Below are 71,228 nucleotides of genomic sequence, written 5' to 3'. Positions count from 1 at the left end.
TTCTGGCTTTTGAATCAATAAGAAAGTGCATTTCTAAAGTTTTCCAAAGATCAAAGGTTGTTTCACAATTTGCTACATGTCTAAACATTGTTTCAGAAGTAGAGAATATCAACTAGCCAAACAAGAATTGATTAGTTTCTTCCACATAGTGTATTCTGTATTAACAATCTTTCTAGAATTATCATCAGGAGAGATTAAAAGAGCTAGAGGACACAATTTATCACCTGTAACGAATCCTTCAAGTTCATAAGCTTTCAATGCAAGGAGTACTTGTGATTTCTAGTAGGCGTAGTTCTTCTCTCCCAATTTGACATGACATTTGGTAGAGCATTTGCCAGAGGAAAGGATGATATTGAGCTTGACAGCTTTCCATCAGCATTGATGTAAGTTGATACAGGAGAGTTAGGATTAGCCATTTGACGTTTGTCAAATTCAGCTCCGGTACCATATAAAACTCAGAAAGACAAAGAGCAAGAATATAGAACTCAAAAAACAAAGAACAAGAACAAGTTTAAAAAGGTTGAAGCATTGTATTTTTCACGTTAATATCATATGTCCCTCCATTTACAAGTTGTAGAGAAATGAAACAGGGATGATTCCTGTTCACAGTCATCTCAGCTGCTCAATCTATATTGAAGAGCTTTTATTCTAGCCATTGGATTGGTTTTTCTTGATATAAGTTGCATGGCAACTTGTCAATTTGCATAAAAGATGGACTGCAACTTGTTAACTTGCATAAAAATTTCTGCCACAACTTGTTAACTTGTTCAACTGATTTTGATCCACTTGTAGTTTGTTGAAGAGAAAAAGAAAAGTGTGTTGACATCTGAGAAACAAACTTTAACTGCTTGAGCTAAAGTTTGTTACAGTTAACACATAGATTGTTGAAATATATACTTTTCTTAAAGTTGCCTTTGTTCTATTCCAAGGATTGTTATAGTGTTCCTTGAGTTCCTTGCAAATGTCATAGTAAGAGGAACAATGTAAATTGTTAGATTGACTAGTTTGTTAAACATATTTGCTATTGAAACATTGTCACTCATACGATTGGTAATAATTTGATTTCCAATAAGCAACTCCACATCTTTTTCAATATCAATAAGATAATCCATTAGTCTAATGTAATTGCAAACACGAGTATGCCATGGGTGATGACGTTGCTCCAAAGCCATAACATCTCTAAATAGACATTTAGTATCGTCGTAAATTCGTAAATGTGGTATTTGCAACTCTTGCTTTCACTTTTCAAATCTTATGCCAAGTAAGTTGCATCCTCCTTCCATACATTTAAATATCACTCCTGACTCATGCAGCTTCACTGCACAAGGTAAATCTTCAACCCATCCCTTTGATGCCTTTGATTAGGATAAGTTTCAAGTAGAATACTACTTCTCCAATTGGTGAAATGTTTAATCGCCAATTGGGGACTTAATCTAATCAACTCTAAACCTTGAAAAAAAGTGAAGTAAGAACGAAAAAGCTCTATGAATGGAAGTATGCTAGAACCAAAAAAAGTTGAATTATGTATTTCCTCAAGGACAAAGTGTGGAAGTTGATTTTCGAGTAAGCCCAAGTCCGTGGATAAAGTATTACTGTTGCTATAACTAGTTATAAGTCACTTCTATCTCCAAAATTTATATGCCATGAGAAGAGCTCTATAACGAAAATGGCATCATATAAAACCATCATTACGTACTCAAGACTCCCTAGCTCAGATGTTTCATCATAACTATTATGATGTTTCTTTTATTGTTCTTGATGAAGTTTAAAATTTCATCATGTTTCTCAATTGTTATTCTTCCAAGAAAACTTTTCATATATCTTTGTTTCTTCTTTCCTATGCCAGTTAATACATTTTACCATGGTGGAGAGGACCTATAGAAATTAATTGAAGAGTGTTGATTTTTTCATTTTACGAATGTTTTTAGGAACCTTGTAAATGCAACACTGATCAGGATCAGGATTAGGATCAAACTTCAAGTTTTGGTCAATGTCACTTAATAACTCTTTGACCAGATCCTCATGTTTAAAGGAAGCATTTATCATCTGCAAGTTCATTGTCCTATAGACAAACGTAAAGACAAGAGTCAATAGCAGCAAATCGATAGATGCAACCCTCACAAGAAAATCATTTTGTGCATGAGGTTATTTACTTAAATTGATTAATTCCAGTTCCTAACTTATAGGAAATATTATCTCATAAATCATATATATTTGTTTGTTTTCTGTATAAGCATATACATGATATTCATAATGAAATAAATATGTTCTTAAGAATCTTCATTCTATGTTAGGCATGCATGATCTATAATTTTTTAAACCAAATGTCACTAGAACCTTGGATAAATTTTTTATGGAGCAAAATGATAAAAAGAAAGAACAGTGAAAGAGTTTGTCAACTCTTTTAAGCACAATGGAATCGTTATGGATGGGTTTTAAACCAATTTGCTTGATGATCACAAAACAACAATAAAATCAATCAACCATGAACATAAGAGTAAAGCGCACAAGGAGATACATGTTTCAGCTAAAAACACTTTTAGCCTACATCAATGGGACCTAGTCCAGATCGAAGCTGATCCACTATAACAAAAACCATTGCAAGACAATCTAGAGTTGAATTTAGATACAACAAAGTAAAACTCCCTATTCTACGATACACTAAATTTTACCCTCTGATTACTTTAAGGTCATGTCACAATCAGCTTTGCTCCAAGAATCCTCCTAAGCAGCTTGAGCTTCCCTCAAGCTTCAATGGTTGAAGCTTTCCTACAACTCCTTGGCTTAAACTCCCTTTAAGCTCTTCAGTCAAGGAACCAAGTTCCTACTCTCAATAATCAACAAGGTGATAGATAAAGATAAATCAGAAACAAAGAGAACCTGAATAAAATGTGCTCTGAAAATTTTAAAGCACTAATGGAAGTTCAAAATATTAGGTCTAAGAACAAATGCAAGGAAGAAGATGAACTTTATATATCCTTGCAAGGACCAATTAACTAGGTGTTTGCTTATGGACATTACAATTTCTTAGCTAGATATGCTGGATACTTGTCGTGCTTTCATAAACAAGCTGGTTTACATAGATGAGATACTATTGGAATTTTTCGAGTTCATCAGTTTGAGAAAGTGGAGCACTTCTACATCACCAATCCAAATGGCAATGACTCATGGGAAATTGATGCGTGTTTCTTACAACATGCAAAATGTAGCAAGTATACTAGTCACTCAAGTAATAAAATGATGAGTAGAGTATCGTTCCCATGAGGATTGTTAGCAAAGCACTGAGTTTCCTAATGTTATCAAGTTGAAGCAATCAAATTCTTTGGATTGGTGGGAGCAAATTCTAATTAAAAACAACAATGAATTTTAAACTAAGATTAAAACTTAATTAAGAAAGCAATATGAAAACACGGATAATCAATTCAAGTAAAATGGGTAGGGTTTTGACTTCATTTGGATTTTTATGGGTTAAACCTAAAAATTACACTACATTCACATTCATATGCAATGGTTGTAAATCGAATTCACTAATATGTTAAACATACCCTCTCGGGCTATATTTTCCTATTCATCCTTATTAACCTTCCGCACCCAACAAATTGAAGATTAATATTAAGCAAAAGAATCCTATAATGATTTCATTAATTCTTGAATCTATCTCTAGCATCCAATACTATAATGGTGATTACCCAAGAAGCCTAACATGATTCATTTCTCAATCTCACCATGTTCATCACATACAGCATTAAAAATCAGAGTAACACATAACCAAAGCATATTCATATGAAAATAACACAATCAAACCCTTAACCCATTTAAAATTCAAACTACCATCAAAACCCTAACCCAAAATATATTAGTTCATAGCTAAATCAATAATACAAAAACGAAAATCGGAAATAAACAAGTTCAACATAATGAAACTGAGATAAAAGATTAGAAATCTCTCCAAAAGATGAATCCTCTAGTTAGAAATCGAGTCTTCTCCCTTTAACAAACCAAATCGCTCAAAGTTTACTCAGAAAAATTGCAAAAGTAGCTAACCCTAAAAAAAACGAAGACTCCTGGGCAAAATGCTAAGGTTTTCTTTTATACTTCGTCCAAATAACCCAGCCAAAATACGCACAGAACGAAACTGTGCGTTTAACAAAACTGAAAATAATGATTGTCGCCGCGGCGAAGAATTCTTCTTCGCTGCGGCGAAGAGTGAAGCAGACACGCTCGTCCCTGGCTTACTTCGCTAGGGTGAAGCTTCTTGAAAAGTTCTAAAATTACAGAACTGCCCCTCTGCTTGCTTCTTCGTTTGATTCTTCGATTCTCGGTGCTCTCCCTTGGGAACAAGCTTCATCGCTATCCTGCTCCGGAACTCTCCTATCTTCTGAGATCCGCTAATTTATGAGTCAAAAATATCCAATTTTGTCCTTATTTGCTCGAAATGTCCATTTTAACCTGAAACACGAGAAGTAAAGAAATAAGCAACAATTCAGGTCAAAATGCGCTAGAAAGTACCTGAAATCCGACAAGAAGGTCTAATGAAAAGTGTATAATTCACGGATTATCAACTACCCCCAAACTAGAGATATGCTCGTCCCCGAGCATACAGTACAAAACTGACAAAAACACAGACAACAAACAAAAACAAAAACACAAAACACACACAACAATACTGAAAAACAAAACCAACAAGACTCAACTTGTAACAACTACTGTAAACTAGTAAAATGCATGCATAATAACAATAGAAAAATGGGCCCAAAACTTTTCTTTTTATTATAAGTAATACACCTTTTATACACAAAGAGCATCATTTACAAAAAAGCCATTTTAAAAGACAAAAACAGGGGAAACAGTGTAGCTATTGCTCCTCGCTTGCCGATGCCCCTCCGACTACATCATCACCTAGATCCTGCATCCATAAAGGAAAATAACGGGGTGAGCACAAAATTATGCTCAGTAAGTAAAACCCTCTATCTGCTTATCCCCGTATGTATTTCTCTTAATTCTTTCCTCACATTTTCTGTTGTTTCCTACTAAACGTCATGGCCTCATCTTACCGGAGGCATGGCCGGATGGCATTCACACAGCACCATCTCACTCTTCATGACTGTCGGGTGGAGTTCACACAGCACCAACCCGTTCTTAGTGACTACCGTTCATGACTGTCGGGTTGAGTTCACACAGCACCAACCCGTTCTCAGTGACTACCGAGTGGGGATCACGAAGCACCTACCCCGTTTTCGTAACTATCGGGTGGAGACCACAAAGCACCTACCCGTTCCTTATGACTTTTGGGTGACGATCACAAAGCACTAACCCGTTCCTAATCACTATCGGGTGATGATCACAAAGCATCAACCCACTTCTACTAGCTAACCGGGTGATGATCACAAAGCATCCACCCATTTCTAATGNAAATGAAGGGTTGTACTTGAAGTAAACTTGTATAATTTGAACTCTCAATTTATTTGGTACATGTCAAAACTTAAAAGTGGACAAATGTAGTGGGGTGGGGATGGTTTGATGGACAGTTGATTGGGAGTTGTTTTTGATAATGTTGTTTGGTTGGGTGGAAAATGCAGGTGGTGGTGGGGTTTCTTGCAGGTCAAATGGTCATATTTTCTGTAGTTTTCCTGATGCTGTAAAAAAAGAGGTGAGACAGAAAATTGTGGGCATTTGTATAAAGGCAATTAAACAATTATGTAGTAGCTAGCAGCAGTAGTAGCAGGCTTAAGTTAGTTTTGGTTACCAAGGGAAAGTAAAGTAGCTTTAAGAGTGATGATTATTATTATTGTTATATTTAATTCACCATATTGCAGTATGTATGGTGAATTGGTGATTGATGCTTTCTTTCTGATCTTTGGTTTTGATTTGATTTGGTTTTACCATGCCATTGATTGCATACTTTTTCTTTTTTTTTCCTCTTTATCCCCACCTCTTTCTCTTTGCCTGCTTTTCTTAATTGGACCATTGATGTCATTTTGAATTCCCAAGACCTTTGACCTGTTGGGCATTTCCCAAAATTTTAATCCAATATACTACTTAATAATATAAAATTTTATAATATTTGGTCATATTTTATTTCACGTTCAATGTTATAAAGATTGAGTATCCCTTTCAGAAACGTTTAACTCCAAATTGTAGTACTAAGATCTCATGGCATAATTCTAAGCCATAGTTTTATGGATTCAAATTCTCCTTGTTGATCCGGGGGAAAAAATCTATGGTACTTCCAGTCTGTGAGCTTATTAGCAACTAGACTTGTGCAATTCAAGAGAAAAATCGCTTGTGTTACCGTCGCGTGTTTACATGTTACCCAAATGATTAGACTATTAGGCGAGGATAACTATTTTCATGTCTTTATAAGCCTAAGATATAAACCATGTCTATTCAATGTGATTATGTGAGATAATAACATGGGCTTACAAAGGCAAGTAAACAATATAGTTTAATTAGGGCTGTCCTAAACCGGTTTTCCCCGAATATTCGGGTGCCCCTAAAAGGGTACCCACAAACCGAACCGCTTTTAGGGGTACCCGAATTTGCATAACTTTGCATGAATTTTAATTTTTTACATTTCAAATTTCAATTTGTGAATACAATTCTTTCCATAAACTAAATCAACTTTTAATTTAATAACTTAAATACTTAAGATTTGAGGCTTTTGCTTTTTGCTCTTTGAAAGTTAAAGGAAAATAAGTTTAAAAACTAGGTTTTTTATTTTTTTTATTTCTTAATAAATTGGGTACCGGGTACCCGGTTATCTTAAAATAAATACCCGAACCGAAAATTCGGGTATCAGATAATAAATACCCGAAAATTCGAGATTAGTTCAGTTCAGTTAGCGCGTTCGGTTCAGTTAACGGTTTTTTTTTGCACACCTCTAAGTTTAATAAGCTAATCTTTTGAATAGTTGGTAACCGTTTAACTCGTGACACTTGGTATATAATGTAAAAAGCATATATTAACACAAATTAACTAACTTTAAAAAAGAGGTGTAAAATGGTAATTCTTGAAGGAAATTTGATTTAGTATCAGGCCGGCCCAAGGGGTAGGCAGGTGGGGGCCCAAAAAAAAAGGGCCAAAAAGGGTCCAAAATTATTTTAAAAGTTTTTTTTTAAAATATATTTACAGAAATACCATTAGACCCAAAAAAAAGTCTATAATTTTTTATCCAAGAAAAGCCAAAAGCCCCAAATTCATTATAATTTTTTTACATAAATTTACAAAAATACCATGTTTTGGAGAAGTGACAAGTTTGTACCTCTAGTTTCATACATTCCATTCACACCCCTAAATTAACAAAGGCTAGACTTGTCATTTACATGTCTAAAATTTCAAAACACCCATTCAATCCCTAAAATGATAAAAACATTTCATCTTCACTCCTCTACACCGTCGTAGTGCCGTTGTCGGCATTAAAGTGATGATTCTGGTCGATTTTCTCACCAAAATCAACTGGAATCATCACTTTATCATTTCCCAAGTGTTTTCCCAACCTTGATAACCCCTAATTTGACTGATTTTTGCTGATTTTCGCAACCCATCTCCAATGCGTGCAACAACCATTTTTAGCCTTTTCAGCATGTATCCGACGTTGTTGACCTTCCCCGACACCACCATCTTCCTCTCCTCAACCCTTTCTCCAAAACCCTTCACTTACCTGACCCTGTTAGCCTATCGATCACCGTCCACCTCTCTTTACCAATTTCGATTTTTTTCAATTAGGTTTGTTGATTGGAGTAGTTTGTTTGGGATGAGATCTGGAGTTGATTGATTGTTTTTGGCGTGTTTGGGTTTCGGCTATGGTCGACCGATGGTGGTTTGGTCGGCTAGTGTTGGGAAAGAAGAAGGGTCGGCTGGTGGTTTGGAAATTGGAATGGGGTGGTTTGGAATTTAGCCATTAAGGGTGTGAATCTACAATTTAGGAAACCAGGGGTACCAACTATGATTTCAATAAACCTTGGGTGGGTATATGCCGTTTACTTTATAATTTCCCAATTCCCATCAATCCTACCATCTGCCTATCACCTATCTCTCTAAGCTTGAAACACGTTGTTAGCTCAATTTTTCTGCTGAGACACCTTGCTTGCTGCAATCTCTTAGATCTCTCCCAAATCCAAATGATAATCTCTTATATCAATTCACTTATTCGGTTATCCCTCATTTTACTCAAAAAATTCAATGTTATCATTTTTTACTCTTTGCATTTTCAACTCATTTTACTCTTAAGTCTTAGCTTTCTCATCTTTTGTCTCTCAGTTTTCTCATCTCTATAGATGAAAATTTCTCAAGTGAATGTGTGATTTACATTATTATTTTTATGCAGGTAATATTTATTGAGGGGATTTAATTGAATACTAGTAAATCCTAAATCTCTGAAAGCGAAGAATAGTGCGAACAAAGGACACAAAATAACCACACACATAAACTCAAGATTTATAGTGATTCACTCTCCGTATGAGAGCTACATCCACTTTGTTGCTACGGAATTTCACTATGAAGAAGAAGAAGAAGAAAAAAATTACAAGAATCTCTCAAGCCTCACAAATTGGCTCACTCACTAAACCCTATCTGGTGGCTCTCACTCTCTAATTGTGGCTTTGCTTTCTATTCAATTTGTGATATCTAACTCTAGGACTTAACCCCTTTTTATAGGTAATACATGTGACACAATTCCTAATAAGACTCAAATCCTATATCTTAATAGGAATTATATTTTAATTCTCAATACAATTATAATCCTATTGCTAAAGGAAAACAATTCTACATAAACACATATTAGGAAATCCCATGTCATAATCCAACACAAATTTGGATTGAATTTGGCTCCACAATCTCAACAATCTCCTACTTGGAAACTAATTTAACATGTCTTCAATTCTTCACTTCCATCAGTAACAACATCAACTTTTCTTTCTTCAAGTGAGAAGTCCAACTAAAGTTGTACACAACTTCAGTTTCAATGGTAACCACCTTCGTAAACATATCAGCTGGATTTTTACCCCCTTGAATCTTCTCGAGATTTATAACTACTTCTTCCAAAACTAAGCGTATGAAATGGTAACAAACTTCTATGTGTTTTGTCCTAGCATGGTAGACTAGGTTCTTCGCCAGGTGAATCGCACTTTGGCTATTACAAAACAAAACACTCATCTCATAATTCTTACTCAATTCTTCTATGAACCGTTGTAACCATATTAGCTCATTATTAGCTTCTATCATAGTAACATACTCTGCCTCTGTAGTAGAAAGAGCAACAATCTTCTATAACTTTGAAACCCAATTGACAGTTATACCACCTAATGTAAAGACATAACCCGTGGTACTCTTGCGGTTATCAATGTCACTAGCCATATCAGCATCCACATAACCTTGTAGCTCTGAGTTTAACTTCCTAAAGTATAATGTTGAATCTGTAGTACCTTTCAAATATCTAAGAATCTACTTTACTGCTTCCCAATGTTGCTTTCCTGGATTGCTCATGTACCTACTCACAACTCTTATTGCATGCGTTATGTCTGGCCTTATACACACCATGACATACATAAGACTGCCAATCGCTGATGCATAGGGTACCTTAACCATGTAGTCTTGCTCATGCTTCGTGGTAGGTGACTGATCTTTGGATTGTTTAAAGTGACTAGCCAAAGGAGTATTCACTATCTTTGCTCCATCCATGTTGAACCTATTGAGTACTTTCTTCACATATTCTTCTTGTGACAACTTCAAGAAACCTTTGGCTTTATCTCTGGTAATCCTTACGTCAAGGATTGTTTTGCAGTTCCCAAATCCTTGATAGCAAACTCCTTTGACAATTGCCTTTTTAGCTTGTCTATTTCCTGTTTACAAGCCTTGACAATCAACATGTCATCTACATATAGTAATAAGATGATATAGGAATTACCAAGTTTCTTGAAATAACAGCAATGGTCTGCTTGGCATCTTAGGAAACCGTTACTACACATAAACCCATCAAACTTCTTGTACCACTGTCTAGGTGCCTGTTTTAGCCTATATAGGCTATTTTGAAGTTTGCCCACCATTCTCTTATTTCCTTGTACTTTAAAACCTTGTGACTGCTACATATAAATTTTTTCATCTAGTTCTCCATGAAGAAACGTTGTCTTTATATCTAACTGCTCAAGATGAAGGTCTTCTTTTGCCACTAACCCAAGTACTATTCTTATTGTAGTCAACTTGACAACTAGAGAGAAAATTTTAGTGTAGTGAATGTCTTCTTTCTGCTGAAATCCTTTCATGACCAGTCTTACTTTATATCATTTGCTGCCATTATGTTCATCTTTCACCCGATAAACCCACTTGTTTTGTAATGCCTTCTTCCCCTGTGGTAGCTTTGTCAACTGCCAGGTTTGATTTGTTAATGATGAGTCCATCTCATCCTTCATAGCTAGCTCCCACTTGATTGAGTCATCAACTTGCATTGCTTCCTCGTAACACTCTGGTTCACCATAATCAGTTAGTAAAATATAATTTAATGAAGGGAGTACCTTTGTGGTGCTCTTATAGTCTTGGAACACCTTTTAGGTTCAAACACGGGCGTTTATGGTTCAACTTCTGGAGCTGTATTCTTTTGATCTTCCTGGTTATTGTCTTGCATGTCATTCCTTGGGAAGTCTTTTAAAGAAACTGCCTTTTGCTTCCTCACTTTAGTGTTTGGATTTTCTAACTTCATCTTGAGTCTATCCTTGTACATCACTTCTTCATTGAATATGATATCTCTACTCCTTATAATCTTATGGTTTCGGTCATCCCAGAAACGATAACCAAAGTCGACATCACCATAATTAATGAAAAAATATTTGTTAGATTTAACATCAAGCTTACTTCTAAGAGTAGGGTCAATGTGAACATATGCTAAACAACCAAACACTCTTAAGAAAGAATAATTTACCTCTTTGCCGTTCCAAACTTCTTCTGGGATCTTACAATTTAAAGGTATATAAGGTCCTCTATTGAGCAAGTAGGCTATAGTATTAATTGCGTTAGTCCAAAATGTATGTGGTAGTCCAGCATGTAATCTCATGCTTCTTGCACTCTCATTTAGGGTTCTGTTCATCCTTTCGACGACACCATTTTGTTGAGGAATTGCAGGAACGGTCTTCTCCATCTTGATCTTATTATTGGCACAATATTCTTTGAACCCTTAATCAATGTACTCTCCCTCATTATCGGATCGCAAGTACTTCACACTTAGGTTTGTCTTATTTTCAACCACAGCTCTCCACTTTTTAAAAGTATCAAAAACATTAGATTTATTTTTCAAAAAATAAACCCATACCTTTCTACTCACGTCATCAATGAACATCATGTAGTACTTTGAGCCTCTAAGGGATGACACAGGAGCAGGTCCCCACACGTCTGTATGAATCAACTCCAACTTCTTTCCTTTGGTTCCCTTCCTACTTTGAAAAAACTTACTCTTCTCTGTTTAAAGAAGATGCAACCTTCACACAAACTGTGATCAATTGACTTCAACTCTGGTAGTTTTCCCTTTGGCTGAAGCTCCTTCATGCCCTTCATGCTCATATGCCCAAGTCTACAATGCCACAAACTCGAGGTAACACTAGCATCTACGACTACAACTGAATCTTTGCAACTAGAAGTTATTTAAAGAGTTCCAATTTTATTTCCATGAGCAACCACCATGACTAGGGGTGGGATAAACCGGTTAACCGAACCGGTTTATCCAAACCGAAAATCGAACCGGTTTCGGTTAAAAACCGAATGTGAATTTCGGTTCGGTTACCGGTTAACTGGTTTTCAAATTACCCTTTAATCCTTAAAATTCTTCAATGTTTCATTTAAGTCCCTAAATTCAAATATTTATTATTTTATATATAATTTCATATTATGTTTCTCTTTTATTTTGTATTATTGTTGTATTCTTTATATGAAAAATACATTAAATTACTTATTTGCAGATACTGAATCCAAAATATGAAATAAAAATATAAAGAATTCAATTACACATTACTAAATAGTCAATATTCATAAATAAACTCAAATACATAACATAAAATTACAAAGTAAAAAAACTTAATATGACATAAATCATCTTCATCCCACAATGTTGGTGTTAGTGGAGTTTCTTGATTCCGCACTCCCCGGATTTGTTAATGGAGTTGGAGTTGGAGCATACTTGTCGGTGTCTCACCAGTATTATCCGCGGCCGATGACATCTGCAATTCATTAAGTAAATATGTTAATCAATGTTTGTGCCCAAATTATTATTTGCATATATGCTAAAGATTTTATAAAAATCTAATGGGTGAATAAGCTAGAGTATTTTATCAAACATTAACGTACACATCAATACATCATGACTTCAGAGGTTACAAAAAAAAAAAAAGTCATTTTCAAATATATATTCTTTCTCCAATCTAACAAATCCACACAAATAAACAATTAAAACATAGTTAATTTTAAACACAAATTGTCTTCAAAGTTCAAATCACAGACATTACAAAACCCATCAATTAATTTGTCAGCCTGAGGTTTTACTTAATGAGAAATCTCAATAGAATTTTAAAATCTGGCATCCAGCCATCCATGAATAAACTGAACCAAACATTTGAGAAAGATTAATATAATCATAACATAATCCCAACGAGAAAACAAAATAATAAATTTACCAGAAACCCAAATACTACCGAATTTTAAAATCAGGAAGATTGCTGATTTAAACAACCACCATTATAACAAAGTAACAAACTAACAAATAACCCCAACGAGAAAAACACAATAATCAATTTACCAGAAACCACCCAAATACCACCTGATTTAAACTACAACCATTATAACAAAACAAACAAAAACTTCAACACAAATAGCATGGCATATAACTAATAACTAATAACTTGTTCAAATTCAAGAGTATGCTCACGGTTGGTCTGCTCAGTGGCTCAGTGCTCACGGTGGAGTCTCTTCAGGGTGGGTCTGCTCAAGCCTCACAGTGGAGTCTGCTCACGCCTCACGGTGGCTTGACTGGAGAGTGATCTGTGGACTGTGAACGTGAAGCTCGGCAGATCGGAGCTTGGAGAGAAGACTCTGTTCACGGTGGGACAATGGCATGACTGCCTGACTGGAGAATGGAGTCTACTGGAGTGCTGGGTGCTGGCGAACGACGAACTTAGCTCATGGTGTGGATGGAGTAGCTCACGGTGACTGGAACTGGATGGAGTCAGCTCTGCTCAGTAGCTCACGGTGTGGAGTCAGCTCTGCTTACAGCTCACGGTGTGTACTGTGGATGGAGTCACAGTGTGGAATACTGGAACTGCCGGCGGCTGAAGTCTGGACTTTGGAAGCGACAAACAGACGATTGATGAAGACGAAGTGCAGAGATTTGAATTTTGAAATTTTCAGATTAGGTGACTTGAGGCAGAGAGAGTGAAAGACGAATGTGGATGGCGCTGTAGCGTGACTGCGTGTGAGGAGTAAAAAAAATTTTTTTGCTTTTATATGTAGGGTAAAATCGGTTTGCAATTTTTTTCAAACCAAAAACCGAACTAGTTTTCTGGTTTTTTTAATTTCACTAACCGAAAACTGAACCGATTTGTAAAAAAACCTAATTTTCGGTTCGATTCGGTTTTTGGATTTTTTATCCCACCCCTAACCATGACTCATTTAGTAACTTTCCATACACCACCAAGAAAGGACACAATATGCCTATTAGATTGTGCATTAATCTCAGTACATGCCTTTTTGAATTTTCCACATAGATTCGTTTGCCATCTTCAACCTAACATCACCCATACCTACAATATCCAAAAGTTCTCCATCTACTAAGTATACCTTATGATTTCTAGTCACATAATTTTCTAGATATTCACGGTTTGCAGTGGTATTGTAACGCTTTCTTTGTAGCTAGTATACTCGTAAAATAATCACTAAAACTCATTAAAAATATATATAAGAAAATACACACATATATATATACGAGTAATAAAGTATGGGCCTATATTTAATTTTTCTTTATATACAAATATTTACAAAATATACTCAAAATAGCAACTTGACAGTGTAGCCCAACCCTTCCACTGCGTGACGTTCCGAGAGACTGAAACTGACCTATTACCTACAAAAAAAATATTGAAAACAACAGAGTGAGCACTAATTGCTCAGTAAGTAAACCCGCTATGCTACCCTTCTCTCTCCGTTGCTTAAAATCCAGAATTTTCTTTCTTTACATCACATTTCCCGATTATCCTCTATTCTTTCTCTATTCTTCTCTCTATTCTTTCTCTATTCTTTCTCATTCTTTCTCAGTTTTTGATAAGAGCTTGAATGTTTATATTTTGTTAGTGTTTTAATTGGTTTATTTATGGAAAAATGTGCTTCAAGTATGGAATTTGGATTATTTCTTTCATAAATACCATTTATGGGATCACGGGTGCATGTTGAGTGTTTTCAGGCTCAAACAGGTTGTTGAAGGGAAAAGAATGATGTTGATACGCGTAGGAACAAATGGCACAAGAATTAGGGTCGAAATGATGAAGTTGTGGCACGTAGAAGATGTTACGGAAAATCTGGAAATCTTTCATCACGAGTATGCCTTGATGTTTTTATCATAACTTGAGCTGTGGAAATCAGAATTCAATGATTCTAGTGGCGTTGGAAAGTTTATTCAGAGAGCTACAATGTTCGTGTTGATGACTTGTTCAAATTCTGAAGATTATGGATGCCTTGGACATAAAGAACGTTCGCTGCGGTGACCATTCTTACCGCCACGGCGATGGGTCACGGGTTTGTGTTAATTCATTACCCTAATCAGAATCTGAATGGGTTAAGTTTTCTAATCTTTTTCCTAAGAACGACCAAGAACCCCAGGGATATAAAAGAGAGTTTTGGAGAAATAAAAGGGGACTTTTGGAGGAGGAAGAAGACGGCTATCAAGTTAGAGATCGGGATCCTGAGAGCTCTCGTTCACCGATTAAAGAAGTTTTTTTATCTTGTTCTTTCTTGAACTGAAGTCATTGAATAGAATGATGGATTTTTTTATTTTCATTATGAACTAATTCTCTTTTCTAAGGCTAAGATATAGCCCAATTTATGAATATGTGTTGACTTGAATTGTTGTTAATTCTTATTGAGTTATAATTCTAAGTTTTATTACTGTGCATAATGCTTTCAATTCTCAAGGGCCCGAGAGTTGAATGATATCATGGGTTAGGTTGAGATCGAGAGATTAAACCTGATTTGTCATAGGTAATAAAACCATAGATTGAGTGAACGCTAGAGATAGGTTACCGCAATCTGTGAGGCTCCGGTAAATTCCATAGAGCTTAATAATCTTTTAGCTCCTAAATCCAATTTAGAGATATCTTGGGTTATTGCTTAAGGGTTAATTTGCTAATTGCTTGAGAGAGAGTTAGTGGAATAATAGGGGATTTGGCTTTTAGAATATGCTTGATTATGTTAACAATAGATGTCAATGCATAGGATTAAATTGGTGTGAAATCTATGCCCTAGGTTTAGTCATATTGATTTTTTTACTTCAAAGTGTTTACAAGTTCTACTTTTATTCAGTACTTAATTTTTAGTTGTTAGTTTATTTACTTTTTCATTAAATTCATTCTTAAACTTCAGTTTAATCAAATAGCAATAGACTATAATAGTTTGGTACTTGGTAGGTAGTTTCCTTGGGATTCGACACTCGTTTACTCGAGTTTTACTACTTGCACGATTTCGTACACTTGCAAAAAGCTTGTCAAGTTTTTGGCGTCGTTGTCGAGGAACTAAGCTTGTCAAGTGCAAACGTTCTACCAAGGTTTGCTACCAAACATTCAAGCCATGATTGATGCTGTAAGTGGGGGAACCTTGAACACCAAAACACTGGAAGAAGCATACAATCTGATCAAGGTGATGGCGAACAACAACTATATGAGGACTCCAGAAAGAAATACAGCAAGGAGATCAGTGGGAGTGCACGAAGTCGACAGTTACACTGCATTGGCTGCTCAATTTACGAACATCTAGAAGCAATTAGGTAATGTGTTGAAAATTAATGCAATTGAATCGTCATCTCTAACATGTGACCTTTGTGCAGGAAATCATGCGTCAAGCAATTGCCAAGAGGGAAACCAGTTTGCTTAGCATGAACAAGCCAACTACGTCAACAATCTCCAAAGAGGGCAAGGGAATTCGTATTCCAATACGTATAATCCAACATGGAGGAAACACCCGAATTTTTCATGGAGCAATAACAATGAGCAAAAACAAGCACCTGTTTTTCAACCTCAAGAGCACAAATCAAACTTGGAAACTGCATTAACCAAGTTCATTGAGGAGACAAGCAAGAGGTTTGAGAAGACCGACGTCCTAGTTCAAAACCAATCTACATCTATAAGGAACCTAGAGACTCAAATTGGGCAGATTCACAACATATTGGTAGGAAGAGGTCAAGGGGTTTTACCGAGTGATACGGAGAAAAATCCCAAGGAACAGGCACATGCAATCACCCTGAGGAGTGGAAAAAATTTGGAAAATTCGCAGGGTGAAAAACAGAGGATAGAACAAAACCTGAAGGATGATCAGAAGAACGATCGCCGCGGCGAGCGTGAGCAAGAAGAACTATCCGTTAGAAAGAAGGACAATCGCCGCGACGACCGTGAAAAAAGTCAAATTTCGTTAGGATTATCCTACGATCGCCGCGGCGATGAATCTGGTGGCCGCGACAACAGTACAAATGAGTAGAATAATCTTTCAAGCCAGTCAACCTTGCCGTATCCACAACGGTTGAAGAATCAAAAGCTCGACAAGCAATTCGGTAAGTTCATTGACATGTTTCGTAGTTTACATATTAATATTCCTTTTGTTGATATACTTGAACAGATGTTGAAGTATGCAAAATTTTTGAAGGAGATCCTCACGCACAAGAGAAAATTCAAGGAACACGAGAAAGTCATACTGACAGAGGAATGCAGCGCCCTGATTCAAAAGAAACTACCACCTAAACTACGAGATCCAGGGAGTTTTACTATCCCTTGTATTATTGGTAGTTGTTATTTTGATAAAGTGCTATGCGATTTAGGGGCTAGTATTAACTTAATGTCGTTTTCCATTTACAGGAAACTTGGATTGGGAGAAGTAAAGCCAACCACCGTGTCTCTCCAATTAGTTAATCGATCGATCACATATCCTAGGGGGGTAGTCGAAGACGTCCTGATTAAGGTAGATAAACTGATATTCCCTGTAGATTTCATAGTGCTAGATATGGAGGAAGATAGGGAAATACCTTTAATTTTAGGGCGACCTTTTCTGGCCACGGGTAGAACATTGATAGATGTCCACCAAGGAAAATTGATCTTAAGGGTAGAGGATGAGCAAGTAGAATTTGATGTATTCAAGTCTATGAAGCGTCCGTCTGAGTTAGATTCATGCTTTAAGATTGATGTTCTCGACATCGTAGTGGAGCAGAATTTTGAAGAGAACTACCCAATCCTGCCTTTAGAGAATTGTTTGATAAATTCTAGAGACCAAGAGGATGAGGTTGATAGTGAAGAGTTACGTGAGTGTCTAAGACACTTAAGAGCTTTACCACCCTTAGGTCGTCCCGAGGGTAAATTGATCAGAGAAATTGGAGCTGTGGAGTCTCAGTCAACTTTACCAATCACGAAGGCGCCTACACTTGAGCTCAAGCAATTACCATCTCATTTAGGGTATGCATTTTTAGAAGAGGATAAATTCTTTCCAGTCATTATTAATGCCTCTTTAAGTGTTGTAGAGGAAGAAAAGTTGCTGCGCATTTTGAGAAGGTACAAGAAGGCCCTTGGATGGACAATTGCGGATATCAAAGGTATCAGTCCTTCAATCTGCATGCACAAGATCTTAATGGAGGAAAGTTTCAAGCCTACTGTCCAACCACATCGAAGATTGAATCCATCGATGCAAGAAGTGGTCAAGAAGGAGGTGTTAAAGCTTTTAGATGCAGGAATAATATATCCAATTTAAGATAGTGCATGGGTAAGTCCAGTCCAAGTGGTACCAAAGAAAGGAGGAATGACAGTGGTCCGGAATGACAACAACGAGCTGATTCCGATACGAACAGTCACGGGATGGAGAGTATGTATTGACTATCGCAAGCTGAATTTTGCGACTCGTAAAGACCATTTTCCATTGCCATTCATCGATCAAATGTTGGAGAGGTTAGCAGGCCATGAGTTCTACTACTTCCTAGATGGATATTCAGGCTACAACCAAATTGCAATAGTGTCGGAAGATCAAGAGATGACGACTTTCACGTGCCCATACGGAACATTTGCCTATCGAAGAATGCCTTTTGGCTTGTGTAACGCTCCTGCAACTTTTCAATGTTGCATGATCTCGATTTTTTTCGATATGGTTGAGAAGTCCATTGAAGTTTTCATGGACGATTTTTCTGTTTTTGAAAATTCTTTCGATGATTGTTTAACTAACTTGTCTAATGTTTTGCAGAGAGTGTTGACACTAACTTGGTGCTCAATTGGGAAAAATGTCATTTCATGGTACGAGATGGGATCGTGCTGGGTCATCGAATATCAGCGAACGACATTGAGGTGGATCGAGCAAAGATTGAAGTTATTGAGTCTACCACCTCCAAATTCAGTGAAGGCTGTCAGAAGCTTCCTTGGGCATGTAGGCTTTTATAAGAGATTCATACAGGATTTTTCTAAAATCTCTAAACCTCTTTGTGATTTATTAGCTAAGGATGTTCCTTTTAATTTCAGTCAAGAGTGTTTAGATGCATTTAAGTGCTTGAAAGAAAAATTAATTTCTGCTCCTATTATTGTTGTGCCCGATTGGGAACTACCTTTTGAACTCATGTGTGATGCGAGTGATTATGCTTTAGGGGCTGTTTTAGGACAGCGAAAAGGTAAGGTATTGCATGTGATTTATTATGCCAGTAAGACTTTAACGGGACCTCAGCTGAATTATGCCACTACTGAGAAAGAATTTTTAGCAGTAGTGTTTTCTATTGATAAGTTTCGTTCTTATTTGCTAGGTACCAAGGTCATCGTGTACACGGACCATGCTGCACTGAAGTACCTCCTAGCAAAACGGGACTCCAAGCCACGATTATTGCGATGGGTATTGCTCCTACAGGAATTCGACTTGGAGATCAAAGACAAGAAAGGAACAGAAAATCAAGTAGCTGACCATTTATCCCGATTGGAATCCAATGAAGAAGATCGAGAGGAAGAAAAGTCAATCAACAAATACTTCCCTGATGAGCAGTTGTTTGCTATTCAGGAAGGACCATGGTTTGCGGACATTGCTAACTACTTGGCAAGAAAGGTTATGCCCCCTGGAATGAACTCCTAGAGACGAAAGAAATTTTTTGCAGATTTAAAGTACTACTTCTGGGGGGATCCATTTCTGTACAAGCATTGCGCTGATCAGATGATAAGACGATGTGTGCCAGAGGAAGAGATGACAAATATAATTCGTCACTGTCACTCAAGGGAAGTTGGTGGTCATTTCGGTTTGACAAAGACTGCTGCAAAAGTTCTTCAATCAAGATTTTTCTGGCCTACTCTTTTTAAAGATGTTTTTCATTTTGTGATGAGTTGTGATGAGTGTCAACGGGTTGGGAATATTTCTAGGAGAAATGCTATGCCTTTAAATAATATCCTAGAAGTAGAATTGTTTGATGTTTGGGGGATAGATTTTATGGGACCTTTTCCTTCTTTGTTTTCTAACCGTTTCATTTTGGTTGCTGTAGATTATGTGTCGAAGTGGGTGGAAGCTGCTGCGTTGCCAACAAACGATGCTCGTGTCATTATCAAGTTCGTAAAGAAGAATATATTTTCAAGGTTGGCACGCCAAGAGCCATTATCAGTGATGGTGGTTCTCACTTTTGCAATCGCCAATTCACAGCACTGTTAAGCAAGTATGGAGTTACACATCGAGTTGCAACCCCATATCATCCGCAAACTAGTGGCCAAGTCGAAGTTTCGAATAGGGAGCTGAAATGAATCCTGAGAAGACAGTGAACATATCTCGAAAGGATTGGGCGACTAAGCTTGATGATGCACTATAGGCATATAGGACGGCATTCAAAACACCAATAGGAATGTCGCCCTATAGGATGGTTTACGGAAAAGCTTGTCACTTGCCAGTGGAGTTAGAGCATAGGTCGTATTGGGCAGTAAAGTTTTTGAATTTTGATCTACAAGCTGCTGGAGCAAAACGTTTACTGCAACTCAATGAGATAGAAGAGTTTCGCAATGATGCATACGAGAATGCCCGGATTTACAAAGAAAAGACTAAGCAGTGGCATGACAAACACATTGTGAACAAGGAATTCAAGGAGGGCGACAAAGTGCTATTGTTCAACTCGAGGCTGCGACTTTTTTCCAGGAAAATTGCGGTCAAGATGGTTTGGCCCATTCATCATTCATCGAGTGTTTCCGCATGAGGCGATAAAGCTGCACCACCCGACGAAGGGAACATTCAAAGTCAACGGGCAAAGATTGAAACCTTATATTGAGAATGGCAATGCCAACGAGAGGGTTTCAATTCTTCTTCAGAATCCTAATTGACGACAGAAAAAGAGTCGAGCTTAAGACTTTAAACAAGCGCTTTTTGGGAGGCAACCCAAATTTTCGATTCCATTCGAGTTTTATTTTATTTTATTTTATTCAGTGCGTTTTTAGTTAGTAATTTTTATTTTATTTTTGTGTTATCATGTTGCATTTTTAGTTTGTTAATTCAGGATTTCGGATTGATTTTCAGGTGATTGACAAAACGCACTCAAGGACCAGGCAGAAGACTGATCACGCTCGTCGCGGTGGTAACAGAGATCGTTGCAGCGAGTGTGACTACGCGCACGATGGACCATATCTGGATAAAATCACGCTCGCTGCGGCAACGAGTCTCATCGCTGCAGCGAGCGTGACTCCAGTGACGCCGCAACGATAAAGAACGATCGCCGCAGCGACGCATACTATCGCCGTGGCGATCGCAACAGGCCACGCGCGTTTAAAGCAGTTTTTTTCTTATATTTTACAACAATTCCTTTACCTTTCTCTCCCACAAGTGCATTTCACCAGGCTCTCTCTTTTCCTAAAAATTTCTTCAACCCAATTTCAATTTTCTACTCCATTGCTTGCTAAGACATTCAAATCACCATTTCATCATGCAGATTTAGAAGGGAGCAAGTGGAATTTTTCTTTCTTTTTGCAAAAACCAAGGTTAGGGTTTCACAAGAGATTTGGGGATTTTCAAAATTTCCTCTAATCCATCTCAATTCAAGGCGTTTTTGGACAGATCAAGATTCAAGTAAGTGTTTCTCAACCATTTTGAATTGAAATTTTGAGTGTGGAAGGGTAGAATCCATTGATCTGAGTTTTGTGGAAGTGTGGATGATTTTGTGTTGGTTTTGAATGTTGATTGAGATTTGGTGATTTTCGTGGGAGTGTTTATGGTTGAGATTGTGTTTGATTGAAGAAGGGCAGTTGCTGTTTGTGGGAGTGAGTTGATTTTCGTTGAGCAGTGTTTGTATTTTGATCGAGTATTTGGGTTGAATTCGAAATAGTGATAAATGGCACCCAAAAGAAAGCTAAAAATTGATAAGAGAGAAAAAGGTAAAGGGCAGGCTTCCAGGGATTCCCGGTTTGTTAGCCAGGCTGCCCAGAAAGGTATGAAAATTTTGCAAAAAAACCGGGGCGATTTATTGAAGAACGAGGGCTGGTGTTTACAGAAGCTTTGGAGGGAATAACTGATGTGATTCAAGCTCTGGGTTGGGAGAAATTCTGCAAAGAGCCTTCGGCGCCTACTGTTTCCTCTGTGGTAAAAGAATTTTATGCCAACGCTCAGGATAGTGTTGACGGGAGAACCTTAGTAAGAGGCAAAGAGATAGTGTTTAATGCCGCTGCAATCAATGAATTTTATGGGTTGCCGCAAGTTGAGTTCGATGACGATGCCTATGCCGCATTCAAGCAGCAAGTGGATTTTGACGTAGTAATAAACACTTTGACTGAGGGGAGAGCTACATGGTTTATTGCAGCTGGGGAACACATCCGCTTTGAAAGTAAGTTCTTGGACTCAATTTCCCGCATGTGGTTATATTTTGTATCTCCCCGATTGATGCCATCCAAGCACATGAGTACTGTGAGTAAAGCTAGGGCAATCTTAATGTATGCTATCCGCCAGAAAATGAGGATGAATGTGGGTGAAATTATCTTTCAAGAGATTACTCATTCGGCAAAGCGTTCCAAGACGGGCTTTTATTTTCCCCACCTGATTACTGCATTGTGTACGCAAGCGGAAGTGTCATTGAATGCTGAAGAAGTTTTTATTCTGCAAGGAGTGAGCCTAACTATGCAGTTTCTGCAAAATTTAACCAGTAGGGGCAGAGTAGAGGTACCCAGGACCAAATCATCTTCATCGTCAAAGCTTTCCCAAAAAGATCAATTGCTGAAGTTGAATGAAGACATCGAAAAAGTGAAACAGCAACAGAATCGTCAAGAGGCCTGGATGACATGGATGAGTGGGCAAATGAGGGTGCAACATGAGATGCAAAGATTGCAACTTGCACATGCTAGGATAGCAGCACCGGGGTGTGAATGGACTGATTTTGTGTACCCAGTGGATGAGGAGCAGGGTGATGTTCCTGATGAGGATTCTGAGGAGAGTATGGAGGAGTAAACTTTTGTTAATGTTATTAGTGTAGTTTATGTTGGTCATTGTTTATTTTTTCTATTTTGATGTACTTACCTTTTGTCTACTGTGTTTCTTTTGACTCTTTGTGAACTATTAGTCTGTTTGTTTTATTGTTTTTTTTGTTTTTCTTTGTTCATGCTCTTTTTATCCATTCTTTTATTTTGCATAACTCTGATGGCCGACAAAGTCTGTTTAGTGGTTTTTCTGTTTTGATAGAACGACTGGTGTATACGACTGGACGGCTGTATTTTGTTGAGGAATGCGGTAACGTTTTCTTTCTTTTACTCTTACGCTTAACATTGGGGACAATGTTGATTTTATTGGTTGGGGGTAGGAATTTAAGAAATTTAAATTGAGCAGCATTTGTTTTTGTATGGATTCAGAGAGCATTTGTATTTATTCTTTCATTTTAGGTTGTGAGTTTTATTTTTTTGTCTCTTGGATGGAGTCATATGTCTATGATAGGAATGTGATTGCAATAACATAGAACTAATGGAGGACATTAATTTTTTACCTTTGCTTACGGATGTGTGTGAATATTAATGACATGAAGTTTAGACCCTAGTGAACTGTGGATTGAAAGTGGTTCAGTCACCTATTTAGAGACGTGTTATGTATAAAGTTTACATGAACTTTATTGTGATTTCAACAAACTCTAGAACTCACTTGATAATCACTTAAGGCGAAATCTTAGAATTCACATCACTTAGGAAATGATTTAGGCTGTTTTTGGACCAATTGAGTCTTTCAAGCCAACCCTTGTTATTGTCGTCGCTAGTTAGCCCTTTTGAGCCTTTTAAACACAATTTAGCCTTGTTTTTCTTTCTGTGAACTTAATTTTTACCCTATCCTGATTGTGAGCCTAAAACACAATCCTACCCATTTTATCCTTAAGAGACTTAATTGTTTTTCAGGCTTAATATGCGTATTGGAGAGGAAGTGAAGTTTTGCCACAACCCTGGTTTATGCGAAGAAATTGGTTGGGGATTGTAGAGGGCTTGTACGGTCAGTGGGGATGTGTGTGTTTTCTACTTTCTTTAAAAAAAAAAAAACATTCTGCCTAGTTTAAAGGTATTTCGGCTAGAAACCAGAACCCGTCTTAAAAACTACCTAGCAGTATTTGGCAACCTCTGGTATAACAACGCCACGTACACCTTAGACGCATCTCCCTCGCCGTATTTAAGTGAATTGTAAAAAAAAAAGAGATACAAGTTTGAGGGTTGTAAATTAGTGGACATGTCGTTGGTGGTTGAGAAGAAGTGGAGTTCGAATTGATTTTAGAGTTGCATGAGGAAAAGTAAGTCTCTTACTTTGTTTTTCCTATCATTTTCTTGGAACCCATACCTTGGCCTAAAGTTACAACCTTTACAAAGACCTATTGATCCAAGGTAATGTGAAATTCTACATTAGTGGAGAGTGATGTGAAAAGTGAGCCTATGGAGTTTGATTCCATGATTCACATATAAGTCATAACCCGAATACTAAGATCAAAATTTTGTTCATGAATGTTGTGCATAACACCATCTGAGTTTGTAGACTAATGGTTTGTGGTTGTATGGATGTTCTAGGGTTGACAACGAAAATGAAATTGATATTTGCATTGTCTGTGAGTTTTAGGTGATTTTTAATTAATCTATTTATTTTGTGTATACGCAATTTTTGAGACATCTTTATGAATTCATCCAAGACTTTTTTTTTTTTTTTTTTTTTTTTTTTTTTTTGTTAGTGTGTTCTTTTTATATTTATGTTTTTGTTATTGTTGGAGTTTAGGATAAGTTATTTTGCTAGGGACTAGCAAAAAGCTGGTTGCGGGTTATGATAAGAGCTTGAATGTTTATATTTTGTTAGTGTTTTAATTGGTTTATTTATGGAAAAATGTGCTTCAAGTATGGAATTTGGATTATTTCTTTCATAAATACCAGTTATGGGATCACGGGTGCATGTTGAGTGTTTTTAGGCTCAAACAGGTTGTTGAAGGGAAAAGAATGATGTTGATACGCGTAGGAACAAACGGCACAAGAATTAGGGTCGAAATGATGAAGTTGTGGCACGTCGAAGATGTTACGGAAAATCTGGAAATCTTTCATCACGAGTATGCCTTGATGTTTCTGTCATAACTTGAGCTGTGGAAATCAGAATTCAATGATTCTAGTGGCGTTGGAAAGTTTATTCAGAGAGCTACAATGTTTGTGTTGATGACTTGTTCAAATTATTAAGATTACAGATGCCTTGGACATAAAGAACGATCGCTGCGGCGACCATTCTTACCGCCACGGCGATGGGTCACGGGTTTGTGTTAATTCATTACCCTAATCCGAATCTGAATGGGTTAAGTTTTCTAATCTTTTTCCTAAGAACAACCAAGAACCCCAGGGATATAAAAGAGAGTTTTGAAGAAATAAAAGGGGACTTTTGGAGGAGGAAGAAGACGGCTATCAAGTTGGAGATCGGGATCCTGAGAGCTCTCGTTCACCGATTAGAGAAGTTTTTTTATCTTGTTCTTTCTTGAACTGATGTCATTGAATAGAATGATGGATTTTTTTATTTTCATTATGAACTAATTCTCTTTTCTAGGGCTAAGATGTAGCCCAATTTATGAATATGTGTTGACTTGGATTGTTGTTAATTCTTATTGAGCTTTTAATTCTAAGTTTTATTATTGTGCATAATGCTTTCAATTCTCAAGGGCCCGAGAGTTGAATGATTTCATGGGTTAGGTTGAGATCGAGAGATGAAACCTGATTTGTCTTAGGTAATAAAACCATAGATTGAGCGAACGCTAGAGATAGGTTACCGCGATCTGTGAGGCTCCGGTAAATTCCATAAAGCTTAATGATCTTTTAGCTCCTAAATCCAATTTAGAGATATCTTGGGTTGTTGCTTAAGGGTTAATTTGCTAATTGCTCAAGAGAGAGAGTTAGTGGAATAATAGGGGATTTGGCTTTTAGAATACGCTTGATTAGGTTAACAATAGATGTCAATGCATAGGATTAAATTAGTGTGAAATCTATGCCCTAGGTTTAGTCATATTGATTTTTACTTCAAAATGTTTACAAATTCTGCCTTTATTTAGTACTTAGTTTTTAGTTTATTTTTTTTTCATTAAATTCATTCTTAAAGTTTAGTTTAATCAAATAGCAATAGAATATAATAGTTTGGTACTTGGTAGGTAGTTCCCTTGGGATTCGACACTCGTTTACTCGAGTTTTACTACTTGCACGATTTCGTACACTTGCGAAAAGCTTGTCAGTTTTGCTCTCTGTTTTTTCTCTCAATTGTCTAATTTCTCACTACTCATGATAATGAGCATGGTATTATGCATATACATGATGCAAATGCACAAATGCATAGATTATCCATGTTCCTTTCTATTTTTCTTATTCTGTTTTCTGTTTCTTTATTTCTTTCTTTCTTTTTCTAGTGTTTCTTTCTATTCTTTTTTATTCTCTCTTTCTTTTTTATTCTTTCTTTCTTTTCTTTCTTTCTATTCTTTCTTTTCTTTCTTTATATTCTTTCTTTCTTTCTTTCTATTCTTGCTGATCAGACTCGATTGAGGCATGGATTTGGAGCATTGGCCATGTGAGTGAATTCTCTAATTCTGAGTACAGTCCTCATCCACACGCACTTCTAACGGACTGTACAATTCTTCTTTCTGAATTCTGAGGCCGTTCACTAAAGGTGGCTTGCATTTGTGTCTATGTCATTCACGGGCTCCTCATCTCAACAACCTTCTCTTCTTTTTATCTTTTTACACTTCTTTAAGTAAAATTTCAGATTTGAATATCTTTAATATTCTCATTTCTTTCTATTTTCTCTTTAACATATTTTAGTGCTTTTTCATGCTCTTATGAAGATGTGTGTATGTAGATGGTTTCATGCTTATAATTCTTTCTAAATTCATATATGTAAATGCATTTATGCATTATGGAATGCAAACATGCCATTCTTTACCATCTACAAACTCATCGCAAAGTAACACATAATCATTCTCATACATGCACTTCTCTTTGGCATTTCATCAAACAATTCATGTGCACAAATCAATACTAATTTGACTACACTTCTATCTCTATTTTAGGCCACCAAAAATTTGGAATAAACTTCTCCATAATTCACACCAAATCTGCCCAAAATACACACTTCAAAATTTTCACTTCAATTCTTCCAAATCTCATCCAAACATTCATCAAATAACAACTACACCAACACAACTTCTCATGGATAGGTTCTAATCATTATTCAACACCAAATCCATCAACAATTTTACATATAACCCATATATATGCATAAAAAAAGTTCTCTACACAACATAACTTAAATCATACTTAGGGTAGGATTTACTTACCATGTGCTTGAGTAATTCCATTAGAATCTCTCTTTCATTGGTAGACTTGTTCTTTCTCTAAAACCCTTTGGGTGCTTAGGATCAAATCTCTACCAAAATCCAACCAAAAGCCCTCTAAAATCCCTTGGAAATTTGATGAAAATATGAGAGAAATTGAGAGTGAAGTGGCGTGAGAGGGAGTAGAGAGTGATAGGGTCTTTTTGCTTGAACTCTTAATATCTCATATTAATATGCATACTTTCCCATTTTGCCGTTGCATTTTCTTTAAAATTCCATCTATGTCCCTTAGTCAATTACAATAATGCCCTCATTTTTAATACATTCTCCATGAAATTCTACCTCTTTTCACTCCTCACTTTTTCAACTAATTTTGAGTGAAAAGACCATTTTACCTTTAATGCAAGTTTAAGGAATTTTCTTCACATTTTCTCAAAATAACTTTAGCAAAAAAATCTACTAAAGGTATAAGAGCATAAATTAAATTACGTACCTCCATGAGGGCATTACAGGTATGGAATGAAGCTCCTGAATCTAAAACCTGAGAGTCAATAGAACTATCAATAGATAAAAGTAAATCCTCTTGTACCTCCTCAGTTATGACATTGGCAGCGTTGTTATTGTTGTTCTTTCTTTCTTTGGTACTTTGCAATTCCTCCGTATGTGACCTTTATTGCCAAAATTCCAACACTCTATTTTTTTTCCCCAAACCTGGACTTGCTTCTTTCGTTTCTTAATTTTGATATTCTCTAACAAAATTTGAATTTCTATCATAGCCCTTGCCTCTTGTTTCAACATTCAAAGCATTCGATGTTATCTCACCCAAATCTTTCCTGTAAACCTCCTCAGTGAGAATTTTGTCTCTGATATCTGTGAGTTTTAATTTCGCACTACCTATTGCATTACAAATTGCTACTCTCATAGGCTCCCAACTATTTGGTAAGGAGGCCATAAGAATTAGAGCACAAACTTCTTCATCAAAATCAATTTTTACAGACAACAGTTTATTAATAATTGTATTAAAATCATGCATATGCTCTGTCACAGAAGCACCTTCTCTCATCTTAAGATTAAACGATTTTTTCATAAGATGTACCTTGTTATTCGCAAAAGGCTTCTCATACATATCGAAAAAGATCTTCATCAACCCTGTTGTGGTTGTCTCCTTCGCCACGTTACTTGCCACCTTCTTGGTCAATGTCAACCGAATGACTCCTAATACTTGTCTATCAAGGAGTGTCCAATCTTCATCTAACGTCTTTTCGGGTTTTTCTCCTAAGAGATGTAGATGTAATTTTTTGCCATACAGATGATCTTCAATTTGCATCTTCTAGAATGTGTAATCTATTCCATCAAACTTGTTGATCCTAGATGTAGATCCTCCTTCTCTAACCATTGCTTTCTTCCTCAAACCTTGCTTTGATACCAGTTGTTGGGGGGATTTAATTAAATGCTAATAAATCCTAAATCCCTAAAAGCGAAAAATAGTGCGAACAAAGGACACAAAATAACCACACACACAAACACAAGATTTATAGTGGTTCACTCTCCGTATGAGAGTTACATCCACTTTGCCATTGTAGAATTTCACTATGAGGAAGAAGAAGAAGAAGAACATTACAAGAATCTCTCAAGCCTCACAAATTGGCTCACTCACTAAACCCTATTTGGTGGCTCTCACTCTCTAATTGTGGCTTTCCCTTCTATCCAATCTGTGATATCTAACTCTGGGACTTAACCCCTTTTTATAGGTAATACATGGGACACTATTCCTAATAGGACTCAAATCTCATATCCTAATAGGAATTATATTTTAGTTCCCAATACAATTATAATCCTATTCCTAAAGGAAAACAATTCTACATAAACACATATTAGGAAAACCCATGTCATAACCCCACACAAATTTGGATTGAATTTGGCTCCACAATCTCAACAATATTAAGGGCTCTAAAACATTTTACTCTTAGCATTCTCAACTCATTTTACGTTATATTTGATCAAGTGTATGTGTGATTTACATTATTATTTTTATGCAGGGTAATAATATAAGATTTTACAGTATCAGCATAGCAGAAAGCAAAATCAAGAGCATAAATCAAGTGCTAAAATTCCTGTTTAATTTTTATAATTATTTTTATTTTAGAAAAATACCATATTTTGTTTTGTGAATCATGAGTGTTCATTGAATGATGGTTTGAATGTTTGCAGCATGACTAGTAGAGTTGTTATTTTCAGAATCATATACATTCTTGAGTGATGACATAAATGGTTGCAACATGACTTACAAGAAACATTGTTCCCAGAAGCATAAGCATTTACAGTTATGTTTTAAGTTTCTAGAAAAAGAATTTTAAGCATTCAATGATGAGCTATAATTCAAAATTTGTTTTCAGCTTAAATGATGAGGTTACATTACTTAGAACAATTAGAAACGAGTTATACATGCATACATGAATGATTTAGTTACTTCCATAACACGTTCATAGAATCATGTTGTTTTCAGAATTTCATAAGGACTATTGCATGCCATGACTATTGTTTGAAGAATGTTTTGCAAACTCTCCTCAATCCCCCACTCACTGAGTATTTCAGCTCACCCCTTTTTAGACCCTTTTTCCCCAGGTTCACAGGATGAGTCTTGCTGAGGAGCGTTTCCTCTCGAGGTTGGGCCCACACGTCATTGACTCATCATGTGTGTAAAAATGTCATTCTTGTTCCTGCTATAGAATTATGTTTTATCCCTATGTTTATCTTATGTGTTTATGCTTTCAAAATGAATCCAAGCAAATGTTTTTATGAAAAACATATTCAGAATATAGGTTTTTAGATTCCCACATGGCATGTCTCAGCCGGTCGAGTCTCCTAGGTGCGCTCGGAGCTTATGGGGTAGGGAGGGTCAAGGCAGGTCATGTCATTTGTTGTTTAATTTTAACTTTTGACACTTAACTATTTAAATGGTGCAGGATTTTGACAACTACGAGAGTGATTTTATTTCCACTAAGAAATCCAAATTAGATCTTTATTTGGAAGAGATGAGGTTTGATCACGTCAAATATCAGAATTTGGATATCCTCGATCATTGAAAGAACAATTGTGATCGTTATCCGGTACTTGCCATGATGGCTCGTGATATCATGGCAATACCAATAACATCTGTTGTTTCGGAGTCCACTTTTAGTATTGGCAGTAAAGTGCTAAATAAATATCGAAGCTCACTTCGACCTAAAAATGCAGAATCTTTGATATGCACTCGGACTTGGCTACAAGGATATGAGTTTACATGTAACATGTTAACATTATATTTCATATATTTTATTATTTACATTTATTAATATTTGTAGTTGATCATTGTTTTATACATGATGATGTGAATGATGATTCGGATGATGATCTTGATGTGCCATTAACTAATTCTGGGACTGTGGAATCAAGAGACTCTATCACCCCCACTGTGGGATGAACATTTGCTGCCCAAGAATGTTTTTTGTTAAACATTTGATTATGTATTTGTTTATTTTAATTGGTATTTGTAGTTTTGTATTTTATGTTATTGACTTATTGTGTTTGTTTATGTGTATTAGTGATTATGTATTTGTTTATTTTGGTTGGTATTTGTAGTTTTGTATTATATATTATTGACTTGTTGTATTTGTTTGTGTATTATTATTAGTGATTATGTATTTGTTTATTTTGGTTGGTATTTGTAGTTTTGTATTATATATTATTGACTTGATTGTTGTGTTTGTTTATTTGTATTATTATTAGTGATTATGTATTTGTTTATTTTGGTTGGTATTTATAGTTTTATATTATATGTTATTGACTTATTGTGTTTGTTTATGCGTTATTTGTTTATTTTAGTTCCTATTTGTTTATATTCTAAATTGAATTGAATTTAGAGTAGTTGATTTTGGGGGTGTAAATGAACAAAATTAAAACTGCAGGAATTTTGGGGGTGTAACTGTCATAATTGAAAACTATTGGGGGTAAAATGCAAAATTTAAAACCTGGAGAGAGAAAAAAGGGGCACCCATGGGTCCACCCGTACCCGTATAGGATAGGGTACGGGTCCAGTATTTTGGACCCGTATATCTTGACCCGTACCTGTGACAACCCGAACTTGGCCCACCCGCCCATTTTGCCAAAAAATGAACATTTTAGACGCTTTTCTACAATTCATTACATTCGAAAATTACCAAATGGAGAAAAACATGATAGAAAATGGCTAGTGTGTGTATATATATATATATTCAAAAGAATTAGATAAAGTATCAAATACAATTCAATTAGCAAATGACTGGAAAAATCTTAGTGCCAAGCTTAAAAGTCACAAAACAAGCAAAGAACATGCTATAAATATGAACATTTGGGTTGATGTTGAGGTGAGATTGCTTAAAAACAAAACAATTGATAAATGTCTACAAGAGAAAATAAATAAAGAGAGAGCATTGGAAGAATGTACTATTAAGAATTATAGCGGTTGTAAAAAATCTTTCAAAAAATAATTTGGCATTTCGTGGTACAAATGAAAAGATTTATCAAGAAAATAATGGAAATTTTTTTAATTTAATTGAAATGATTGCTGAGTTTGATCCAGTAATGCAAGAACACCTTAGACGTATTCAAAATGAAGAAATTCATACTCATTATTTTGGTCATAATATACAAAATGAGTTGATAAATATTTTAGCATTAGAAATAAGAAATACTATTATTAAAAAAAATCAAAGAATCAAAATATTTTTCAGTTATACTTGATTGTACCCTCGATACCAGTCATCAAGAACAAATGTCACTTATATTGAGATGTGTAGATATTTCAATAAGTCCAATAAAAATAGAAGAGTACTTTGTAGATTTTATAAAAGTGGATGATACTTCTGGTCAAGATCTTTTTAATGTACTCACAAGTAAACTAAAAAATCTTGAACTTCATGTAAATAATGTGAGAGAACAAGAATATGATAATAGGTCTAATATGAAAGGTCAACAACAAGGTGTGCAAAAAAATTATTAGATATAAATTATAGAGTATTTTATAAACCATATGGTTGTCACAGTCTTAATTTAGTTCTTTGTGATATGACTAATTCATGTGCTAATACTATTATATTTTTTGGAGTGACAAAACGCATATACTCATTATTTTCTTCTTCTACAAAATGATGAAAATTTTTGCAAGATCATGTTTCTAATTTCACACTTAAGCCATTATCACAAACATGTTAGGAAAGTCGTGTTGAAAGTGTTAAAGAAATAAAATTTCAAGATCCACAAATAAGAGATGTTTTATATCAATTAGCAGAAACTAGTGAAGATCCTAAAACAAAAAGTGAAGCTATTTCTTTAGTAACATATGAGATCGAAAATTTTGAATTTCTATTAGGCATGATTATTTGGTATGAAATATTATTTGTTGTTAATACGGTTAGTAAATATTTACAGTCTAAAAATATGAACATTGTTGTTGCAACATATCAGTTGAAAGGTCTTGTTTCATTTTTTGAAAAATATAGAGAGACTAGGTTTACATCTTTTATGATTTCTGCTAAAGAGATTGTAAAGCAAATGAATATAGAACCAAAATTTCGTGAAAAACGTACAATAAAGAGAAAAAAACAATTTAATGAGAATGAAAACAAAGAGATGAAATTGTCCACCGAAGAATCTTTTAGAATAAATTATTTCACATATTTAGTTGATCATACCATTTCTTCACTTCAAAGTAGGTTTGAACAATTTGAAATATGAAAAATAATAGAGACACCGAGAGTAGTGTACCGAATGACATGGCTCAATCCTAACTGTCGATTAATTATAAATTAATATTAATCGACGGTCAGGATTGAGCCACATCATTCAGTGCACAAATTCGGTGCACTACTCCCGGTGACTGTAGCATTACTCTTGAAATATATAGTGATAATTTTGGTTTTCTTTATAATATAGAAAAGTTTAAATTGCTTGATGATGATAATTTGAAGAAAAATTGTTTAAATCTTAAAAACTTTTTAAAATATGAAATGTTCTCTGATATTGATGGTTTAGATTTATATTCAGAATTAAAAGTTTTAAAAGAAATTATAAACGTGGAAATTAAAATACCACTTAAGATACTAGATTTTAAAAAAAAATGTGAATTCTTTTCCAAATGCATGGATGGATTATAAAATACTATTAACTATTCATGTTACAGTAGGTTCAACAAAAAGAAGTTTTTCAAAATTAAAGTTAATAAAATCTTATTTGCGTTGAAAAATAAATTTGAAATAATTTTTTAATATATACTTATATTATCAATAATATTACACTCACAAACCTTTCTCACTAACTTTCTATAAAAAATGCGACATGTCAGCTCATAATTGATCAACTTATAATGGGTCCCATCTGACCAATTACGAGCTGTCACGTCAATGTTTGTGAAATAAAGTTGTGACAAATGTTTATCAATCTATCTTTATTCTTATATTATTTGTACGCCTTTAAAGTAACTTTTGCCTAAGGTCACAAATGTTCTTTAGACGGACTTGTTCAGTATATATATATTTGCTCCAAAATTTTCTGAGATATGAAACTGGTTCAAGCTCGGATGTGAAAAGGTAAGCGACATTGATGAAGTCGTTGAATTTTGCATTGCGTTTCACTGTGCATGGAAACCTCAAGACCGTTTGCTTTGGCCTTCTGCATATGATATTCTTTGCAATGACGTTGCATGTTCCTTTGAAGGCCTTTTAAGTCATCCATTTTAAAGGGCTTTTTCACCAAATCAATAAAGACACGTGCTGATAAGTTTATACAAAAATCCTAAACAAATCGATTTCAATATAACGAAGTACATCAGAAATCATGTTTTGGTATCAACAAAATGCCATTACTTCCCACTAAAGGCAAAAAAAATATAATTTGGGAAGCAATGAATATATGCTTTTCTCTTGTGAACAAACACCAGGGCTTTCTGTTAACTAAACCTGTTAAAATGCCTTTGATCATCATGTTTCTGTTCCATTTCTCAACTTATTATTACTAGCTAAGAACATTACAATTTGGGGAAAAAAAAAAAGAAAAAAAAAAAGATAGCAATGGAGCTTGAATTGGGACTCAAGATCACCCATAACAGGGATGATTTGACTTCCAAAATGGCTGATTTCAGGATCACAAAAGAATCCTCTGGCCCTCTTTTCATGTCTACAGAAACTGACTCCAAGTTCATCCTCATTGGCCATCTCAAAGGTCTCTTGTTAATTTCCATTCCATTTTTGTATTGCAACATTTTCCATTTTTATTCTTATTTTAGTGTTAATTAAACAAAATGCAGGTTTCAGAAGGGAGAACATTGACATTGAGATAAATGAAGCCGGGAATCGAATTGCAATTGGTGGGAAGAAGCCTGTTCAGGAGATGGTGTTGCTGGGTTGGATTATGGTCAGGAAAGAGGTGGAGGTAAAGGCTTTCAGGAAAGTTTTTCGGATTCCGGAAAGGGTGAAATTAGATAAAATTAAGGCCAAGCTTAATGATGAAACATCAACCTTGACAATTGTTATGCCGAAATTGGACAAGGGAATTTGTGGGGTTGGGATTGAGGAAGTGAAGGAAGAGGAGGAAGAGGAGGAAGATAGAGGGAGAACTGAAGCTGAGGAAGTTCCCGGAATTGAGAAAGCAAAAGAGGAAATTCAGAAAGAGTCTGAAAAGCCAATAGAAAAGGAAGAAACTGACCAGGTTGTGGAAAGAGAGGTTCCTGAAACTATAGAGCAAAAGAATGAAAGCTTGGAGGATTCTGGTCAGGTTTTGGAAAAAGCAAGTGATCAGGGACAACCTGCAGCAACAAAAGCTGAAGAGTTTCCGGGAGGAGACTATGCTGGGGAGGCTGTAAAGGAAACACCTGAAGAACTCACGGAAGAAATTGCTTCGGAAGAGCAAAAGGTTGACGGAGATGAGTCCAGGACATTTTCAAATGAAGCTGAAAAGGTTCCTGAAAGAGTCAAAGAGCCTGAAGTTAAAAGCTTGGAAGAAAATGATCAGGTTGTGGAGCAATCACCTGGAGGCCCAGAAATTGAGCCTCAGGCCAGTACTGAAATGAATCAAGCAACTGGGTCTGTGGAACCTCATGAAGCAGCCGAGAAAGAGAGTGATCGCCCACAGAAAACAGAATCACCACCAACCGAAGAAACTCAGAGAGAAAATCATCCTGAAGAAAGAGCACAGGTGCAAGAATTGGAAGAACAAGTTCCTAGTCCGGAGAACATTGAATCTAAAATCCCTGGAGATGATCAAATGACTGCGCCAACTGAACCTCCAAGTTCACCATCAAATGAGATTGAAGAGGAAGAAACTACAAAAGAAAAGCATCAACTGCAAAATGAAAAGCCCGGAGAATCACCGAGGCAGGAACCTGGAGAAGAAGTTCAAGAATCAACAAAACCTGAATCCCATCAGGAACCTGAGCAGCAAGAAACATCAAATCTGAATAACTTGGCAGATCAAACTAGTGAAGAAACTCAAGGGAAAGAAATTAAAGAAAAAGAAACTAGAGAAGAAATATCTAAAGAAAAAGTTGAGGAACATGAATCTCTGGAATTGGAGAAGCAAAACGATCTGAGTGAGGAAGCATCCCAAATGAAGAAGCATGTTGAAAAAATGTCCAAGATGTGTCCTCCTCTTGTTGTTGCAGGATCAGCCTTACTTGTATCTATTTTAGTGCTTGTTTTCCATTTCATTAGAGCTAAGAAAACATAAACCAAATTACATCCCAAATGGGATTGTATCAATCACGCATATTTTTTATACAAATTGTGACATTATTTATTTATAGTTAAATCAATACAATTATTTGCTTTTTTCTGATATGACAATACCAAAGATCATTTCTCAAATAAGATGCTGCAATTTTTCCTTATCAAAACTAGCATATTGTATAAAATTTTTGTAACATTTTGATTGAAGAACTTAAACACGCTCAATCTTTACGCTAAGTTGTCACTGCAGTTAAGGAGTTAATACCATAAAAAGTTGCAGAGTTTCATTAATCACACTATGACATAAAGGATCAAGTTCTTCAATTTTAGCCTGTGGAGTCTGAAACTTAAATCTTCTTCATAAACAAAAACTTAAAACTGTTCAGAATCATGAAAAGCATCCCATTGTTTTAATAGTCTTTCAGATGAATTTTTTTTAAACCAAATTTATCAAATATAGGTCTTGAATCTGATATTTTTCAATCCTTCTAGCAACTTTTAGATTGCCCCTATTTTTTTTTTTTTTTTTCATGTGACGTCTCAAATGCATAAATTTTGTGTCGGCGGCTACAGTTTTGGGCCTAAAGATATTAAGCTCACAACAAATTTATTTAAACGACTTTCTCCCACCCAAGGATTGCCTTAATGACACTTTCCCACCCAAAGTTAATATTCCCCTACCACCCAAAATACATTTCACTTTATCAACCGATGTTCGGCAAATCACCAGGAGTGAGGGTAAGAGAGGTTTTGTAAAGTGGAGGCCAATGGATCGAATGGTGGTGATAGATTAAATATTCACCGTCCAAATAAGTAAGAAATCAGTTAAAAATATAAAATCATAACTTTGAGATGACTGACAATCGGCAAGAAATCAAATGCCGAAGTGAAATGGGTTTTTTTATAAAGGAGACCAAAGGTTCAAATGATGGTGACGAAAAGAATTTTCGCGGTCGGAATCAACTTTAGGTAGTAACGGAATATTAACTTTGAGTGAAAAAGTAGTATTTTGAAACTTTTAAGGTGAAAAAGTCATTAAGACAAACTTTGGGTGGGAAAAGGCGTTGACTCAATTTATTTGGGGCGTCGTAGTAGTATTAATCATCAGCGGCGCATTTTGTGCAGTAAGTCATTGCATGGACAGCTACGCAAGTTAAGCATCGTACATCCTGCAATTCAAAGAAATGTGATTGCTCTGGTATAATTATAAAGGTAGTAGCAATAGCACATTTTTCTTGAGGAGAAGCTTGGTAGCTTTAGCTTTTCTCAAATCACATGTGAAAAAGACAAGAAGTTAAAATCGAATCTCAGTAAAACTTTTAACTGAAAAGCTGAAGTGAGTCAAAATTTGTTGCCTGGGAGCCAAGAACAGTTCATGTGATGTTATGTGGATGCTAGTGGATCAGAACATTTCGTGATAAGAACTGCAAACTTGCAACCGTTAAAGCAGTTAAAGCCGAATAACTTGAAAACAAAGCGACCCTTTGTACATAATTATAAAGGGCCCCATGATCAAGCTTTCAATCCAACAAAGTTAGGCTTGATAAAAAAAAATCTTACAAGAGAGAAGAACACTACTTTAATACTAAGAGAAAGTCTTCGATATATTCATCTTCCATATGCAACCAATCAATCAGACCATCAAAAGTCAGGCACAAATGACATTTTGGGCATGATGTGAAATGATATTATAATTCCTTATATGTTAAGCAAAGAAGAATATCTGCAATTATAGAAAAATAAATCCCCCGCGTTTTCTTTTCTTTTCTTTTCTTTTTAGTGAACTCGTGAAACAAAATTCAATAGAAAAGCAATCAAGTCTTTTTCTTAGCATCACAAACACCCACAGAGAGATACAATGCAAGTCACTTTCATATAATTAAAATCTCAATGACAACAGTCGCTGAACTTGCAAAAATATAGATATTCAATCTTGAGACTCTATTTGAGATGTTCAATTCCAGCCAAGAAAAGAAAACAAGACCCTTTTGATTACTAAAAGCTTTCGAGTTATGACAGCTAACAAGGTGTTGTGGTGAGGGCCACTGCTCTGGCTAGCATCTCCAGCTCCTTGGGTAGATTATATATGGCCAGAATTTGCATCGATCAGGTGGGGATGTTATGTGCCACCAACCGTGCCACTGCTCGATGTCAGGGATGCTGGGACAGCAGAGAGTAAGGGACACTTTTAACCAACAGAAATAAAGACAATAGTTTGAATGAACTTGAGGCAGAGAGTTAACAATTAAGAATTTTGAACGCATACCTGTTGGGTACAGCTGAGATGCCTTGCTGTTTCAAGAAGAGCTTAGAAACAGCGACAAAGGAGTCTTCATAAGCAGAATTTAGAAATTTACCTGTGAACAGTTCATACAAGCCTATGATATCAATATAATTGACACGGCAGAAGTATATATGAAACTAAGCTCTTTCTCAAGGTTGTAGATAAATTATTCTGCCGACAACAAAAGCAATTTCTAGCATTTATACTAAGAGATTGCAAGATATTTGTCGCAATCAATTGAAGGAACTTCGAGAGCAGGGGACACAGGAAGCCAACAATGAAGCAAAAATCATATGCTGAAGCTAGCATCATGAACATTAAACATACAAAGCTCAAATACATCCACATAACCAACACTTGAATCCATATCTGACACCAATATAGTATAGCCTTCTCTGGTGATTTCCATTAAGCGGGCAAAATTGGGTTACTTATTCACTATTCCAATTGAAAATCCAAAATTAAGTTAGAACCAGGACTCTACAACATTCATGTAATTTAGTAATATGGTATTATGGTTATATTCTTTTTTCAGATAAGACACAGGTAATATGATTATATTCATCTTGATGGTTGAGTAAACACCATTCCATGGAGATCAACCACACCATCTTTATCCCTAACCACTAAGAAAAGGACCAAGGAAAAAATACAACAAAGCATCCTTAGAGTAGAGGACTACCAAGCAGAAAATCAAGCACCTAATGAAAATTATTGATGTTTCATCCACAAATTCTGTTGACATAGCATTTTCTTGACTTCCAAATGGGACAGATTCAGAGTAAACGGCAGACACCAGAAAATCAATTGCTTGTGACATCGAACTCCACAATTGAATGCTATAAGTCATCTACGCATAAAACAGATAACAGAATACCCAAGACAAATTTCATTAGGAAGTACGTGGTGATGAATATTCATGACTTCATTGGGATATCACCAGCAGAAACTCCATCTTGTATGATAATTAAGGATGGAAAATAAATCATGGAGTTTAAGGAGAACATTTTAAACATTTCTTTATTTTCATTCCTCAAAAATATTATATTGTAGGAAACAAAGAACAGAGCACCATACATATTGGCCAGTCATCTTCCTGGAGACTGCAAATGCAAGTAGAGTACTCAATCGCGAGTACAAGGATGAGGATCCCTTATTTCATATCAGCAGTTGTAATTAGTTCTATGAGCAAGAAAAGTCACTAAAATAAAAAAGAGAGATTATAAACATAGTCTCTCATGCAAATTATGACAGCAGATTTAACAACCCTACCCGAGACACAAATCGTCAGCGTACAAGAAGAAGAATGAACTCCAACATCCTCAACTCTTCAAAACCAAGTTCACCACATTAGGTAGCTTGGCCACATATTATTTGAAGTCATTGCAACTCTATATACACCTTAGAAAAAATCAAAACATTGAACACTCGATTGATACTCTATGCAGCTTGTACTTGCATTGAAAACAAAATGAAATAACAAAAATTTACAGTAACACTTTGCTCTTTCCAATACACAGCATGTACAGAAGCCAAAATTGGGGAAAAAAACTGCCAAAACAAAATCAACTACAGCACCAAGATGCAATTTACTCAGAAATTTGATTATACAACAGAAACACAAAAGAAGGACATCATCATCGCGAAATGTGATTATCCCATTTCATATCCTACTTTCTTTACACAATATATGCTGATAAATACAATGAAAATTTTCCTCCTTACCCCGTTTATTTCCAGTGCCATCCTCCAACACTCTTACCTTTATCTTCCAGGCATTCCCAAAAAGCAAAAATACAACGAAACCCATTTGCACTTTTCACACCTGACACCTATAATCAAATTTTCAAATACAAACTAATCAGGACCATGCATCCTTCCAAAGCAATCAAGTCCTTCGGTTCGGCTGCGCACGATCTTATGAAACACCTCTCTCACATGTCTCTCCAACGGGTCCAATCCCTCTTTTATTGTTTCGCAAACAATTGATAATTCCTTCACTTTTTGTCTCACCTCGCCCTCCTTCTCCTCGGCCACTGGATACTGAATCGAATCCAACAACTCGTTCATCAACCTCGTGCTTTTCTCAATCTGATGAATCTCCCTCATCAACCCGCAAGCATTTCTCCTCTCTCGTTTCTTCGACTCCTCCAAAATCTTCTCGTGCAATACCATCATCGGCCCCGCCCAAATAAATTGCCTAGACACCGGAAAATGCACTTGCAAACCACGATCCTGACACGGAATAGCCGCCACAAGCGCCCACATTACAAACAACAATAACGAACTCATGGTGAACACCAACGCGGCAAGCCCATTTGTAGCCATAATTTCATTACCCTTTGGAGCATACAAATTATTCCCAATCGCCTGCAACTGCCGAGCAGCCGACCAAGACCTCGAAACACTCCATGACAATGATCGAAAATGCCCCAAGGATCGATTGTGATGATCCTTCAAGTTATTCCTCCCAAAAGACCGGTTCCGATGAGCCAAAGCCGTGCCGGAATCTTTCTCATCAAGCATACTAATCGCCAAATCAATCACAGCCTTCTTAGCTCGCCGAACCTGTCCTTCACATAACATTCTCCGATCATCCAAAGCAATAAGAACGATTTCAATAAGCTTCTGCCACTGTCTGATCTGCTCAATCCCATCACGAATCGCATTGCAAACGTCAAGCGCCTTCACGCTCCGTTCAGAATACTCAGCAATAAGCCGATCCATCGGTGCCTTATGAAGCTGCGACCTATTATTAAACAAAACAACACGAAACTCATCCTGCGAAACGAGGAACAAGTCGAGAAGCTTCTGAACCCACGCAAGCGAGAGCAACTCGTCCGAACCGGACGACAAGTCCATGAACCGGTCCGAAATCTTCCGCTGGAAGGACTCCAGGTCGACCTCGGGAGAGGAACCGGAGACGGTGTCGCTGTCCATGGAATGAACGGCCTGATCGCGGCGGAGACTGAGAATGGAACGGCCGAGGTTGGAGAAAGGCGCCGCCGATGAGCCCTGGCAGTCGGTGGCGGGCATGATTACATGAAAGAAAGGAAATTTGAGGTGCGGAGATGGAGAATTGAAGTGGGAAAATGGTGGAATTGTGAGAAAATTAGGGGAGAGTGAGAATTGAGGAACCCTAATAAGTGGAGAGTGGGATTTTATTGGGGGAGTTTCGGACCGCGTAATTTGGTAGTTGGAAAGAGAAAGTTCTTCAAACGGATAAATTATTGTTACTATATTCGGAATTTACTATTACTTTATTAATTATTTTAGAGGGGAATTTAATTAGTTATTTGATCAAATAATGATATTAAAATTTGTGATAAATTTTATGAGTTTAAATGGGTTTGTTGGCTACTTAATTCTAATGATTTTATACCATATTATTTTGGAGGGGACTATAATAAATAATTGAATTTGATGAAATAATATTATTGAGTTAATATAGTAAGATACCCTTTTATTTAATTGATAACACATTTATAAACATGTCTTACCGAAATTATGACATTATTTTATCTTAATAATGGTTACTTTATATTATTACTTTTAGCCATAGATATCATAATTCCTAATACTTTAGATTAAAAAAGAAATTATGTATTCATCCTCATATATTATTACTAAAGTTAGGATACTGTAATTTAATTTTCAAGTAAATTCTTTATACTATTTTAGGCTGTCTATCCTATAATTTCACTATATTAAGATATCTTGTATAAACATAAAAATAATTATTACTAACTGTTTAATTTAACACCATCAAATTATAGAAGTTCATTCAAAATTGTAAGTAGAAGGTTTTTTTTTTTTTTTAAATAAATACTTCTTTTTTTTTAACTATAATGAAATATTTTAATATTTGTGTTTGTTCATAGGTGGTATATTTTTTTTCATTTTCATAAATTTGTTTTGGGATGAGCATAGGGATTCACTAAATCTTGTACACGCGGTAAGGCAGTACACACGCAGTGGACACGGCCGATGGGAAGAGATCTGAGCCGTTGATTAACAATAAAGCGTCAAAGTCCGAAGAGCAGTACTTGGTGCATTGATATTTCGCCACGTGGCGTAGTCTTGTCCTGTTTGTCCACGTGAGATTAAGCGATGATTTTACTGACAAAAGCCCAGTCATTTTTTAGGCTCGGACACGCGGCAGCTACAGCTGAGTCTTCGTTGGCGCGTAATGCAGGAGAGCGACTTGGTCTTCTGTTTCTTATTCTTTCTTCTAGAAGAAGAGACCTCTATATTGACGAAATTACCACTAATAATACCAATATATCCCAATCTACTTAGCTTTTTTTTTTAAATTTAGGAAATTCTAAATTATCATTTTAAGGATAAATTGGAATGAGAATTTGTTAACTGTTATTGGGTGACCCCATAATAGAATAATAAAATTAGGTTTTTTAAGCTTTTGAGAAAGTGCTAATAAAGGTGGTTACTAAAGGATTATTGGATCGGATTTTTAAGGTGATCAAACTTTTAAGACTCTGAAAAATTAATTGAGATACATATAAATTGATTTTAATATTAATATGATTAGAAAAAAAGGAAAATTATCAAATCAAAATGACAAAAACAATAATAATATTGATGAATAAATTATTCAATAATGCTACAGACATCGGGATTTTACACCAAAATTTTATACCGGCTTACATGTCTCCTGACTCAAACCATTCAACGCATTTAACGTTATTAATTTTTTTTTTAAATATAAAAATTTTAAAAAAAATCTAGAATGGATGACCGTCCTTTTTTTTTGGACGGGCGTCCCTACTCTAATTAAAAAGCTTCAAGCTTCAAGTCCTAACTTCTCATCTTCCATAACCTTTTGCAACTCACTCGACGTTGTTTCAAAGCTCATAACCAATGGCTTCTTCTATGCCTTCCTCTACTTCTTCTTTCTCTACAGCTTTTCACACTTTCGCACAACCCAAAACCGAGGAAAAGTTATGGATTGCAAAGAGAACCCATGCTGCAAAAAGGCAGATTTAGATAACCCAAGTGAAGATTTGATTGAGGGAGTCAATGAAGAAGCCATGGAAGGCCATGAAGAAGAAGAAGTGGCGTCAAAAAAGCTCATGGGTTGTGCGAAAGCATGAAAGACATTTTTTTTTTTTATATATATTTTTGTTATAGCATTTTTGGCTTCCTGATAGAGAAAAGAAGCTCCACCTGCTTCGGTGCAATTTTTTCGGTAGATATAGTATTTTTGTAAATTATTTAGGAACTATGATTTAAACCACGAAAAAATTTAACGAGTTGACGATAAATGAGTTGAATGAATTCGGATAGATAATTTATAAAAAAAAATATTTATTAAGAAAATATATTGAATTATCATTTTAATTAAAATCAATAACTATACAATTTAATTATTTTATTTGAAACAATACAAATATCTGACAAAAGAGAATCTTAATCTTTAATTAAAATGATGTTTTACATATTTATCAATAAATATCTGAAAACTTATCTCCAAAAACCAACTCTGATTAGGACAACTTCCAACAAAATATTGCCACATATTTTTTTGGCCAAAACCTTATTTAAATAATAAAATAATAATAATATGATAATAACACAAACTCAGAAAGGGAATCTGTCTTAATCTTCTTAATTAATTGATCAATTAATTATAATAACATCTCACGTGTGGCTTTTTTTTTTTTTTTTGTGATTAACTTTTGGGCAGGCTCTTCATTGAAACATAAACACAGACAGCTGGGCAGAATGTGATTCTCCCAATGTAATTATACTACAAGTAGGAGACATAAAGCTTCAACACTATATTTCTTTATCAGAGATTCCCTTAACACTTTTTTTTTTCATATTTTTTTCTTGTTTTTTTGTTAACAAAATTAAAATCAGATTATTGTGCTTCCATGTAGCAAAATACGAGAACAAATGGTTTACTTCCATAAAGTTTGGGATTCAAATTCCTAAGTTTGTAGCGTTTAACGGGATGCTAATTTCGAACTTGGGTTCTCGACACATTGTCGGAGGACAAATTTAAAATTATTCCAAGTTAAAATCCATCAATTAATTATATAAATAGGTCTTCAACTAAATGAATTCATCTTATTTTACAGAGTCAAAGTTGTTTGACTTTTTTTTTTTTTTTTTTAAAGTTTGAAGAGTTCAATAAGCTCTCAAATTCTCAATACAATTCTTGGCCTATAAAGGCAACCTGATTTGGTCAAAGAACTACTGAATATTCACCTTTATTAATTTCACAAATTAACCAAATTGAAGGAAAAAAAAAAGACCCAATTTGCCTAGACTAGTCTTATACAAAATGGGTCTTCAAAAGTTAGGTGTTGAGTTCTTTAATAAAGATTATCCATAATTAATGACTTGAAGATGTCGATGGGATAAGATCTTCATAAATTTTCATATCCCATTGACAAGAATATAATGAATGAATCTGCAAGCAAAAGGAAATTGAATATGCTAATTTATTTTATTCTTAAATTTTGAATATGGTTGACATTATCAAATAGTTAAAGCTATTATTTCACTTTATCTTAGAATTATTTTATCAAAATTAAACAATATTACTTTCTAAAATAATACAAAATTTTGAGTATTTAAAACATACATTTAATAAATGTTAAAGAGTCACATGTGACAGATTTTCAGGTATTGTTACTTTCAACCTTTTAAGAATTATGATGCTTTCGCTTCATGCAAAAATAGGTTTCTACTAAAAAAAAAAGAAAAAAAAGCACATCATATCATCGATCAAATATCATTATCTACCAATTATTATATTTTAATCATCAAACAAACGGTTAATATTAACAGTTAGCATTTCATGAAATAAGTAGCCTAGAAAGGTGCATGAACCCAGAAGAAGAAATTACAATCAGACTATCAACATCAAAACAAAAATAATTAAATAATTTATAAAACTCTATAAATAAAAAAGTTGTGGACCTAAAATCTGACCACAGCCTCAAGTTGCTGTTGTCCCAATTAAAATTGAAGTTTATAGCTGGAGCTCCAACTTGTGGTCCTTATCATTTATTTATATAATATGGGTCAGTCACTTCATGACATGGGGACGATAACATTATTATTTTATTTTTAAACAATCAATAAGATTTGGGATTTGTTTTTGTCCTTGGCTTAACTAGCAAGAAACCCAAAACTTTAACCAGAAAAATGCATATTCTATTCAACAAAAGCTGACATCAAATTTAACACATGTTGAAGAAAAATAGTATACTATTTTCGTAAACTATATGTTATTTTATTTATTTATAATTTATAATAAAGTAAAAGAATTTGATAGAGAAAGCATAACCTCCTACCACTTCGAGATTAATTTATTTTTGGTATTTTTGGCCAGACTTGGTGAAGCTTGGGACTGGGACGTGTGTGCCTTAATGAAGGGTCAAATTATTGTAATCAAAACTGCTATAGTGGGGGCCTTTGCCACCATTGAATATTGAAAGGACAAGACTTATCTTGTAGCAGGAGATGAATTTAACTTGTCTTCTTCTCTTCTTCTGGTTGTTCTTCTACAACAAAACTTGACTTTCACTCTTTCATCAAACACCTTTTCTACTATGGTTAGGCAAAATATGACATAAACTACAGGCACAATAATTGATTCCTTGGTCCTACTACATTATTGTCGAGATGAAAAATCTGATAAACATTACCCAACTGGGGTTTTGGTTAAATATTGAAGTTCACATTTAAAATGTTGTCCATCAACTTATAATATCATATTTTCTTACCACTTATACATCATAGTTAATTAGTTATTACCCACTTACTAGTCATTCCTTCCGGATATGAAACCCAATTAGGTTCTTTATAGTTTCAAATGATGTATATCTAAATTGTGAGGTGGGAAATATTTCTTCGTGAATTTGAGCAATAACCAGAAGAAATTGGTCTTAAATTATTGCCACAAGATTAATATCTTAATGGAACTAGCTAGAGCAGTTGGTAGACTGCTGTTTTTAAGTGATGATCTCAAAGATGGGACCCTAATTTTGGTCTCTCATGACATGGCCAAAGACTAATAATCGAAACCCCACAAAGCTCCCCAACCAGACAACAGAAGCAGGCTCTAGTCTATAATCTCTCGCCACCTTGACTTTGAAAGAATCCATCAATTTCAATTCAATAACTCAAAACAAGGACCACAACTTTCTCTCTCAATCTTACACTGCATGCTAATTTACTTGAAACCCACAAAATCTTGAAGCTAAAAAAGATAGTTAAATTGATTAATAATAATAATAATAATTATAATAATAAACAAAGAGGGTTAGGGAAACAATCAGATAAAGTTTTGGAATCATTCAACCACCATTCAAACTAACAAGTAGTTGTGGGTGGTTTTTACTTTTTTAGATTCGTTTTTTTATTCAACTTCCAGGGCAAACAGGATAAAGATACGTAAAAAGATAAAGAAAAAGAATCTCCAGGATCCACGGCGGCATTAAAGAAGAGGAGACCATGTGAAAGTTTACCTGGGAATAAAATGTCTTGGAGAGAGCCAAGAAAAGCCATAAATTTCTCCAGGCAGCAATGTATCTCTGTCGACTGAATCATTATAATAACAGTATTAATGGACGAAACTTATTGACCAAGACATAAAAAAGCATTTGATAGTTAGAAGAAAATCATATCGGTAAAAGCATATTATAAATATTGCAAATATCAAGTAGTCTAGAATCATAGAATCCAGTCACATCTCACCTTACTTTTCTTCTTCTCTATAGTTTTCTCTTTTTTGGTCTTAACGACTCGAGAATCCCAGTTCACATTGCTGAATGTGACCATGCTTGACAAATACATAGCACAAAATAAACGTAAATTCCAATACATCAAATCTTTACCTTAGACAGACCAAATTTGGACAGTCAAAACTGAAATCATCCTTATATATACGGAATTTTGTGCACAAGAAGATAAAAATACATTCATTTTCCTTGCGGAGTGCCTTTTTTCTCATTAAATTGACATGCTTGATTGGAGCATATGTGGGTTCCCCGAAATGACTGCTAGCAGACATTGAGGTCAAGGCTTCTGATTTAGCGAAATTCTTTGATGCGTAACTAAAAAGTAACTTGAAAGATGAGAGGATAGCTGAACCACCACCAGGGAAATCCGTTAATTAGACCTTTCAACGAGTTTATAACTTTATATCACTATCTTTAGCAACAACATCAACCACGAAGATGCTTCCTGAATCGGACCAACCACCCAATACATCCGTGTCAGGGCACTGTGGCATGAATTAACATGAAACATGTGAGATTACGATCATTTGTCCTCTATTAACAACACAAGAAGCTCTCATCATACAGACTAAAGGGCTACTATTAGAAAATATCGACTAAAAATTGCAGATTAATGCAAATCTAGAACCGACTGATTAATGTCACGGCTCTATTATGAGTAAAGTCTGCAAACTCTACTCTTCTAAAATATTGTACAGGTTGTTATACAGTCACAAAATATCAAACCTAATCATGCACAAAATGAAAAGTTTTCAAAGCAAACATATATAAGTTTTCTTCACAGCAGAATTTATGGTTTAACTTCAAACAGAAAAAGTCAGCCCAGAACCTTTTCATTGGACCTAGAATTATTTGGGCCTACTAGAGGCTAGTGTCAGTATTCACATGGATGCATAGCTGGAGACACAGAATTAAGAAGAATATAATACCTTACCAAACCCAAGCCAGTTTGAGTCTCCTCTAAATGAAAATACCTTACTGCTTTCTCTCCACTGCCCACAAAAGACCTGCAAATATACATTCCATATCAAAACAATGGAGAATAAAAAGAAACTCTTACAATGTTAACTATTAAGAAAGATAATCAACATTATCCATATGTTCCAGATTAACACCAAAAACTACTGAACTTCAGCAGTTTCTCTATCACATGAAGTTGCTATAATAAACATTTGGCATTATGTAAGCTGTTTCTCATGCTCTTATAGTAACAGCCAAGCACAAATAAAACTGAATCATGCCATTCCACAGCATAATTTTCTGAACCTATATAACAGCATGCTGTCCAGTGATTCCAGTCTTATTTTTTGGGCCTATGCTAAATTGTTTCTACTTTAAAAAGTTTATTTATGACCAAAAGATGCAAAACAGAGTCATTCATATCCAGTGCAATTTGCGATAATAAAGGTCAAATTAGAGAATTATCTAAGCAGCAATCTGGAATCAGGAATGAAATAAAAGGTGGTTAGATTTATGGAGATTCATATTCTCCATTAACCAGAAGAGAAAAATAAAATGAACCATGTTTTGAAATAATATATTAATGTCCTTAGATGACTAAGAGGAAAAGGGTGGTAGCATCAAAGATTAAAAAATAATCACCTCATAATCAACCCCTTGCACATAGATGTAATCAGAGTTGATTGATGAAAAAGCAAGTCCAGTTATCTGAAATACCAAGAAAGAAAAGTTATGTTTGGTGGCAACAATGTGTCCAACAGCCAATGCACAAACTTAATAAGCTTGAACAAAACAGAGGAAATTCATTTAACATAAATGTGGCAAAAACAACATTACTTATTGAAAGGAAATGCATGTCTAGCACATGAAATTCTTACTATATTCTGTGTTACCACAAAATTAGAAGACGCATGGCTATCATTGCCTCATAACATAAGCTCGTATCCTAGTGCATACAATCTGTGTAAAACCTGTTCCACCAACAAATCCACAAACTCTACACATAACAAAATTTTTGCAATCTTTGGTGACTTCAGTAGTCATTCAGGACCTAAAAATAACTAGTCTCACTTAGCTTAGGCAAAAGTTATCAGCAAAGGACAAGTATTGACTATATTTGAAGAACATAAGACATCATCAAAAACTAAGTCAACAATGTAACGCAACAGTGCAGAATATAGTCCAAAATAAAAATCATTCTCATATTTTGCTGTATAGAAATACTTCAGAAGATGGACCATAATGACCTAATAAATATCTTATGATCATCGCCTTTATAGGTGATAAAAGAAAAAGAAAAATAACCAGCAGGTTGTAAAGTCAAGGGTTCTAAATGAGGTTGGTTAAAGATTTGATAATAGTTGGAGCATCACCAGGCCAGGTTGAGTCCAAGGGCCTGATATAATTATAGTAGGAAACAAATTATTTATGACTACAATTTCTTAAACTGCAGCCACTTGAAGAAGCCAGAATTGTCAGTATAAATTAATTGCCACAACACCTAAGTCTGTCCCTGAATATCGGCATAGACTAATCGGAAAAGAGCCCAAAATAATGACATGAACCAAGGAGAAAGTCATCAGCTCTATTAACTTACCTCATATTTTGAACAGTGCGCCCATCTTGATAGTGCTGACCATCTACATACAAGACAAAAAAGAAAAAAAAATTAGGAGTTAACTCTGTTCAAGGTGATGCTTTTGTCACCCCAATTCCCACTGACCCATCTTCTATGCTAACAAATGGACATAAAGAATTACAATATCATTCTAATGGGAGAATGAACTACTCAGTCGTGCATAAGTAGAACAAAATAATTAGAAAAAAAAGGGCCACAAACAATTAGAATGGATGATGTGTATTGTTCACATCAATTAATGAAAAACCTGCGAGGATCATAAATTGTCACAGTACGGTCAGCTCCTGCCACTGCAACATTACCAGTTGGAGAACCACAGGCAGCATATAAATTGTCACCAACAGAGCCGCAAATTCGACGTAGACAACCACCATTTTCTTTCGTTCTCAGGTCCCATAAAGTCAGCTGTAGTAATTCCAAAAGTTGAAGCAGAGCAACAGCATGTAAAGTACTGAGATCAAGCTCATTCAATACACTGAAGAAAATGAAATATACAACCGCACAAAATTTACCTGGCAGCCTTCAGTGACAGCTAATATTGAACTTCCATTTCCATTACTTAAATTCTGCATGAAGTTCAATGAAGATGGATACCAGAGTCTGAAACATAGTTAAATGAAAAAGAAATCAATGAAAATAGGACCACAAATAGGTAACTAAATACAGACAAATTGCCTGAGCAACTAAAAATGCCAGGGATTCATATTAACAGAATGTCTTCAGGGTTCTGTACCACAATAGTAAAAGTAAGCCACTAAAATGTCACATAATAAACAAGGCCCAAAAACTAATTGCTCTAGTTTTATAGTCATACAGTACCATTAAAACCAGACAACAGAAGCAGGCTCTAGTCTATAATCTCTCGCCAGTCGCCACCTTGACTTTGAAAGAATCCATCAATTTCAATTCAATAACTCAAAACAAGGACCACAACTTTCTCTCTCAATCTTACACTGCATGCTAATTTACTTGAAACCCACAAAATCTTGAAGCTAAAAAAGATAGTTAAATTGATTAATAATAATAATAATAATTATAATAATAAACAAAGAGGGTTAGGGAAACAATCAGATAAAGTTTTGGAATCATTCAACCACCATTCAAACTAACAAGTAGTTGTGGGTGGTTTTTACTTTTTTAGATTCGTTTTTTTATTCAACTTCCAGGGCAAACAGGATAAAGATACGTAAAAAGATAAAGAAAAAGAATCTCCAGGATCCACGGCGGCATTAAAGAAGAGGAGACCATGTGAAAGTTTACCTGGGAATAAAATGTCTTGGAGAGAGCCAAGAAAAGCCATAAATTTCTCCAGGCAGCAATGTATCTCTGTCGACTGAATCATTATAATAACAGTATTAATGGACGAAACTTATTGACCAAGACATAAAAAAGCATTTGATAGTTAGAAGAAAATCATATCGGTAAAAGCATATTATAAATATTGCAAATATCAAGTAGTCTAGAATCATAGAATCCAGTCACATCTCACCTTACTTTTCTTCTTCTCTATAGTTTTCTCTTTTTTGGTCTTAACGACTCGAGAATCCCAGTTCACATTGCTGAATGTGACCATGCTTGACAAATACATAGCACAAAATAAACGTAAATTCCAATACATCAAATCTTTACCTTAGACAGACCAAATTTGGACAGTCAAAACTGAAATCATCCTTATATATACGGAATTTTGTGCACAAGAAGATAAAAATACATTCATTTTCCTTGCGGAGTGCCTTTTTTCTCATTAAATTGACATGCTTGATTGGAGCATATGTGGGTTCCCCGAAATGACTGCTAGCAGACATTGAGGTCAAGGCTTCTGATTTAGCGAAATTCTTTGATGCGTAACTAAAAAGTAACTTGAAAGATGAGAGGATAGCTGAACCACCACCAGGGAAATCCGTTAATTAGACCTTTCAACGAGTTTATAACTTTATATCACTATCTTTAGCAACAACATCAACCACGAAGATGCTTCCTGAATCGGACCAACCACCCAATACATCCGTGTCAGGGCACTGTGGCATGAATTAACATGAAACATGTGAGATTACGATCATTTGTCCTCTATTAACAACACAAGAAGCTCTCATCATACAGACTAAAGGGCTACTATTAGAAAATATCGACTAAAAATTGCAGATTAATGCAAATCTAGAACCGACTGATTAATGTCACGGCTCTATTATGAGTAAAGTCTGCAAACTCTACTCTTCTAAAATATTGTACAGGTTGTTATACAGTCACAAAATATCAAACCTAATCATGCACAAAATGAAAAGTTTTCAAAGCAAACATATATAAGTTTTCTTCACAGCAGAATTTATGGTTTAACTTCAAACAGAAAAAGTCAGCCCAGAACCTTTTCATTGGACCTAGAATTATTTGGGCCTACTAGAGGCTAGTGTCAGTATTCACATGGATGCATAGCTGGAGACACAGAATTAAGAAGAATATAATACCTTACCAAACCCAAGCCAGTTTGAGTCTCCTCTAAATGAAAATACCTTACTGCTTTCTCTCCACTGCCCACAAAAGACCTGCAAATATACATTCCATATCAAAACAATGGAGAATAAAAAGAAACTCTTACAATGTTAACTATTAAGAAAGATAATCAACATTATCCATATGTTCCAGATTAACACCAAAAACTACTGAACTTCAGCAGTTTCTCTATCACATGAAGTTGCTATAATAAACATTTGGCATTATGTAAGCTGTTTCTCATGCTCTTATAGTAACAGCCAAGCACAAATAAAACTGAATCATGCCATTCCACAGCATAATTTTCTGAACCTATATAACAGCATGCTGTCCAGTGATTCCAGTCTTATTTTTTGGGCCTATGCTAAATTGTTTCTACTTTAAAAAGTTTATTTATGACCAAAAGATGCAAAACAGAGTCATTCATATCCAGTGCAATTTGCGATAATAAAGGTCAAATTAGAGAATTATCTAAGCAGCAATCTGGAATCAGGAATGAAATAAAAGGTGGTTAGATTTATGGAGATTCATATTCTCCATTAACCAGAAGAGAAAAATAAAATGAACCATGTTTTGAAATAATATATTAATGTCCTTAGATGACTAAGAGGAAAAGGGTGGTAGCATCAAAGATTAAAAAATAATCACCTCATAATCAACCCCTTGCACATAGATGTAATCAGAGTTGATTGATGAAAAAGCAAGTCCAGTTATCTGAAATACCAAGAAAGAAAAGTTATGTTTGGTGGCAACAATGTGTCCAACAGCCAATGCACAAACTTAATAAGCTTGAACAAAACAGAGGAAATTCATTTAACATAAATGTGGCAAAAACAACATTACTTATTGAAAGGAAATGCATGTCTAGCACATGAAATTCTTACTATATTCTGTGTTACCACAAAATTAGAAGACGCATGGCTATCATTGCCTCATAACATAAGCTCGTATCCTAGTGCATACAATCTGTGTAAAACCTGTTCCACCAACAAATCCACAAACTCTACACATAACAAAATTTTTGCAATCTTTGGTGACTTCAGTAGTCATTCAGGACCTAAAAATAACTAGTCTCACTTAGCTTAGGCAAAAGTTATCAGCAAAGGACAAGTATTGACTATATTTGAAGAACATAAGACATCATCAAAAACTAAGTCAACAATGTAACGCAACAGTGCAGAATATAGTCCAAAATAAAAATCATTCTCATATTTTGCTGTATAGAAATACTTCAGAAGATGGACCATAATGACCTAATAAATATCTTATGATCATCGCCTTTATAGGTGATAAAAGAAAAAGAAAAATAACCAGCAGGTTGTAAAGTCAAGGGTTCTAAATGAGGTTGGTTAAAGATTTGATAATAGTTGGAGCATCACCAGGCCAGGTTGAGTCCAAGGGCCTGATATAATTATAGTAGGAAACAAATTATTTATGACTACAATTTCTTAAACTGCAGCCACTTGAAGAAGCCAGAATTGTCAGTATAAATTAATTGCCACAACACCTAAGTCTGTCCCTGAATATCGGCATAGACTAATCGGAAAAGAGCCCAAAATAATGACATGAACCAAGGAGAAAGTCATCAGCTCTATTAACTTACCTCATATTTTGAACAGTGCGCCCATCTTGATAGTGCTGACCATCTACATACAAGACAAAAAAGAAAAAAAAATTAGGAGTTAACTCTGTTCAAGGTGATGCTTTTGTCACCCCAATTCCCACTGACCCATCTTCTATGCTAACAAATGGACATAAAGAATTACAATATCATTCTAATGGGAGAATGAACTACTCAGTCGTGCATAAGTAGAACAAAATAATTAGAAAAAAAAGGGCCACAAACAATTAGAATGGATGATGTGTATTGTTCACATCAATTAATGAAAAACCTGCGAGGATCATAAATTGTCACAGTACGGTCAGCTCCTGCCACTGCAACATTACCAGTTGGAGAACCACAGGCAGCATATAAATTGTCACCAACAGAGCCGCAAATTCGACGTAGACAACCACCATTTTCTTTCGTTCTCAGGTCCCATAAAGTCAGCTGTAGTAATTCCAAAAGTTGAAGCAGAGCAACAGCATGTAAAGTACTGAGATCAAGCTCATTCAATACACTGAAGAAAATGAAATATACAACCGCACAAAATTTACCTGGCAGCCTTCAGTGACAGCTAATATTGAACTTCCATTTCCATTACTTAAATTCTGCATGAAGTTCAATGAAGATGGATACCAGAGTCTGAAACATAGTTAAATGAAAAAGAAATCAATGAAAATAGGACCACAAATAGGTAAATAAATACAGACAAATTGCCTGAGCAACTAAAAATGTCAGGGATTCATATTAACAGAATGTTTTCAGGGTTCTGTACCACAATAGTAAAAGTAAGCCACTAAAATGCCACATAATAGACAAGGCCCAAAAACCAATTGCTCTAGTTTTATAGTCATACAGTACCATTAATATATACCACATATATATCCAAAATTATATTTAACTGAATCCATAGATCTGCATCACAGTCATTCCATCTCCAACCACGAGATTATGCATTACCTATTTCTCTATCTGAAGTCATAGTGAACATGAAATTTGAAAAATATCCAAGCAAGCTCATAAAATCAACATACTCTCGAGCTTCATTTTCTCCAGGAGACATCAATACCAACACATGATAAATGGAATTCGTACAAACATATGTGACTCCTATTCAAAGTAACAAGGGGAAAAAGACTATATACATCATACATGAAACTTACGTGCGTAAAGTCCTGAGGTGGATATCTTGATCATAAACATCAATGCTTTTGCTAAAGCTACGTGCCACAGCTGCCTAGAATGAGAGACTAATTAGCAAAAAGGAAGCATAATTTGAGTTATCAAAGACTTTAGTCCAGAGAAAATGAAAAAAAAAATATATCAAACATTTTAAATGATTTAATTACACAAAAGTGAAATGCACAGAAAACAAAAGGAGAAGAGCAAGGCACTTATCTTTTGTCTCCTCAGAAAAATCAACATGGGCAGTATACAAGTAGCATAACTTCACACTTCTAAGTGATTTGTAAGTAAATAATATTTAGTTGCAACTCAGAAAAATCTGTATGTCCACAGGTTTTAGGATGTTTCAACATTCATGGTGCAAAATCAAATTATCAATGCCATATCATTTCAGCTAGTAAATCATCACAACAGTCAGAAAATGATATATTCTACAAGATTCTGTTTCTATAGCATTAGATTCACTGGTTTTCTTTTCTTACTGACCCATTGATAACATGGCCAAACATGCAAAAGATATTGGCAAGATACGGACTAATCAGCAAAGTTTAAATTTGCCATTAAACAAACTAGGTACCATGGACCATTGACTTGGACTGAAGCAAAGCCCCGCCCAGCTACCTTCTCCAACACCACAATCCTGAGGCAACACTGAATAGGTAAGCCTTTCGACATCTGAAAATTTCACAAACACATTGATAAGACATTTTTACTGGGGTGGGGGGTATTGAATACCCAAGTTGTGAAAAGTATTCGAGAAAGAAGAAAAACTTAATAACATAGGCTGAATAAAACCATGCCTTTAAACAAAATTCACAACGAAGAATGGCTTCCAGTTTAATAGTTTCTGTATAGAATCATATCATACAAGTTTACAATCCAAACTTCATAACAATCTAAACAAGGACAATAAGGAATGTACCTTTACCACTAGTATCCAGTTTTGAGACAATAAGGTGACCATAAGAATCCACACTTCCCAACACAAAGTAACCTTTACCTGCAGATACGAGTCACTGTATTTAATAATTTAACTATAAGTTTGGTGTAAATACACACAAGTTCCATGATTTAGAAAATAATTACAAAAGTGAAGTTACGTTAGAGCCTGTTGTTGTACGACATTTTCTTAACTCTCAAATGACTTTTAAGTCCTATAACTATCATTTCCTACAAAAAAACACTATATTTTTCTTTCAGCAATAAGGAAGATTACATTATTCCCATTATTAGATACAAAGTCTTAAAAAAATTTGAATTGATACAAAGTCTTAAAAAAAAATTTGAATTGAATTTTTATCGTTCATCTCTTTTAAACTTAAACATCATCTAATACTATCTTTAAGAAGATATGATGAACCACAAATGTAGCATTCCACTCCAAGAATACACAAGTTACTTACTATCAGTTTCTGCAAGCACTATACTCTGAATTTCTGAACGATGGGGGCATCGGTTAAGTAATGACGCATCCATAGCCTTGAAAAACAAAATTCAAATGAAAAAGCAGACGGGATTAATGCAGAACTCAATAGGGAAGACAAAAAATAGCTGGTACAAAATCCTGTTAATCTCAGATAAGCAGAAAACTCTAAAAACAACAACAAGGTCAGGACTGGAAATACCTGTGTCTGTTGAGGAATCAGCAGGCTCTCCTTCCCCTCATTGACCAAGGAATCTTCCATCATAATCTACAAAAGGAAAAAAAAAAATCCAAATTAATTTCAAAAACAGCCATTAACAACAAATGATTATGCTTGTTCTAGGACTAAGAAATAGGCTTCATTTTGCTACAGCTCCTCTGAGCATTAACTTATATAAATAGAGCTTTAACAAAAAACTCTTTTTTGTTGGACTACTAATCACGTATTTTAGTAAAAAAAAACTGTGAAATTACATGCAAACGCCACTCTTAAATTTGAATTCATAAAACAATACAAGGAACGTTACATTGCAGAATTTCACATCCTAAAAAAAAAGAGCTTATCGTCAAATTTCTCAAATTGCAACCAAACAACTAGAAAAATTGAAAACAGACTTTGGCGTTAGAACAATCTTGAAATTCCAAAATCCACACAAGTAGCAGTAAGATTTCCAAATTAGTTAAGCAAAAATTTCTATCAAATTAAAACTAAATTGAAAAACATAATCTGAATAATTATAAAAATATAGAAATGAAAGCACCTGGACTTTGTAGATGTGGCAGCCAGAGGCAATGTAAACCAAACAGGAAGAGGCGTCCTCGTTAACCTGACCAAAAACAAAAAAAAAGAAACGAAAGATGGATTTAGCATCAAAAGAATAATAAAAATAATAATGAAGAAGTGAGAGAGATACATGAAGAGCGAGACGAGTTGACTGGAGGTTTCCAGGAGATGGATTGTCTATTAAAGTTGATGGCACCACTGCCTTTCTCAGACTCTTGGCCTCCAGCGAAGCCATTGCTGCACGCTTGTTCGGTCGTTTTGGCGGGAAATTTGTTTGTTTTGCGGTGGTAGAAAGTAATGCAGGGAGGGTTTTGGTCAGTTAGGGAAGGAGGGAAAAGATGAGAAAGGGTTTTAGCCTGGACGTTGGGCTCTGTTTGGCTCGCTGTATGTAGAAATGATTTTGTAGAAAGTGTTTTTATTTTTACACTATTTTGTAAATATTATGATGTGGTATATGCTACAACCACACAAATTCTATTATAATATTAAAAATTTATGTGGTTGTAACATATGTCATATCATGATATAATAAAAATTGTGTAAAAGAGTGATGTACGTGTAACAGTACTTATTTAAAAATGCTTTTGTTGAAAATGTTTTTCTTTTTTTGAAAAAAAAAAACATTAAACTACATTTGAACACTTATTTAATTTACAATACAATTTAAAATATTATTCAAGATACTTATTACTTGTTAATATCATACTATTTAATAGTAGAAAGTAAATTATCAAAATATAATTATAATGTGTTTGTTTATTTATTCTAATTTTTTACATCCTCGCTAATTTTTTTTAGTTAACTAAAATGTTGCTATGTTTATTTTGTAACATATGATTAAAACAAATAAAATAATTCTTTAGATAGGAAATAATACATCTACCTTACCCAAGAAAAGGTATTGTGTATATATATACTCAATTACTCATAGAGTGTGTAGATTCATGAATGTGTTTTTTTTTTTTTCCTAAATTTTAAAAAATGCTCTTATACATTTTTCAAAAATTATTTCATTTGTAAAATGTTCTTTAGAAAAACTTTAATAGCTTTAACTACTTTTGCCTTTATTTGATTAATTATTGTATATAAAAAGAATAATACTAAACTTACAAAAATTATATAAAATATTTCTTAAAAAATGACATATTAAATTATGACAGGATAAATTAATATAAATAATACACATTAAATGATATAAATAAGATGACAATACAAGAGTAATACCGCTAATAAAATCTTTGTAAGTATAATATTATTCATGTAAAAATGTTTTAGTTACCTAACAAAATTTTCAGTTAAACAAACTTTTAAGTAATTTATAATATACTATATAAAATGAAAAACAATAGTTAACATAATGGGAAATTGTTTGGTTAAAAACCAGAATAGAGAAATTTTTGGTCAATGAAATGAACCTATAAAATAAAACCATGCACCATCATATTCTGCCATGCTACAACCCTCTCCATTAACTATAACAAATGCTTAAAAGATAGTGAAGAACAATAACAGATAAATATTAATGACAAAATAATATTACAAAATTACACAAATCTTGTCCACATCTATATGATATTATTAAGAGTAAACGACATGTTCCCACCCATGGTTTTACGAATCTACAAGTTCTCATCATTGGTTTCATAAATTCCATATTCACACTCTTAAATCAACTTTGTTTGTGAGTTTTGGGGTATGATACAGTATAAAAAGTGCTATTACCAAATTGCTCTTGCCACATAAATTAACAAATTCTTTTTATCCCCCAAATTAGTAGAATCAGAAAATGACAATTTTACTTTCAATTTTATTTCAATAGCATCATCCTCTTTTTCAACCTTCCCTTTTTTTTCTCTCTCTTCTTCAACCTTTCCTCTTCTTTGGCCACCGCATTGCCGGAAATCGCCTCTGACCCAACAATAGACTCACCGACGTCCCCCCACCAAAACCACCAACCTCCCCCACCTCATTAGCTCACTGATTGTCGCCACCAACCCTTTAGGATTTCGTGCGATTGTAGCGCCTCTCTTATCAAATTCCAGTTGATCTCGACATTGGAAATCACCTTTGTCATTGCCAACTGCACCACCGGCACCCCTCCTCCAAAAGCCCCAACACCCTCGACCTCGGTTGCTTATCGTTTGCCATCCACCACTCTTTTAGGGTTTCGCTTGATTGATGAAATTGGGTTTGATTGGAGGTTGATTTGGAGTTGATTTTGACAGGAGATTGGTTTTTTGGAGTGTTTGTTGGTTGTTTGCAAATTTTTTCGACCACTTTCCCTACCGACGGCCACCAAATTCCTTGCCCTCAAATCGCGCCCACCAATTGTCCCAACTAGTAACCAACCAACCCAACACCAACACCTTGCTTTACACCCACCTCCGTCGCACTTCCTTGGTCCTTAGTCAACCCATGATATGTGCGTTCCCGCCTCATCGACAAACTGCCACCCCTCATCGACAACACTAGGTTTGCTTAACCTAGTGTTGTGTTTCGTTTGNGAGATTGGTTTTTTGGAGTGTTTGTTGGTTGTTTGCAAATTTTTTCGACCACTTTCCCTATCGACGGCCACCAAATTCCTTGCCCCCAAATTGCGCCCACCAATTGTCCCAACCAGTAACTAACCAACCCAACACCAACACCTTGCTTTACACCCACCTCTGTCGCACTTCCTTGGTCCCTAGTCAACCCATGATATGTGCGTTCCTGCCTCATCGACGAACTGCCACCCATTAGCGCAGTCGTTTGCTTAACCTAGTGTTGTGTTTCGTTTGTCAGTAGTGTTGTTGTTGGTATTGATGGTGGTGGTGGTAGGGGTGTTCAAAAGAACCGTTTAGAACCAGAACCGTTGGGTACCCGGCGTTTGGTTCTGGTTCCTACCCAGAACCGATCGTCAACGGGTAGATTCCAGTTCCTACAGTCAAGAACCAAAACCGAGAACCAGGACTGAAATAAAATGTTATTAAAGAGTGGGGGGGTTATTGTAATTTACCTGCCACATACAAATACTTCAGATTAGGGCAAAAAAACTCATTTTCTTTCTTCCCTTCTCACGATATTCATCTGCTCTTGCTGCTCTCTGTCCATTCACTTCAGATTAAGGTAAAACTTCACCTTTTTTTTCTTCTATATTTTTGTACGCTACTCATAGTTGTCCTCTGGCATCAAGTATTTATGTATTAAGATGCATTTGGAGTAAGACATGTCACTACTATTAATCCGCAAAACGTCAATTTCGATTCTGAATAAAGCTATTCATTTTAGTTGAGTTGTAATCTTCTACATTTGATAGCTCTTGGTGGACAGTTCTTCTTACCAATGGAGATCGGCATTTTTTCATGAATTTCAAGCAGCAAAGATTTCCATTCAGAAGTTGCACAACCTGCAAAGTCATGTATTGAAGCAGATGGAATCAATTTTATTATCTTATCTATATGTTCTATGTTTACTACTTCAGTTGTTAGTGAATCTGTACAGTCTACCTGACTCATTTAAGGCCGCCGAATCGAAGACTATTGTATGCATATATAGGCCGCCAACAACACAAGATTCATCTGCCTGAAATCGTACTCATCACCCATAGAAGGATCAACTAGCTCTTTAACTTCATTCTTCCTCAACAAAGATATGAATCCTTCACAACCATCATCCAATTTGCTAATAACAAGACAATGCTTTGTTGAGAGTAATCCAGAGCTCGACGTCCGGTGACTAGTTCCAATAGCAATACACCAAAGGCAATCACATCAGTTTTTTCATCTACTATCCCATGCATCAAAAACTCAGGGGCAAGATAGCAATACACCAAAGGCAATCACATTAGTTTTACCAACCCAAATGTGCCTTCAACTTTGGATTCTGTGTAGTGAGTCCATTGCTCTGGTAGCCATTTTGCAAGCCCAAAATCACAAATCTGAATTAAAAGGAACCAATACTTACTTTCTTTTGCTATGCATGCTCTAACTAGTGAAAGTGGGGGGTATTTGTAAGTTTTTAAGAGTTTTTTGTCATTTTAAATACTTTGGGGGGGGGGGGGGGGGAAGGGGATAATGAATTTTACAGGGTACCCAGAACAGGAACCAGAACTGTCGGTTCCGATTCCGGTTCCAAAAGTCAAGGAACCGTCGGTTCCGATTCTGATTCCGGTTCCGATTCCGATTCCTTCCAAAAGTGTAGAATACCCGAAACCGAACACCCCTAGGTGGTGGTGGTGGTGGTGGAGTTGGAGTTGGAGGCAAAGAGGAAGGCTTGGGTTGTGAAAAGATTTAAGATGTGGACGAAATTTTGAAATTTTACTTATTTGGAGGAGTGAAAGAGAATAGGGTTTACTATTTTTTTGGACAAAAAGCAATAAATACTCTTTGACCGTTACATTAACTGATTTTTTGTTAATTTAAGGGGGAAAATCTGGAATTTATGAAACCAAGAGTGGGAACTTGTTGTTTCGCAAAACCTTGGGTGGGAACATGTCATTTACTCTATTATTAATTACATAAAAATAAATAAATAAATAAAAAAGAAATATGCTCTGATGAAAATCTAGAGCTTGCCTTTGCTTCTGGAGGGAGAAGACGTTTGAGTTACAATGTTTTCTATGCCATCCAAGTGAAATCTAGGCCAATAGTTTTTTTCTTTTTCTTTTTTCTTTGGCTCAATGCTAACAAGATTCAGTTTATAATCAGTCGTCTAAAAACAAAACAAATTTCCGAGGAGCAGAAAATTGTTAGACGCATTTCATCACTAACACAATAGATCACTCATCATAATCAATACTAGCATGAACATATTCTGCAACAAGGATAGACGTATCAGTGGAGTTGAAAAATGAATCACTAAATTTGTCGTACATAGAAAAGCCCTCAGATCACATAGCTTAGAACAGATCAGATATGGTTTAATGCTAATGGCATTCATCAACTCCCTTACATACCACCCAATAAGCAGAAACTTGGAAAGCTGAAAGAGCGGCTCAGATAAAAGAAAGAATGAAAGAAAGATGATAAGTGAGTGAGTGAGTGAGTGATTGAGAGAGAGAGAGAGAGTGGTGTCATGTAGTGAAGTGATGAAACCATGCAACCAACTCAATACAATTCAATTGTCCATCATTGGGCAGTAATAAAATCCATCATTCATGCAGATAAACCATAATCCAGTAATCAAATATTGCAACAGGGGATAAAGATCACATTGAATTTTCATGCTCAAACTCATAGGTTTGTACAAATAGTAATGACAATAAAGATTCGCATGAGCATAGGCCTCAGATCTCATAACTCAAAACCATACAATTCATGGTGAAGGTAAAGATTTTCACTGAAAGCCATCCCACATCTTAAATGATGATCAAAAGAACACCACTGCCACCATCGCCACAACAACCATCAACAATGATAACAACAGCAAGAATAATAACATTAATCCCGAGAAGAAGAAGGTGATGATAGTGATGGTGATGAAGAAGAGGAGGAGGAGGAAGAAGAAGAGAAAAAGGAGTAGTTAACACTGATGAATGGTGGTACAGACCAGTAGCAAATGTGGGGGCTAACTATGAAAACTAAAACAAACACTCATGCAATGAGTTTCCATCATTGACCAATGCATACGGTTATACTGCTAAAACTTTTTCAGTATACAAGAATAGGAAAATCTCAGTTTTTACCAACATTAAGTAAAACATACAAAAGAAATAAAATTAATGCAAAATTTTTAAAACTCCAGCACACCTTGTAATGATTGGAGAAGTTAACAACTGATGATGGAGGCCATAACTAAAATCAAAGCATCCATCTTAATTCATGAGTTCCCATCATTGGGCATATGTAGAAGATTTTAAAGAACTTCACCATGTAAAAGCAAGAACAATCCCCGAAATGCAGGCTCTACAGTCAAAACTCANATGAACACATCGTTTCCGATGGTCTTCACTTTAACCCTCCACAACCCACCAGAGACAACTCTCAAAGTTGCTGTATCAGATAACTCCTTTGATATATGCTTCAAAAATTGCCGTGGAAACTTCTTCTGTTAATGAACAAAAGAAAACAAAGATGTTAGCCATGGATTTAGCTCAAATAAGTAGACAAAAAGGACAAAATTAATCACCATTGGTTCTGGTTCATCGTCACAAATGAGCTTGTAGAAACATGGCCTTTGGTCTGTCACAGTGCCAATGCTTTCTTCCTTCGAGCTTTTCTTGAGAAAGGAGGGGCTTCCTTGAATTTCCTGGCGTCCTCTTGAGGGAGGGCTTGAATTGAGCTTGAATTCAGGGGGCATGGTGAAGGACAAACTCAACAAAAGTCTGAGAGAACAAAGTGTTTAAAACTCAACAAGAAGGCAGTTGAAACTATTTTGAAGTGTTGTTCGTACAAACTATTGGAAGATACATATATTTAGAGGTAAAAGCCTAAATGCACGCACAGACTCCTGAGAACTCATTTCCACACACAAAGAGGATGAAGGAAAGAGAGCAGAAACTGTGCATACCATGGAAGCGTAAGTTTTCTTTGCAGGCTCGCCAACATATTCTGAAACTGCAGAATGCTTTTTTTTTTTACTTTAGACTGGAAATATTCCTGCAGGTACTAGCTTGGAAAGTTTCTATCTCCCCCCTAAGGTTTTCTCTCAAAATGGAAACCCGTATGTTGTTTGAGAGTTATCGCTCATCTCCCCTGGTAAATATCATCGACTTCTTTTAAGATTCTGCTTAATCATAATAGACCTCTCTTCCACAGAGAAGTTTAGCGAAACTATAAGGGAGATTGGTGATAATCCTCGAATCATAAGGAGTGTTGGGAATTTACACTGGAAGTGAGGGGAACATAAGCAGTTAATGAAGATTTGCATAATCTTTTACCGAAGACTTTTCTACAACCTTGTACTAAAATAGAAACTCATTCTTTTAAGATATAGTGTTAAATGAGGAAGCGATCGTCATCACTTTATGGAATTGATTCCCGTTTCATACCATTCTTTTAGTTATTATTACATATATACCCTTCTGTAATCTATTGGTTTGAAACACACCTAATCCTTTGAGCTAGTTTTTGGGACTCACTCCTCTTTTGAGTTAGTTTTTGAGAGTGAATGGGGATGGTGAATATATGTTTGGACTTATAGTTTTGGGGGGTGAGTGGGGGTGGGTGATAGTGTATATAGGTTTGAACTATTATGATGTGGTTGTGTGATGGTGTATATACATGGGAGTGAGTGAAAGCAGATGATGGTGTATATATGTTTGGACTGTTATGATGTGGTTGCGTGATGGTGTGTATATGTGGGGTGGGATATATAGGGACGGGCGAAGGTGCATATATGTTTGGACTATTATGATGTGGTTATGCGATGGTATATATACATGGGTTGGGATATGTAGGGGCGGACGATGGTGTATATATGTTTAGACTGTTATGANGTTAATGAAGATTTGCATAATCTTTTACCGAAGACTTTTCTACAACCTTGTACTAAAATAGAAACTCATTCTTTTAAGATATAGTGTTAAATGAGGAAGCGATCGTCATCACTTTATGGAATTGATTCCCGTTTCATACCATTCTTTTAGTTATTATTACATATATACCCTTCTGTAATCTATTGGTTTGAAACACACCTAATCCTTTGAGCTAGTTTTTGGGACTCACTCCTCTTTTGAGTTAGTTTTTGAGAGTGAATGGGGATGGTGAATATATGTTTGGACTTATAGTTTTGGGGGGTGAGTGGGGGTGGGTGATAGTGTATATAGGTTTGAACTATTATGATGTGGTTGTGTGATGGTGTATATACATGGGAGTGAGTGAAAGCAGATGATGGTGTATATATGTTTGGACTGTTATGATGTGGTTGCGTGATGGTGTGTATATGTGGGGTGGGATATATAGGGACGGGCGAAGGTGCATATATGTTTGGACTATTATGATGTGGTTATGCGATGGTATATATACATGGGTTGGGATATGTAGGGGCGGACGATGGTGTATATATGTTTAGACTGTTATGATGTGGTTGTGCGATCGTATATATATATATGAAATCATTATGATGAGTTGCAAAACTGTACAAGTAATCTCATGCAGTTGATTATGAATAATATTGAATATTATGATGAGTTTTAAGTTATATTTAATTAAATTACTTTAAACTAATGGGTTTAATCCAAACTAATTAATTAGATTATTATGAATATTGTTATTATTGTATTTAATTATAAATATTTGTTCCAACGAAGAAGCATCATAGTGAGAAGTGGCATAGGCTCAAAATAAGATCATTAATTTTTATTCCTTCATTATGGTTCATTTATGTACATGATTTCATTTTTTTTACTTTAAAAACTTTTCTATCTATGTACGCAATAGCAGAAGACAGGTGGAGACTTGAAAAACCTCATCTATATATTTGTACGCTACTCGTAGTTGTCCTCTGGCATCAAGTATTAATGTATTAAGATATCACTACTATTGATCCGCAAAACTTCAATTTCGATTCTGAAGAAAGCTATTCATTTTGGTTGAGTTGTAATCTTCTGCATTTGATATCTCTTGGCGGAGAGTTTTTCTTACCAATGGAGATCGACATTTTTTCATGAATTTCAAGCAGCTAAGATTTCCATTCAGAAGTTGCACGACCTGCAAAGTCATGTATTGAAGCAGATGGAATCAGTTTTATCTTTAACAGATTATCTTAAAATCCCACTGTTATGATCATCTACTTGAGTTGTTACTGAATCTGTATAGTCTACCTGACTCATTTGAGGCCGCCGAATTGAAGACTGTTGTATGCATATATAAGCCGCCAACAACACAAGATTCATCTGCCTGAAATCGTACTCATCACCCATAGAAGGATCAACTAGCTCTTTAACTTCATTCTTCCTAAGCAAAGGTTTTGCCTAAAAAAAAAAAAAAAAAGTATGAATCCTTCACAACCATCATCCAGTTTGCCAATATGTGCTAAATAAACGGAAAAACATACCCACAAGACAACGCTTTGTTGAGAGTAATCCAGAGCTCGGCGTCCAGTGACTAGTTCCAATAGCAATACCCCAAAGGCAAACACATCAGTTTTTTCATCTACTATCCCATGCATCAAAAACTCAGGGGCAAGATAGCTGCAATAATTATCGGAAACAAATGAGTGCGTTTATGAAGTAAGATCGCTGCTGGATAAGTGCAGTTGTAAATGTTAGTTTTACCAACCCAAATGTGCCTTCAACTTTGGATACTGTGTGGTGAGTCCACTGCTCTGGTAGCCATTTCGCAAGCCCAAAATCACAAATCTGAATTAAAAGGAACCGATACTTTCTTTAGCTTTGCATGCTCTAATTAGTGAGAAAACGCATTAAAGCTTCATTAATTTTAATATTAATTAAACGAAATTTTGGCGGGGGGGCGGAGGGAATTAATGGTAAATCAGAGAGCTCAAAGCAGATATATCATGTACCTGAGGTATAAAATCTTCAGTCAGCAAAATATTGGCAGCCTTGATATCTCTGTGAATGATTCTCCTCTGACAACCCTCATGAAGATATAGTAAACCCTCGGCTATCCCTAAAGCAATCTTATACCTAATACTCCATTTCAGTTTCTCCTTCGCACCTGTAATAGTCTAGGATTAATTTTCTTAACATGGTACATAATTTACAGGAAATCATCGGCGGCAATGTTTTATAATCAAGCACCAACCATAAAGTAGAGAAGCTAAGCTTCCATTTGGAGACAATTCAAGAACAATGTGCATGCCACCTTCAACTCCGTATCCAATTAACTTAGCAGTATTAGGATGATTGACATGAGCCATAATCCCAAGCTCTGATAGAAAGTCTGCAATCATCTCATCAGCTGTACCTCGTGTTAGCCGTTTGATTGCCACAAATTCTCCATCTCGCAAACGCCCCTTGTAAACTTCGGCATAACCCCCTTTTCCAATCAGATTTTCTACACAAAACCAAATCAGAAAACTCATATTTTGTTTTAAAATTGAATTCTCTGCTTCTGACTACATTACAAATACGTACCAAAACTGAAATTATTGGTGGCAGCTTGGAGGTCGTACAGAGAGAAAATCTTCTGCGCAGACTTTGAATTGTATGGATCAGTATTTATAAGAAGATTTCGTGACATATCAATACCCTCTTTCATACTACTGCTCTTTCTTATTGAGAGCTTGAGGACACTGAGAGGATACAATGAAGTCATTGGTGTTTTTGATTTACTTCTGAACAACTCAGCAAATCCATGCCAGCGAGAATTGGATTTGGAAGTTGATTTAGAATCGGAGTCTGGGGTGGGTTCTTTTGAAGAACATGATTCCGTGTCTTCACTCCTGAAGTAATCCTCCAGAACTCCAACTGGGGAACTTGTATTCTCCTTCTTCTCCATACCCAAAGATCATAAGGGAAAAGGTTGAAATTTCACCTTCAACAAAAACAGAGCATTCTGTTTCTCCCTATTGAAAATAATTTACTAAACTGTCTCTGCTTTTTCTGCAAATAGGATCCAAAAACATGACGAGGAAACCATATTGTGAGTTAAAAAATAATAATAACATAGAGAGGAAGCTAACGTGAGTGCAAAGATATTGAATTGATGCAAGTTACAGCAAAGAATAAGATTAATTTCAAGCAGAGGAAACAAACAAATTGGAAGCTATTTAAATTAATATACAACTTACGAAAGGAACATTTTAGCAGTAAAAATGGTCAAATTCAGAAGAAAGTGAAAAGAAAAAATTAGTTGTATAAACCAATAGCAGAGAACAAGCAGCGAAGAAGAAAGGAAATCAGAAGAGAGTTGTTGCAATCCCAAAAGACATGGAAAAAGAACCCATAAACTGAGACTGTAAAGGCTGAAACAAATACATAATAAACGAGAAGAAGAATGAGAAAGATTGTTAATGGACAAAACATACCAATCAAAAGTAGAGAGAGAGAGAGAGAGAGGGAAGTGGTGGACACCAATTCCCAGTTACTCAATCTCAACCGCTTCAACGATAACTGGATTCTCAATTTATGCCATGTTATTGCACAGATATTTTATTATTTAAACTATTAAATTAAGTTAAAACACAATTGTGGACGCTGTACACTTTGAGTTGAAGAAGAGCTATCAACTTTCTTATCCATGTTAAGGAGCTTCGATGGTCAGAGACGATTCTTTCTACTTTAAGAGGGTGAGGTAAAGGTTACGTGCAGTATCATTGAACCACGTGTGCCTTCATTTTTTATTTTTGTTTTTTGTTTTTTGTACACTTATTGGATTTACTTTTAATTTCCATACTTTATGATTTTCCATTTTATTCTATAGTTTATTAGCTCCACCCCACATCATCTATTTGGCAAAAATAATTTATTACAATATGATTCGTACATATTTATTTGTGTGTTTGGTCTTTACAAGTTAAATTCTTATATTAAAGAATGAAGATGACAATTTGTATTAATTATTAAAACTTGGATTTATAAATATTATTGTAAAAATTTGACTGGAAATCAATGAAACTTTGATAAAAAGTCTTGTTAAAATGTATGGATGGGTCTGGTCTTCTAATTTTTATGATTGAGAAATTTATTAGGTGCCATTCATCATGGTAACTGATAAACATTGTAGCAGAAGCCGAAGAGCCACTATATATCTTACCATTAAAATGATTAAAGACTTCCTAATCGATTGTGCAGTAATTTCTTGATGCCTTAAGGATGAACCAATCCTTAAAAAAAAAAATAATAATAATAAATAAATAAATAAATACTTGCTTCACAATCATTACAAATAAAAATAAAATCCTCCCACGCAAGGAATCAAAGATTGCAGAAATGATATGATTTTGAGCAGCCTTCACCCGCAAATCAAGAGATTTCTAGTATCATTTCATACCCAATCATAACATTTTGGTCTTTGGAAAATCTTTTATATTTTGTCGCTTCTTTTTTAAGATTTAACGTTACAGACAAGACTATCTGTCAGACTGAGACAGTTTTGATGTAAAAATTGATTCAAGAATAAGCACACTCCACAATTATTTGTTTCTCGTCAACTGGTTGGTGACACATCCGTTAAGCATTCCCTGTAATCTCAAACAAAGTTTCTGTTTATAATGTTTTTGAAAATTATTCTCAAATTTTCTTAGTCTTTCTCTTTTCAACTTTATAACAACTCCAGAGGATAACGTTGACCATATTCAGAAATCAATCAAATTCCAACTCAATGCATTCAAAGTCCTTAAATTTCAAACAAAAATTGACAAATAGATTTAAAATAAAAAGTTTCAAAAATGGTGGCCATCGTTGTTCATGCTAAAATTAATTGATGTCATATCATATGATTATGAACTAACATTATAAAATGAAGCCCTTATCGTAAAGATATTTTGGTTATGGATGCAAGTTGATATTATTTTATGCTTAAAATTCGTTATCAATCGGTCAGAAATGGGGTTTGCAGCTTAGTATAAGTAAAAGTATTTAAAACGTGAAAATTAAAAAATTGTTCGTTGGTAAAGTGAAACTTTCTGATATGTTTTATTAATTGGGTGGACTTGTCGGAAGTGATTTGATAAGCAAAGTGTGAGTCAGGCCTATGGTCAATTTAATCTAATCACCATTAAAATTCAGTGGTAGCACTAACATACACGAAAATAAAGATAACGATGCATTGCCAAATATTTAATTAACAAGGAACTCTTACTAATTGTACGTCCACCTTGGATTTGTATTGCCGATAAAATTGATTTTAGTTAGAGCTTCAATTTCAGCGTTAAAACTTAGTTCTTACTTTACCATTGCCCAACCAATGGTTTAAGATTAATTATATTTTATTACTAATATAATAAGTTTTAATCTTCAATATATATAGTAGAATCTCTCTATAGTCATGACGTTAGAACCAACTAAATTTATTATTATTAAGAAGCTATAACTTAATAAAGATGTAGTTACAAGAATTATTATATTGATTTTTTATTTTGTAATTTATGTTTACAAATGAATTGAGTGAACATATTCGACAATTTCACTACACTAATTAAATGGATATTGATTTTTTCCTCAACCATCCAAATAAGTAACAAGTCTTGAATGTTTTAACTGAAGAATAAATCATTATTGGAATTAGACAATAAGAGGAAGGAGATAATCTTAAGAATGATAGTACGAAAATATCAAAAGTTTCATGTCAAGAAACTATAAACATACTTGAGAAGCTAAAATTATTTTGGCTTCAATAAGAAGATGTTCATGCTGACGACTTATTATGGACTCGCAAGATAAAAGATGTGGAAATAACTCTAAAGTATAAACTATCCCAAATAACTTTAGATAAATATTTTATTTCATCTTAAGCTTTTAATGTAACATAGCTTATGTTTTTTTGCAATATACATATAATTATTACTATGTAGAATAAGTTTCTTAAGCCGAGAGCCAGAAAAATTATAACTTATTACAATATGAAATTGATTCTTATTTATAACTGGCCCAAGTTGGGACCAGAATTTTTTATGATTATATGGAAATTATTTCAATATAGAATATTACTATAGAGATGCTCTACTATATGTGTGTGTGTGTGTGAGAGATTTTGCCAGAAAACTAACAGATCTCAGAAGCTCACAGAGTTATAGTCCGACTTAGAATCAGCGTAACCCAGAACAAGCTTGACCCAGATTCAGTACGATCCAAAGTAAGCTTAACCCAACTAAAGCTCATCACAACAACCAATCTTAACAGCTACTCCCTTCGTTTCAATAAAATTGTTGTTTTAAGTTTTTACACAATTTTTAATAAATCAAAATCTGTGCAAAGAATTGACTTTTTCCTCATATTGTAGGTGGAAAAATTTTGTTTTCCCCGCTGCAACAGATGTGTGAAATATTAAAATAAAGAAAGAGAAATTGTGAAAGAGAGGAGATGAAGGGAAGAGATAGATAAAGAGAGAGAGAGAGGAGTGTGGGGTAGGGTAGAGAAAAAGGTATAGAGAGGAGATGAGGGGCACGGTGGAGAATGAAGACGTGGGTCAGAAAACATTGAAAGAAGAGAACGTCATTTATTTTGAAAAAAATTAATACCCTCAAAATGATTTTTATAAAGAAACAGAGGGAGTATTTGACAGATCAATGATAAGTTTCAATCTCTGATGATACTTTGAAAGGAATAAGATTGACATCGCTAGCAACGCGGTTTTAGTGCTCAATCACTGAAATCACAGGATTGCGTACCAAATCTGATCACAATCCCGGGATTTATCTCTCTTTCCTTTATAAAAAAACTTGTATAAATACCCCTTCAAACTATGAGAAATGGGTTAGCAAATTAGTATAGACACAATATATTATTTTGTAAGCTCTTTAAAGC

The 71,228-nt window shown here is 35.2% G+C and overlaps 6 protein-coding genes across 10 annotated transcripts in view; 1 reads left to right on the top strand and 5 right to left on the bottom strand.

Moving 5' to 3' along the window:
- The window catches only part of LOC116140586, a 673-nt gene extending 257 nt beyond the window's left edge, over positions 1-416 (bottom strand). Inside the window, exons 1-2 of the mRNA XM_031426200.1 lie at positions 271-416; positions 1-80 (exon numbers count right to left, since the gene is read on the bottom strand). The exon at positions 1-80 is cut by the window's left edge and continues 257 nt beyond it. Coding sequence (XP_031282060.1) covers positions 1-80; positions 271-416 — 226 coding nt within the window. The remainder of the gene's footprint in view (positions 81-270) is intronic.
- Positions 417-34,057: 33,641 nt separating this feature from the next.
- On the top strand, positions 34,058-36,037 carry LOC116140649 (cilia- and flagella-associated protein 251-like). Its single transcript, XM_031426246.1, has 2 exons — positions 34,058-34,240; positions 34,326-36,037. The coding sequence occupies exons 1-2, from the start codon at positions 34,090-34,092 to the stop codon at positions 35,741-35,743; spliced, it is 1,569 nt and encodes a 522-aa protein (XP_031282106.1). The 5' UTR covers positions 34,058-34,089; the 3' UTR covers positions 35,744-36,037.
- A 1,588-nt stretch (positions 36,038-37,625) lies between these two features.
- LOC116140574 lies at positions 37,626-41,216 on the bottom strand. The gene is made up of 3 exons (XM_031426194.1): positions 39,752-41,216; positions 38,009-38,099; positions 37,626-37,902 (listed from the first exon to the last, which is right to left on the bottom strand). The coding sequence occupies exon 1, from the start codon at positions 41,060-41,062 to the stop codon at positions 39,884-39,886; it is 1,179 nt and encodes a 392-aa protein (XP_031282054.1). The 5' UTR covers positions 41,063-41,216; the 3' UTR covers positions 37,626-37,902; positions 38,009-38,099; positions 39,752-39,883.
- Positions 41,217-46,923: 5,707 nt separating this feature from the next.
- On the bottom strand, positions 46,924-49,996 carry LOC116140665. 2 transcript variants are annotated; one of them, XM_031426264.1, is made up of 6 exons: positions 49,912-49,996; positions 49,647-49,804; positions 49,358-49,400; positions 48,403-48,468; positions 47,730-47,807; positions 46,924-47,285 (listed from the first exon to the last, which is right to left on the bottom strand). In XM_031426264.1, exons 1-6 carry the CDS (start codon positions 49,969-49,971, stop codon positions 47,193-47,195), a joined length of 498 nt encoding a protein of 165 aa, XP_031282124.1. In that variant the 5' UTR covers positions 49,972-49,996; the 3' UTR covers positions 46,924-47,192. The 2 variants fall into 2 exon arrangements, with proteins under 2 accessions (XP_031282124.1, XP_031282125.1); XM_031426265.1 differs by having other exon boundaries at positions 47,775-47,807.
- Positions 49,997-51,055: 1,059 nt separating this feature from the next.
- LOC116140656 lies at positions 51,056-57,172 on the bottom strand. Of its 3 annotated transcripts, none has more exons than XM_031426252.1 (13): positions 57,012-57,172; positions 56,859-56,924; positions 56,300-56,365; positions 56,078-56,153; positions 55,597-55,674; positions 55,252-55,349; positions 54,653-54,726; positions 54,044-54,131; positions 53,779-53,936; positions 53,490-53,532; positions 52,535-52,600; positions 51,862-51,939; positions 51,056-51,417 (listed from the first exon to the last, which is right to left on the bottom strand). In XM_031426252.1, exons 1-13 carry the CDS (start codon positions 57,114-57,116, stop codon positions 51,325-51,327), a joined length of 1,089 nt encoding a protein of 362 aa, XP_031282112.1. In that variant the 5' UTR covers positions 57,117-57,172; the 3' UTR covers positions 51,056-51,324. The 3 variants fall into 3 exon arrangements, with proteins under 3 accessions (XP_031282112.1, XP_031282114.1, XP_031282113.1); XM_031426254.1 differs by having other exon boundaries at positions 51,907-51,939; XM_031426253.1 differs by having other exon boundaries at positions 55,603-55,674.
- A 2,251-nt stretch (positions 57,173-59,423) lies between these two features.
- LOC116140634 (receptor-like cytosolic serine/threonine-protein kinase RBK2) lies at positions 59,424-67,817 on the bottom strand. 2 transcript variants are annotated; one of them, XM_031426237.1, is made up of 8 exons: positions 67,790-67,817; positions 66,897-67,364; positions 66,565-66,816; positions 66,323-66,477; positions 66,079-66,158; positions 65,855-65,990; positions 65,622-65,771; positions 59,424-60,266 (listed from the first exon to the last, which is right to left on the bottom strand). In XM_031426237.1, exons 2-8 carry the CDS (start codon positions 67,258-67,260, stop codon positions 60,114-60,116), a joined length of 1,290 nt encoding a protein of 429 aa, XP_031282097.1. In that variant the 5' UTR covers positions 67,261-67,364; positions 67,790-67,817; the 3' UTR covers positions 59,424-60,113. The 2 variants fall into 2 exon arrangements, with proteins under 2 accessions (XP_031282097.1, XP_031282096.1); XM_031426236.1 differs by lacking the exon at positions 59,424-60,266 and adding an exon at positions 65,135-65,508.
- Between the last annotated feature and the right edge of the window lie 3,411 nt (positions 67,818-71,228).

The sequence above is a fragment of the Pistacia vera genome, unplaced genomic scaffold, assembly GCF_008641045.1.
Source record: "Pistacia vera cultivar Batoury unplaced genomic scaffold, PisVer_v2 Contig374, whole genome shotgun sequence".
NCBI lineage: Eukaryota > Viridiplantae > Streptophyta > Magnoliopsida > Sapindales > Anacardiaceae > Pistacia > Pistacia vera.
The sequence above is the reverse complement of the archived record's forward strand: the minus strand, read 5'-3'. Positions and strand labels throughout refer to the sequence as shown.

What these genes read in the sequence shown, in the direction of transcription:
- LOC116140634 (XM_031426237.1), bottom strand. Translation starts at nt 67,260, where the DNA reads ATGGAGAAGAAGGAGAATACAAGTTCCCCAGTTGGAGTTCTGGAGGAT. An exon ending in CTTAGCTTCTCTACTTTATG is followed by an intron (nt 66,478 to 66,564) that starts GTTGGTGCTTGA and finishes AGACTATTACAG; the next exon opens with GTGCGAAGGAGAAACTGAAA. An exon ending in AACAAAGCGTTGTCTTGTGG is followed by an intron (nt 65,772 to 65,854) that starts GTATGTTTTTCC and finishes TTTTTTTTTTAG; the next exon opens with GCAAAACCTTTGCTTAGGAA.
- LOC116140574 (XM_031426194.1), bottom strand. Translation starts at nt 41,062, where the DNA reads ATGCCCGCCACCGACTGCCAGGGCTCATCGGCGGCGCCTTTCTCCAAC.
- LOC116140656 (XM_031426252.1), bottom strand. Translation starts at nt 57,116, where the DNA reads ATGGCTTCGCTGGAGGCCAAGAGTCTGAGAAAGGCAGTGGTGCCATCA. An exon ending in GTCCAAGTCAATGGTCCATG is followed by an intron (nt 54,727 to 55,251) that starts GTACCTAGTTTG and finishes CTCTCATTCTAG; the next exon opens with GCAGCTGTGGCACGTAGCTT. An exon ending in ACAATTTATGATCCTCGCAG is followed by an intron (nt 53,533 to 53,778) that starts GTTTTTCATTAA and finishes TCTTGTATGTAG; the next exon opens with ATGGTCAGCACTATCAAGAT.
- LOC116140649 (XM_031426246.1), top strand. Translation starts at nt 34,090, where the DNA reads ATGGAGCTTGAATTGGGACTCAAGATCACCCATAACAGGGATGATTTG. An exon ending in CCTCATTGGCCATCTCAAAG is followed by an intron (nt 34,241 to 34,325) that starts GTCTCTTGTTAA and finishes AACAAAATGCAG; the next exon opens with GTTTCAGAAGGGAGAACATT.
- LOC116140665 (XM_031426264.1), bottom strand. Translation starts at nt 49,971, where the DNA reads ATGCAGAATTTAAGTAATGGAAATGGAAGTTCAATATTAGCTGTCACT. An exon ending in CTGTCACTGAAGGCTGCCAG is followed by an intron (nt 49,805 to 49,911) that starts GTAAATTTTGTG and finishes GAATTACTACAG; the next exon opens with CTGACTTTATGGGACCTGAG. An exon ending in ACAATTTATGATCCTCGCAG is followed by an intron (nt 49,401 to 49,646) that starts GTTTTTCATTAA and finishes TCTTGTATGTAG; the next exon opens with ATGGTCAGCACTATCAAGAT.